Below are 57015 nucleotides of genomic sequence, written 5' to 3'. Positions count from 1 at the left end.
TGCAGGGGCATGTGGGAGCCGGTCGGGTGACTCTCTATTCGATTCACAGTTGGCCGCTCCCAAGACCTTTGAAATCAAAGTTGGCTCAAACTCTAGGAGGCTTTTGAAAACTCAAAGCTGCTTTCCGAGAGGTGCTTATTCAGAAGATTCCCCGAACGGAGAACCAGGAGGCCGATGAGTTAGCCAAACTCGCGAGCTCAATAACGCCGGTCGCCGTTCAGCAACCAATTGAAAAAACGCTGCTGGTGGCGCATGTCGACCGGATGCAAGGCCTCGCGTTTTCAAATGACTGGAGGACACCTATTATAGAATTCCTCCGTTCGGGCACCACACCATCAGATGAATATGCAGCCCGGCTCCTCAGAAGAAGAGCCGGTCGGTTTACACTAATCGGAGATCAACTTTACAAGAAAGCTTTCTCGCGCCCTTTGCTGAAATGTGTAAGCTCGGAGGACTCAGCTTACATCCTCCGGGAAGTACATCAAGGATCATGCGGAGGTCATCCGGGCGGACGCTCGTTGGCCAAGAAGATTCTCTTGGCCGGATACTTTTGGCCAACTTTACAAACAGATGCCGCTCGGACAGTATCTACATGCCTTTCATGCCAGAAGTATCACAACTTCTCCCACCGACCGGCAGAGGAGATGAAGGCATCAACCATCTCATGTCCGTTCGATCAATGGGGAATGGATATTGTGGGTCCATTTCCGATGGCGACCGGGCAGAGAAAATTTTTACTAGTGGCGGTAGACTATTTCTCCAAGTGGGTGGAGGCCGAGCCGCTGGCAAAGATCACTGAACAAATGGTTAAAAAATTCATCTGGCAACACATCATTTGTCGGTTCGGAATCCCTCGCCGACTAGTGTTCGACAAAGGGCGGCAGTTCACAGGGAAGATGTTAGAGGATTGGTGCAAAAGCTACGGCATTGAGCAACATTTCACGTCCGTGGCCTATCCTCAGAGCAACGGTCAAGCTGAAGTCGCCAACCAGGAAATTCTTCGTATTCTGCGCGCTCGGCTCGACCATTTAGGAGGGAGTTGGCCGGATGAAGTGCCGAGCGTCTTGTGGGCCATCCGAACGACGCCAAAAGAAGGGACAGGAGTCACACCGTTCCATTTGGTATATGGCGGTGAGGCTGTCATTCCGGTCGAAGTCGGCATTGAGTCAGCCCGAATCCAGAGCTATGGTGATGGCAATGCCGAACGAAGAAACATGGAGCTGGACTTGGTAGAAAAGGAGAGGGCAAAGGCGTCCGTTCGGCTGATGGCATACCGTCAGCGGATGAGGCAAAACTACAACCGGCGCGTCATTCCCAGATCGTTCCAGGTCGGCGATCTTGTCTGGAAGAAAGTGAAGCCGGTCGGCGATGTCGGCAAGCTTGAAGCTCCATGGGCAGGTCCCTTCAAAGTCATCGAAAAGCTCTGCTCGGGCGCGTATTATTTGGAAGACGAGGACGGTAGGCAGCTAGATAGACCGTGGAGCGCGAACCACCTCCAACCTTATCGGTCGGGGTGAAAGGTGTATCACTGTAAATCACCGTGTACTTCATTTTTCGACTAAATACTTGAAATGCAGAGATGAAAAGTCAAAAGAGCGAATATAAGGCATTATCATCGTGACCCGAAGGCCCCCGAGCCGATCGGCCGGGAGGTTTATGTCCGAACCGGGAGCTCGAACTCGAAGACCCCGAGCTGTTCAGCCGGGCTGCATACTAGTGTGGCAGGAAGGAAACCAAAACCCTGCGCTGATCAGGATGATAGAGGGAGATTATTGCCAGAGCGAAGGCCTGAGCCGTTCGGCTAGGTACATTTTAGCCGAGACTACCTCAGGGATGATTATATACAAGCCAAGCGCTCGACGACGAAGGCCGCGCCGTTCGGCCGGGTGTGCAGTCTCACTGGACGCGCCGACGAGCTCCGTCGTTAAAAATCAAGAGCCGCGCCGACCGGCTATAAAAACCGCGCCGTCGAGCTCCGACGATAAATATCGAGAGACGAGCCGGCGTTAAAACCGAGCGGACGAGCTCCGCGTTAAAATCGAGAGCCGACCGGCTATAAAACCGCCGCCGAGCTCCGACGATAAATATCGAGAGCGAGCGGCGTCTTTAAATAATCCGAGCGGCCGACGAGCTCCGTCGTTAAAAATCAAGAGCCGACCGGCTAAAACCGCGCCCGAGCTCGACGATAAATATCGAGACGAGCCGGCGTAAAATCCGAGCGGACCCGACGAGCTCCGTCGTTAAAAATCAAGAGCCGCGCCGACCGCTATAAAACCGCCGAGTTCGACGATAAATATCGAGACGAGCCGGCGTTAAATCCGAGCGGACGCGCCGACGAGCTCCGTCGTTAAAAATCAAGAGCCGCGCCGACCGGCTATAAAAACCGCGCCGTCGAGCTCCGACGATAAATATCGAGAGACGAGCCGGCGTCGTTAAAAATCCGAGCGGACGCGCCGACGAGCTCCGTCGTTAAAAATCAAGAGCCGCGCCGACCGGCTATAAAAACCGCGCCGTCGAGCTCCGACGATAAATATCGAGAGACGAGCCGGCGTCTTTAAATAATCCGAGCGGACGCGCCGACGAGCTCCGTCGTTAAAAATCCGAGCGGACGCGCCGACGAGCTAACCGCGCGCCGAGCTCCGACGATAAATATCGAGACGAGCGGCGTAAAAATCGAGGACGCGACGAGCTCCGTCGTTAAAATCAAGAGCCGCGACCGGCTATAAAACCGCGAGCTCCGACGATAAATATCGAGACGAGCGGCGTCTTTAAATAGTCCGAGCGGACGACGAGCTCCGTCGTTAAAATCGAGAGCCGCCGACCGGCTGCGCCGTCGAGCTCCGCGTCTATAAACGCCTGAGCTGGAGGTCTTGCGAAAATCCAGCGAAAACCCCTTTGGAGACGAGGATTTCTAGCTAAAATAGAAGCTAAAATAGAGAGGAACAGAAGACTATCTAATATGCAAGTCAAAAGTCATTACATAAGCCGGGCCGAACGGCGGGAATTCAAAAAAGCTTACAAAAACGCTCTTCACACATCAAAATCAAAAAGAGCGTCGGGAATGGCATCCATCACGCTCGCTAAGTCCTCGGGGGGGATGGTCAGCTCGGCAGACAGGTGACCTTTAGTCTTCAAGTAGCCCACCGCCGCCTTGATTGCCTCCTCGAACGTGAGGGATATCTTGTCGGTAAACTTCTCTCCGAAGCCTTCCGAGCGGAGGAACGCCTTCCTCACTTCCTCCGAGCGGGCCGACTCTCCCTCTTGATATTCCTTGAGCGCGGCATGGGCAGCGTCGCTAGCGGCTTGGAGATCCTTCAAGTCTCCATCGAATCTTTGGAGATCAGCCGAGCGGTTCTCTTTTTCGGTGGCCAGCAGAGCATCCAGGTCCTTAATGCGTTGCTCCAGCCCCCGGATCTCCACCTTCATGTGGTCCATATCATTGATGGCCTGTTGCTTCTGAGTGGTCGCCGTCTGGATCTCCTTGTCTCGTTGTTTAATCATTGTTTCAAGCCGAACGACCTTGCTCGCCAGATCAGCAGCTCGTTTCCGCTCAGCTTCTAGTGATTTTTTGGCCTTCTCCAGAGCGGCCGTCGACTGCCTGGCGTCCCCAGCTGTTTTTTGTTTCTTCAGTTCCTCCTCCAGCTCGGCCAATCTATCGCTAATGGCGATCTGCTCCACCCAGTTCTGCTAGCAAACACGAGCAGGTTAAAAACTTCAAATAGGAGAAAAGAAGGGAAGGGGCCATACCCCGGTAGCTGATTAAAGGTTGCTGTCGCCGAGCTGCCCGGGAGTCAATTTGGCTATGCGACTCCGAGCATCTATCCAAGCTTGTGCGAGAGGACCCGTCAGGGTGATCATCTGCTCGGGAAATACCGGCCGATCGGCGGCAGCCATGTACGCCTCCGAAGGAAGGCGCAGGACGGTTTTAAGTAGATTCTGGCCGCTCGGCCCGCTCGGAGATGGCCCACCAGCAGAAGAGGAGGGTAGCTCGCCTAAACGCTTGAGACGTCGTCGAGTCCTCGAAGGGCTGGACGGCGGAACTTCCGAGCTGGCCCTCGGAGAATCCTGAGGGGTAGGGGTACTCTCGACGGAAACTGTTCCGGACAGCACCGGCGCACCTACACCCTGCTCAGGTTGTGGCTCATCAAGTGTAGAGGCAGGTGCGGATTCCGGTCGCCGGCGTTTCCGAGTGCGCAGCGGCGCATCATCGGCCGAACGGGCCTCCACTTCAACTTCACTTCCATGTTCTATATTGCCCGTGGCCTCATCAGGAGGGGCAGGGGCGTCCGGGGCTTCTGGGACCGTTGGCGTCCCCTCACCTTCTTCGCCGGCCGGGTCAGCCGGAGCCAGGCCCCGTTCGGCGGCCTCCTTGCTCGTCACCGCCTCAATCTGAGCGGCTTTCAGTTTGAGCTTCTCGGTAGCTCTGGCTCTCCACATGACCTCAGCTGCAGAAGCAGAGAATAAATCAGTTAGAACAAAATAAAGGAGGAGATAGGGAAGCTTACTCATGCTACAAGGCAGATCGGCTGGTGCAGAAGACAAGCCGAATATATGCATTACTCCTGGGAGAAGCATCTTGTCAATGTGATAGCGCTGACCTACTAGCCGTTCGGCTGCATGGAGATAGTCTGCGTCACCTCTAAACTTGCCGAGTTCCGGTTGCGCAGGCATAGCTGTCTGCCACTTAGTGCGGAAAGTAGGCCGCTCGGGAAAACGAATATAGAAAAAATGCTCCTTCCAGTGTTTGTTGGAGCTCGGCATATTATCGAAAAGGACGAAGCCTATCCTAGATTGGAAAACAAAGGTACCCCACTCGGCTTGCTTGGGATAGTAGAAGTAGTGGAAGATTTTCGGGTTTAAGGGAATGCCGTTCAGTTTGAACAAAACTATCACTCCGCTCAGCAATCTAATAGAATTGGGAACTACTTGGCCGAGCGGAATGCGGAAATAGTTGCAAACTTCTAAGAAAAACTTGTGAGGAGGAAAACGTAGGCCGGCCAGGAATTGATCACGGAAGAAGACAACAGTGCCGGACGGAGGATCGTTAGGCCGATCGGAAGGCGTGGCTAACACTATTTCGTGGTCGGTCGGTAGGTCATATGCTCGAATAAGGCGCATGGCGTCTTCCTCGTCGAACCGACTTTCCATGTTCGAGTACCAAAGACCCGGAGCACCGCCGGTTGACTGCGAGGTACTGGTCATGATCGAAAGGCCAGAATGCGGGATAGAAGAGGATGGTTCAAGCAAAGGAAGAAAACCGACTGACGAGGATGATTAACAGAAAGAAGAACGCGTCTCGAGCGAGAAAAAGGATCTTACAAGCGAGGGAGATGATCGGAAATTGCCGTGTGATCGTCGGGAAGTCTGAGCACAAGGTCGCCGGCGAAAGGAGGAGCGACAGGAATCTGGAAATGAAGAAGATGAAAGGCGGCGGAAACGGAGTCAAGGGCTTTATATCGCCGCCCGGAAGCGATCTCCACCGTCCGATCCAGGTCGTCGATATCGAGGTTGTCATCTGATCGTCCGTTTCAAACGGCGGCTGTCCCATCGGAAGTGACGCAACCGCCATACTGACAAATGCACGATCGCCACGTGTCAGCCGGTTACTAGCCGCATTTAATGAACTCCCCTTACCGTGCGCAGAGCACGTGATGGGAGGTGTGGGAGAACAACGGACGTCGATTCCAAGAAAATACAAGGCATGGACAAAGTATCGCCGAACGGACAGATATCGCCGCATGGATGAGCAGCCGTATGTCGCACCGAGCGGCCTAATGCAATAATCATTGTTCGGCAGATCGGCAGTCCAGTCAGTCGGACTTTGCCTCCTTCGACTAGACTCGAGAGGAAGGCAAGTGATCCGGCGGTAAAAAGCCGGAACCCCACAAGGAGTCAACGCTGAGGGGAGGTCAAAGGGTCCAGTGGCTCACCCGAAAGGGGCGAGCCGACCGGACTCGGAAAAAAGGGAAATCTGATAGTAAAAAGACACCCTGGTAGAGACCAGGGTTCCGACGCTCAAATGAAGCAGTGCACAATGACCGAGCGGAAGGAAACACCCCCCGGACGGCGCAAAGAATCAGGGCCGTCCGGACGACTTTCACCGCGTCCGGACTTTCACCGCCCGCCCGGTGGGCCGGGCTCCCCAGACAGGTGGTGGGTAAAAGATGGGAACATTTTCTGACAACCGTCAAGTCGTATGGCTATGCCATACGACTAGCCTGACAACGGGGGTCCTGCCGTCCCATCAAAGAACATTCTCTCACTGTAGCAGTATGGGATCAGGTAAGCTCTCTGACAAGTGCATACCGTGGTATGGGTTGCTGACACGTACACATCTCGATGGGCGTGCATCAATTCTTTCTCCGTCCTATATAAAGAGGCTATTACTTCGCCAAAGGTACGCATGATATAGATTTGGCAGCCACTTTCTCCATAGCCTACCTGACTTGAGCGTCGGAGGACCGTCGCCGGGAACCCCTCCCGGCCCGGTTTGTTGCAGGTTCGCCGGAGCACTCGAAGATCCAGCAGAGAGCGCCACGTGCCCAGCGTCCGCTGACTCTTGGTTCGGACAGGATCAGTAACAAACTTCTTCGATAAAGATTGAAGGTGAAGAAGCTCCTCACTGCAGTTGAAAGCTCAAAAGGAAATACAAAAGTTAAGAAGAAGTGTGTTTTTTTATTTCGAGCTTAAGCGCTATATTTATAGTTCACTAGTTGAAATTGATCGTTCGCTGACGTGACATCATATGGGCACTTGAAAGTAATCCGGGCGCCTAGAGTTGCCAAAACTCAATCCGCGTCGGCAATAGCTCTGCCAACAACTCTATTGACTCAGCACGATTTTGCGCGCCTAGAATCCATCCGTGCGCTTGGTCTTCAACTTGCTCTTATCCGCGGGCAGTAGTCGCGGAGACGTGGCAACCCATTTAGAGTCAGGTGCCTAGAATGATCATCTCAGAAGTTGACCATTCTTCATTTGGGTTGCTTGGGTGATGCTTCATACATCTGAAATTGAGCTCACCCAAACTCAACTTTGTCTTTCTCTTCAAGCAGATTTCCTCTCGGCTTCTCGTCCCTCAGATGCACTCTACACGTCCTTCTCACTCCACTAGTATACTCTTTTGTAGCTCCTCGTCCTTCGGATGTACTGAGCCCATCAACTCTCTTCCGGTGTCATCATTTTCATTTGCTGTGTTTTTTGCTCGACTTCTTGTGTTCCGAAGTTCCTATATACTTAGACACAAGACATGAAAACACATATGACCTAACTTAACTCTGTTGATCAACATTAAAACTAGTCTGGGGCACTTACAATCTATTTCTTTTTTATATGCATCAACCCGAGTTAAAGTTAAATAAACAAACAAGAAATTGTATATGAAAAACAATTATACAATCATCACATATATTTTGCAATAAAGTACAAACAAAAAGTTTGCAATCTCTCCCTCTTAACTTAACCCCCATAATTTTGGTATTAATTTCTCCCACTTTGATGATATTGAAAATATGAAAAAAAAATAACAAAGAAAATTTTGAAAAAAAATTATAGGGGATGTACATATGTGATGTAAGTCTATGTACTTTTACTGTAATTAATTTGAAACAAAATAAGGCTTTAGAATTAAAATTCAGATTTTTTTTTAAAAATAATTTGAAATTTATTTTTAACTTTTGAAAAATTCTAAAAATTTTGGTCAATGTTAAACATAATCAACCTGACAACAAAAACAAAATTTCATGAGAAAACTAAATTTTTTATAGTAAAAAAAATCTTTTCATGAATAGTTAATTTTGAAATTAAATCTTTAAAAATAGATTTCAACGTTAAAATTACTTGTTAATTTTCATGAACATTTAAAATATAATGATTTTGTGTAGAAAATCAAGTTTTTTAAAATGTAATCTTCTAATTTTTTTTAAAAAAAATCATTTTTCGATAAAAAAATTCATAAAAATTATGTAATAGTCAATTTTTTTTTAAAAAAAAAAATCCTGCTAACAGCTAACTTGTTTGTTTATCACAGAAAAAATTAAACAAAAAAAGATCCAATAAAAAGTTTACGAAAAATAATTTTTCAATGATGTTAATAATTCAAGTAAATTAATTTCTAGTAATTAAATCTCTAGCAATTAAAAAATTAATAGGTCAAAATAGATTTTGGAATCCAAAATAAATTCTTACCCACTGAATTTATCAAGTATTTTACCTATATTACTTTTTTTATACTGTTATAATTTAATTCCTATGGTTTCTAATATAGCAATTAAGCCCTCTGTAACATTTAAGTTCATTTATGGAACTTATGAATTTGAACATATAGAATAGTTGTGAGGTTTTAATGTTTTTATTTATTCTTACTTTTGCATTTTCATCTTTGATTTTATCAAATTATAGTAAGAAGCATGCATATTCTTTCTTCGAATTTATATTTTTGGTCCTTATTTTACATAGTGTTATAGACAATATTTTTAACGCTTCATATAATTTATCAGAAGGTAAGAGTCGTATCTCATTTATCTTGTCGGATTTGTCATCTGAGACTTCCTCTTTATTGATGCTCTCTTCTGAAGAACTTTCATCGTCTTCTATTTGGTGGCTGGTTTCAGTGCTAATCCGACAATCTCCTCGATATCGAACTCTTCTGAAGATGAATCGATATCCATTGTAGAGTCAGATTCTACTTCTTTTGATTTTTCGTAGAGTTCTTGAACCTTACCTTGGAGAGCTTTGCAAAAATTGTACGTGTTGATCCTGTCGAGTTCCTTAGGTGGTAGTACGCTCAAAAGGTGGAACTTGGCCTTACCTTTTGCAATAAATTCGTCACTCTGCTTCTTGTTCCAAAGGTGTTCTTCCTTTTCTTCTCCGTTCTTATCCTTTGGTGCTTCAAAACTATATTTAATTGTTAATAAAATATCAAAATTGGTTTTGAAAAATACCTCTATTCATCGCTTTCAAAGCGCAGACTCTCCCTTAAACTTTGGTCGGTGAATACTTGGTTCGGTCATTCTTCTTGTTACTTTAGTCTGCAGTTAGTCCTTCTAAGATGGTTGAACTCTGATACTACTTGTTAGGATCAGTGGGACGGCTAGAGGGAGATGAATAACCTACAAATAAGAAATTCCAATTCTCTTGTTTTCTACTTAGCAATGACACACTAGAAGTTAGTTATAAATAACATTAAATAAAAAGGGACTTGATATTTACTTGTTTTTCAACCGAGGAGGTAACTAATCCAAGGTAATATTTGTGCACTAGTAAACTCCAGAGGCGGAGAAGTCCTTTATAGTTGTTGAAAGCTCAAAAAGAAATACAAAACTTAAAAACAAGTGTGATTTTTCATTTCAAGCTGAAAGGCTCTATTTATAGCTCATTAGTCGAAACTGGCCGTTTATTAACGTGGCATCATATATGGGTGCCTGGAGTTAACGAAACTCTATCCGCGTCGGCAATGACTCTGCCAATGCCTCCGTTGACTCAGCGCGATTCCAAACACTTGGAATCGATCCGAGTGCCTGGTCTTCAACCTGCTCTCATCTGTTGGCAACAGTCGCAATGACATGGCAGTCCATTTATGGTCCTGGAATGGATCCAGGTGCATGGAATCTAGGCGCCTGGATTGAATCCAAGCTTCGATTGGTCAACTTGACCATTCTTTATTTCAGTCACTTGGGTGATGCCTTGGATTTGGATATCTATAATTGAGTTTACCCAAACTCAATTCCGTCTTTCTTCTCGAGCAAATTTCCTCCCGATTTTTCATCCCTCGAATGCACCATGCACGTCATTCTCGTTCTTCCGGTGTACTCTTCCTCAATTTCTCGTCCTCGGATGCACCGAGCTCGTCATCTCTCTTCCCATGTCATCCTTCTCGTTCGTTGCATCTTTCATTCGAATTCTTGTGTTTCTAAGTTTCCGCACACTTAGATACAAGACATCAAAATACACAAGGTCTAACTCAACTTGATTGATCAACATCAAAATTAACCTTGAATACTTATAGTCGGGTGTGATCAAGTTTAAGGAGTTCAGCGGAGCAGAGCTGAAGGAGCAGAGTGTGGCCGATTTGAAGGGGCTAGAACTCTATTAAGTTTGCCTCGAGGCATTGGGGGCGTGTCTTGACCTACCACGTCAGCAACTCAGTGCTCCATTCGACTTGCTTCAGGTGTATTGACCGATCTTCTTCTCTTTAATTTACAACTCAACTTACTCTTGACCGATCCAGTGATGCCCCGTGTAGGATACCTATCTCTGCCACATCTCTACCCTTTCACATTGCCAGTTTGTTTGTGTTTTCTAGACTTTTCATCCATCTGTGCCATATCCCATTGTATATCGACTCTTGAGCATTGAGCTCTACATTTTTATTGCACTTGTGTTGAATACTCGTAATCGAGTCAGAGTAACATGGACAAAAAGGTGTGTTCTTACTTAGCAAATCTGAAATAGTCGAGAGAAACATGATTGCTAATGATACATCATCATTCACTTAGAATCGAACACACACAAACACAAATACTAGTTGACAATGTGAAGCCAAAATGGAGGTGGATTTGTTAACATAGCAATTTGAATTGTTCATATGGCTTCACAAATGCATTTCCAATGCCGTTCAAATTCATTCGGTCAGAGGTTTTTGATTTTATTCGACAACATTACATCATACCGATCACAGACTCTCCGATCTAATCACCCTTCTTTGATTTGAGGTTTCCCCTGGAAAGTTTGCTCAGCACACTCACATCCACTTTGCTGTATCGGTCCTGGACTTGTCCAAGGAGCTTATACAAGAACTCGTCGATTTCGTCTTCATATTTCTCATACACAACTGGCAGTGTGTGAGCACAAACAAATCCTGCACATAGCAGATTTGACGAAATTCGGTAACGAGTCTATAGTCGTATAATCCTCACTGAAATCGAAAAAAAATCTCACCAACGTAAATAACAGTTAGGAAATTGCACCAAGTTCCTACGATAGCAGCCGCCCACAAACTTGCTGCAACCTGAAATGGAATCCATATCGTTTGGTTCATTCTACAGTCTGAAGCGTAATGAACATCGATAAAGAACATACCACTAGGAACTGTCTCAAGTTTCTTTCACAAGCAACATCTTGAATGTAGTTCAGAAATTGATTGATTTGGGCACCAAGTGAAGTAGCAACATTAACAAATACATCTTGAGGAATAGCAACTCTAGGAACTTGAGTCGTCGATCTGCAAGAAGTGAAATTTCAGCTATCAATAAACTTGAACAAGCATGTTTTGATCAAAAGATTGCAGTGAGCTAGATTTAGTACCTGTTCAACACGACGGAGATATTAGACCAACCAAACTGAACGAGCATTATGACAAAGAGAGCGAATGCTAAGAACGTCAAGAAATGGTAGTTCAGCCATTCGAAGAGAACCCAAATGGCTGTGGCACAGGTCAAGACACTAGACGAGATCTTCTTGTTCCTCCATAGCAGCAAATCAGCAGCTACAAGTTCAAAAACTCATATTTAGTTCACATTTGTCTCGGTAAGGATATACATCCCCGAAAATTAGCAAAGGGGTTATGGATACAATGTGGCATACATTGCCCACCACCAAAGATCCTATGGATAGTTTTCTGGCGACCGAACAGCTTTTTCACTCTGGCAGAAGTCCTGTTCTGCTCTTCAGGATTCGAGGTTTGATGTTGGATTGTGTCGGTAACTGTTTCAACGATGTTGTGGATAAGGTTTTCAGCAACATTCTCCATGTTTTTAGACATTTTGTTTCCTGTTCCAACAATGCTGTTGACAAGGTTCTCAATTGAGTCTTTAAGCAACAAGATAAATCAATAGAGAGACGTTTCAAAACAAGTTTTAACTCGATATAATCTGAAAACGGGTGTCAATAGGGTTTAAAGCTTATCATTCCACCCACCGACCAACACGTGAAGGATTAGGGTTCCACAACGAAACCGACCGTGTTGCTAACATGCAGTTTTCATTCAAGAATACAGTTTTTAGCTCCTTTGAGATGTGATTTAAATGATAAAATAAAGGAACAAAATAGTTTATTCAAGGCTACAACCTACTAACTTTAAACTAATCCACATTAAAGCAGATCTATTCCACATTCCTATTTTAATCCTTTGGTCTGATCCAAGAACATGATCAGACAGACAAGCTCTTGTTCTTGGCATCACACAAGAAACCAACACTGTCAGAAACCATTTCTAGACATAAACACAAATCTTTCAACTCCCTGAAGCAGTTTCATACAAATTTTTACCCTCAAAACAACAACAAAAATATGAAGAAGAACTTCCAACCAAAGAAAACATAAGTGACCTGAAGTATTATCTGAATCCACCACAGGAGTAAAAAGCTCAAAAAAAAGGGGGGAAAAAAGAAGAGAAAAGCAAACTCACCAGCAGCAGGAGGAGCAGCAGCAGCAGGAGGAGAAGGTAAATTTGGAGAGATTGAGTGATAAAGGTGAGGTTGCAGGGCAGGTTGGAAGAGAAGGTATCAGCTGCTTACCAATAAACACAGGCAGATGAAACCACAAACCGGAGCAGTGGTCGGTGGAATTGTGATGCTTTGTTCTTGGTGCCCACTGATTCAATAAATCAGTATTGGGAAATATGTGGTTGCTAGTTGTCCTTATTCCTGATATTTTTCATTTTCTTTAATGCATTTAATGCTGTAAATATGGCAGGGTCTGAAACTGCATTCCGGTTAATTGTCTGTTGAGCTCAGCAGGTGTTTTTGCCGGCACGCAGTTGAAAGCCCTGGTCAAGCTCAGAATCTTTATGCTCATGGCAGAGATTTTAAGTATTTTTCCCCCTTTTCTTTGTGGTTTTTCTTGATTATGAAAAAACTAGCGTAAAAGTCTCGTGACACTTTTTTTTTTTTTTGCAAAAACATAAATGAAAAAAATATTCTATCAAATATTTTAGATTTCTAATATCCTTTATTTCCGCAATGTTATGAGGGTGATCTTAACACTGAACTTATAAATCCAATTTTATTATGGGAACTATAATATTATATCATTGTCACATAAGAATAAAAAATTCTATAATTTTTATAAACCACTTTCTATAATCATAAACCCAAAAATAACTTTATATTGGGTCCCATCGTTTCATTATCTATCTTTTCTATATAGTATCTTTATATTAATAATATACATATTAATTAATTTATTAATAATAAAATCAATGAAAAAAAACTTAAGTGACCCACATCGACTATACGTGGGACCCATGTCCATAAATCCTTGGGTTCCACAAATTATTTTTCATTTTTACATAATCTTTAAGTTCATGGGTTTATAAAACCTATACTATTTGCAATGCATTAGTAGTTAAGAAAGTATTAAGTAGTTACTATAATATTATTTCTATTTTAAATACTTGATATTTAATAGATTTTTTAATGGTTTTAAAATAATTCTTATAAAATTTATATAATTTGAAAAGAACATTTTGATATAATAATATTCAAAGTTAAAAATTTTAAATTTTAAATTTAGAGTTTAGTTATAATAATAATTATCAGTAACTATTACAATTTGTAACAACTATTTGATAATTATTCCAACTTAAAAAATCATTCATTTCATTTTAATTTTTCTTTTAAACAAATTAATCTACAAAAGGTCTAAATTAAAATGGACATGATTGAGGAATTAAATAAGTTCAATCATATATGACAAGAGAATATGTAAAAGTTAATTAATAAATGTCATCTTTATAAGCATGTATGTAAATATTAATATTTTAATATAAAAGATGGAGGTAGACTTAGTTTACTTGGGGAGAGAAAAGAGAGAGGAGAGCGGAGGAACAAAAGTGTTGTATTTCTCATTATAAATTGTGAAAGGATGAATATTTCATTAATTCAGTTAATTTAATATTAATTTTATATAAATTATTATTATTATTTTAAAATAAATTTGATTAATTCGATATTAATCGATATGATCTATTTTTAATTTAATTCGGTTAATTCGATTTTAATAAAGCTTTAATTTGTTTCAATTAGATAACATTAAATCAGTTTTGATTAATTTATATATTAAATTAACCAAATGCTCCTCTATTTATTTGTCTATAAATATTATTATTTATAATTGCTTTAAAATTTTTAATAATTATTTTCCTTTTTCAACCGTATTAAAAAAAAGATAAGATTGGGCATGTCCAATCGCGTATGATTTTTGTTAAATGGTTGCTCCTTATTTTTCTCTATATTTGATTAATTGCCGATTTTTTTTTTCTTTATACTAGCGATGGTGTTGTGTGAATTAGGACCATTATATCAAACGATGTAATGCAGGAAGGAAGAGATGTGAGAAAATAATAATTTAAAATTTAGAGTTTAGCTATAATAGTAATTATTAAAATTTGTAACAACTATTCCATAATTATTCCAACTTTAAAAAAATCATCTATTTCACTTTAATTTTTCTTTTAAACAAATTAATCTACAGAAGGCCTAAACTGCATGATTGAGGAATTAAATAAGTTCAATCATACATGAGAATATAATATGTAAAATCTAATTAATACAGGTCATCTTGATAAGCATGTATGTAAATATTAATATTTTAATATAAAAGATGGAAGTAGACTTAGTTTACTTGGGGAGAGAAAAGAGAGAGGAGAGTAACAAAACTAATGTATTTCCCATTATAAAAAGAAATGATAAATATATTTATTCGCTTGTTTTCCACATGATTTTATTTCTAAGGAATATTCAATTAATTTAATATTAATTTTATATAAATTATTATTATTTTTTAAATAAATTTGATTAATCTGGTATTAATTAATATGACCTATCATGTAATAGTACAATGTTAGAATGATACTCAAGAATTCCAGTAGTAAGCTACTGTAATAGATTCTTTCTTATATAAAATTAATTTAATATCATACTTGATTTTAGTCAAAAAATTAAGAAAAATATATTTTATAATATCGTCAGCTTAAGATATTTATAAAAGTTTCTCTTCGTAGTATTACCAATTCTAAGATATAAGATTACATAGAACTCTAAATTTATAATTGATTAATAAGAAATATTTTCAATAATAATCGAAGTTGAGTCTTAAATTTTAGATCATTGATTAATGTATCTGTAAAAATTTCTAATAAATTTTAAAATTATTTTTAATATAAATAGTAAAAATGATATTTAGATGGTAAAGGAGGATATTCGCGATGAAATAGTAAAATAATAAGATTTATTAAAAAAAAATTCTTTTGCTAAACTAACTTCAATATTTGACTAAAAATTATCTTTGTAATTTCATTTTTAAAAAAAGATATTGAATATTAAAAGTATTTTTAAATTATTGTAAAAGAATATATTTTTTAAAAATATTTATAAATAGAATCCATTTATTATAATTATTCCTAATTTAGTCGGCGTAACGTTGGAGGAAGGCAGGAAGCATCGCAGAAGGTGCCGATTACGACGACCTTTCGAACCTTTATCTCGCCATTTCTCTCTCCGCGTCTTCCTGGATCTCCTAGGCATCAACGTCCAAGGCCCCTGTCGCCTTCGACGAGCGAGTTCCTCGACCAACCTGATTGGCGTGTTTTTCGCCTAAAACGAGGTGGATGTTCATCTAAAAAGTTCAATCTTTTCTTGTTTATTATTCCGAGATTTCGTTTTGATTGCGATAGTTTCCGCATTCCCTCAATCTGGTTTTCTTGGTTGGTTTTCTGCTCAAAGATTGGATCTTTATGGCTCTTTAGCGCCGGTGTTACTGCGATGGAGCTCGTTGCTGACGACGCGATGGCGGAGGGGGAAGATGTGGAGGCGGAACCCTCCTTGGAGCCACTCGTGAGCGAGCCTCGGCACTTCCCCCATTTCCCCGGCGCGGTGCGGCAAAAAGCCTATCTTTTCGATGGATTGGGCAGCTACTTCAACAAGGAATGGGATTTGAAGGAAGGCCATGGGCGAGAGTTCTGTTGGTATCAGTTGGAACTCCCAAAGGGGAACCAGAAGTTGGCTGTCTCTGCACAGTATCTCATCGATGTTCTATGCCCCCCGTTGAAGCTCCAAGACATTTTAACTCTAATCAGCAACGGTCCCTTCTGCGGATACGTTGACGGTGCTCTCGTCTTCCGAGTGAATTCTCCCGGTCCAGCGGCGAGTAGTTTCACAATGAGGCTGGCTGTCAGGGTCACTGAGAACTCTGTCATAACGGTGAGCCTCGGACGGGTTCCAAGATTGGGCTTTTCGCCCACCGGGCAGTCGCTTCTGTCGGAGATCCCGAGTGTGGAAGGCCCAGGTTTAGCAAGAAAAGAGGATGGACGCAGCGGCATTGTCATTCGGGAGCATGTTCTTGAATTTTTGTTGACAATGAACCACTCAGAAGAGGCAGATAATCCGGTTCCTCACAGAGTTTCTAACCTTGTTGTGCACATTATCGACACGCATGTCGACCATGTCCAAGACATCGTGACGAAGCTTGAGATGGAATTGGATTCAGTGGAGCTAGAACTAGACAAGGGTAATTGCTTCTTCTTTTTAATTTTTAGAAGATCATCATCGATATACTTGTAGGACAATGTAATCATTGATGCGGAAGGTCAAAACGAGGGATCGAAAGCTTAGCTTTACAAAGTTTCCTCAATTTTTTTTGCTAATTGATGGGAACACAAATAGAATAAACTCTAAGCTTGAATTGCAGAGACACAAATAGAATAAATCTAGATATACCAAGACTTTGATCATGTCACCATATTGTATATGATAAAATTCAGAGCTACTACAGAGGAAATGGCCCGTTTCTTATATATATGCATGGAACTCTAACCATATTAGTCAAATACTGTTTCGATTGGTTGAGAAGAATCCTAGTAATTTTGAAACAAAATTTAAGAAGTTCAAAAAGCTAGGAAAGTAATGCAATTATCAACATAATAGTGTTATGAGATGGAATTGAGATCTAAGAGGATATAGAGATAATGAGGGGGTTGTTTTTCCCTTATCAAATGCTTTATTTTATCCACCAAAAGTGCTATATCATGTATGAATACAAACACAGCAAACTGATTGCATTCACCTGGTTAATTTCCCATGTAATGTCATTGTCGGACTATTTAGTAGTGGCTTTGCAACCTATAAGCGATGAGTTAATTGTTTCTGATTCTTGGGTTCAAATATTCAATTTAACCAATATTTTTTCATGGTGTTTGGATGCTTACACCACATAGTTTAACAATTTTGTATATCTTTGCTATATGCCAGATATATTTCCTAGAGACTTCTGAATAATCACTTTTAGTGCAGGTGGCTCTGCATTGAAGAAGCAAATGTTGGACGATCGAAGATTTCCCAAAATGCATTTGAACATACAGCGCCTACTACAAGTATGTTTGTTATTATCTTGATGTATCCTAAGTTGCTATTTGATATTGTCAATATTTTTCTCTACCTACTTAGCTAACCAATTGGATGACACAGATGTTTCATATTTACACGAAATTAATCTCTTGTACTGCTTTAGTTAAGTGTTCTTTCCGGATCGTGCTATAATCCAGGTCGTATCACATGGTGAACAAGTATTTCCGCGTGTGAAGGAAAAATGTTCAACCAAAAGCTGGTTTGCAAATGAAGATATTGTCGCGCTTGAAGAACTAATAGGACGTCTAAGGAGGTTAAAAGAGAATTTGGGATTTATAGTAAATCGGGTCACTGCAATTCAAGCTGGTCTCGATAGCTGGCAGTCTGAACAAATAAATCGGAAGCTATATTATCTTTCCTTCCTTTCTATGATCTTTCTTCCTTTATCTATAGTGACAGGAAGTAAGTCCTCTTTCTCCTACTGAAGATCTTTTAATTGTCGTATGGCAAGTATGAAGATCTTTTAATTGTCGTATGGCAATGCTAATGCGATGCCTTTGGTTCATTTTACAGTATTCGGAATGAACGTTGGTGGTGTGCCATGGACAGCCCAGAAATATCCCGGGCTGGAAGATGGATTTCGGAATGTCTTGATCCTCTGTGGCTCGATTGTGCTTCTGATTCTAATCGTCGTTTCTTTTCCTTTGCTTTACGCGAGGATAACTTCTTGGCAAAGGCGGCATGCCATGAGGAGGAGTTGGTCGATAAATAGGAAGTCGTTCTTGAGTCGGACATTTTCACGCAGCGGGCTACAAGACAGAGGTTATATGCCCATATGAAAGTTCATATGTCTAGGAGTTTCAAGGAAGAAGGTTACATCACCACGAGATTCAAGTTTCTGAATACGATCCATGCCGACTGCCCCTAGTCTTTCAAGTCCTTTTTTGTCAGTTTCACTGGATAGAACAACGATATCATCAGAAGGCTATTGGATCAGGGCACGGTACATCCACGACATTCCTAAACCATTTCAGTTCTACTTTCTAGCACATTCTTAGTACTGACAAATGAAAGCAGGAAATCTAATTCCAGAGATTTTCAGTATTGAATTTGTTATGTATCTAGAGTAGAGAAAAACATTTTTATTTGTCATCTTTTTGTGTGGGAGCAATGAGATCAATCCCATTCATTTGTTGTAATGAGAGTGTTCTTTGTTTTTTTGAATATGATGATGTAACCATTTTTTATAGAGGAATTTATCTATTTTATTTACTCGATTGAACTGACCGGTTCATTCACTTCTAGTCGATTGAATTTACTGGTTCAGCGAATTTACTGGTTCAGCTCACTCTTAGTCTGTCGAATTAATTGATTTAGTTTTATTCCAGAAATATTGGCTGAATAAGTTGATTTTTTTTTCAGTTACGGTGCGATGGTAGGAGGTAGGATGAACTTTTTAGACAATAAAAGTATATTTAGTTGCGATGGTAGGAGGTAGGATGAACTTCTTAGATAATAAAAGTATATTTAGTTGAGGGTTATATTTGATAATTTTGATTATCTATCTAATATTATCGTTTAGTTTAGATAATCGATGATAAATATATATCAATTTTGAAAAAGTAAGTTTTTTTTTTAATTTCAGAAATAACAAAATTTTTAACTAAAAATATTCCTAAAATTTTTTAATAACAAAAATTTTATTTAAATAATAAAAATTAAATAAAAATAAAAATAAAAATATGTGATATTTTACAACACATAAAGTAAAAAAAAATAGTTCAATTGATTTTGTAATAAAAGATAATATAGTAAAATATTAAATTAAATTATACATTAAATATTGATTTTGTAATAAAAAATAATACAGTAAAATATTAAATTAAATTATACATTAAATATTGAATCAAATAATATTAAATTATATTTTATTCTTCATAATTTTAATTATATTATTATATAATCATATAATCAAAATTATATACCATAACTTAAACCAAATACAAATTCAAATCTCAACCAGGTCATCTTATACATAACGAGTTTGAAAAAGATCACCTCCCGTTATATTATACGTAAGTTGGATACTGGATTACAAAAAATTGATCCCAATTTTTACAAGGCCGGCAAAAAATGGTTGGGCCGAAGCCCATTATTAACCCAAATTCACTAATTTATCTGATTAGGGTTATCCGTGAGCTATATAAAGAACCATTGAATGGTAAGACCCTTGACGGATCAGAAGCAGCCGATCGCCGCGAGAGGGGATACGTTAGGGGTTGGACGACGCTGACGTAGCGATGAGGGCAAAGGTGAGAGCTTTTGACATCAAGGCTTAATTCTCCTTCATCCCTTTGCAATAGATTCCTTTGCGTTTATGGTGTTAATTGGGTTAAGAAGGCCTTTCGTTTCCTAGTTTCTTTCATCTGTGTCTAGCGATTCCATGTAGGAGACGACTTGACGCAGATGAACTTTTTTTTTTCTTTTTCATATTTCTGTTACCTACAAACATGATTTTTCTAGGATTGATCCTTTTTAACACTCCATCGCCCCTTCCACTAGAATTCTTTGGATGGATCCTTTTTACACATGAATTATGTTCAAAAAGTTTTTTTTTCTCGTTTGTTTCATATGAAAATGTGATCTTTGGCTAGTGATAACGTCTAAGGCTTAAAGTTGACAAAATGGTGGAGTATTAACTCAGTTTTTATATTTCTGTTATCTATGAACAAGTTTATATATATATATATATATATATATATATATATATATATATATATATATTGGATTAATCATTTTCAAAGCTATTTGTGTATCATAGATTTTTCTGTTTGTTTCAAGTTTCTTCTTGTGTTTGTTTTCTTGTATAATCAATTGAAATGTATGTTAATTGTTGTTAGTTTCTAATTGTGCAATGATTTAAAAAAGGTCAACTTGAAAGCATAAATATTTATTCTGTGTTTTTGAGGGAGGGAACAATAGTGTTATATAATAGAGAAAAAGTGAATTGCATCATCTTAGATATTGCATTTACCTTATTCACTTAATCCTCCTAAACCCTAAACCCTAAGACACAGTACTGTGGTGCATGTTGTTTGCAGATGATATTGTTTTAGTAGATGAAATACGTGAAGAAATAAATATTAAATTATAATCTTTGCAAGTTTTAGGCTTAGTAGAATAAAATCAGAATATATGAAATTTAAGTTTAGCAATATTAGACGTAATGAGACAATTGTTAAGATAGGAGATAAGGAGTTGTTTGAAATTGAGAGTTTTAATATTTAGGATAATTTTTGCAAAATGATGGAGGGATTAAGTGAGATGTTTTACATAGAATACAAGTAGAATGATTGAAATGGAGGAGAGCGTCGGGTGTTTTATGTGATCGTAAAGTATCTCTAAAAGATTATGATTCAAGCACATAAGTAGAAGATGAAAGTTGATATTAAAGTGGATGTGTTGACATATGAGGATGGATAAAATAAGAAATGAGAGTATTAGTAAGAAATTTGGAGTTACATTTATTGAGGAAAAATTTTGAGAACACGTTTAAGATGGTACGAGCATATATTAGACGATCAATAAATGCTTTAATTAGACGATGTGAAACTATGACAAATATACATATCAAACAAGGAAGAACAAAAAGGACTTTGTTAGATACAATAAAGCAAGATAAAATTTATTTAAGTATAGATGATGATATAGTAGGAGATAGAGTTCAATAATGTAAAAGGATCCATATAGCTGATCCTACCTAGTAGGATAAGACTTGATTGTTGTATTTTATCCTCTTTTGCATACTAAGAAATCACTTGCACTCTCCTCAATCATGGTGCTTAATTTTGACAGTTCAAAATTGCAATGTTTTTTTCTTCATGTTTTTCTAAGATCTGTAAGTATGGATACTTAGTTGTCTGAATACTAAGCAATCACTTCGATGGTGCTTCATTTTGACAGTTTATTGAAGTAGCAGTACCCTTCTATTTCTGATATGTTATCAGTATTTGGTGTTCTCTAACTTCATAAGCATATACTTAAATATGCCAACACCAAGTTCTTTTTGCATGCTAAGAAATCACTTGCACTCTCCTGGAGGTGGTGCTTCCAAACAGTTTTTATTGGAGTGTACTAATGTTCTATTTCTGAAATGCACATCATAGTTTTTCATGATTCTTTAAGCTTTGTAGGGGTTGAGTACTTGATTCATCAAACCCCAAAGTTGCAATTCCTCAGGTCGTCCAATTGAAATGTATTGTTGTTTCAATCGTTCTGATTGGTCTCCAATCCCCAATTTAACTGAAGCTTAGATTTGAAATCTTGTTCCATTCTGAGATTTTAGTGTTTGACCGGAATAAGATATGTCTGTGGTGCTGATGATGTATCAAGGAGGTGTCGATCATCATTGATCATTAGGAGGAATCAAAGAGGGAAGAAGAGGATAAACAGTGAAGGAGCTTCAAGCACTATCTCATTGACAACTCTAGTTTGTGGAAACCTTAATGAAGTGTTACTTCTTTGAGATAACCCTCATCTTGTCTGGTTTTCAAAAGACCAATTTTCTTCTTGTTTTCTCTTTTATCAGTTTTACTCGTCTTCTTAATCAGCTAACCCCCTAAAATGCCACCTCGAGCGTCAATCAACTGACTGTTTCTTCCATACTTTTGGATTACTTGCACTTAAACTTGGCCTTCTTTGTGCAGTGGAAGAAGAAGCGGATGAGGAGGCTGAAGAGGAAACGCAGAAAGATGAGGCAGAGATCCAAGTAGATCCTCAACAACAAGAACAACCTATCTTGCTCTTCATTCTCATTGGTGTCATTGGGTCTTTGATCCATCTCCAACTGATGGAGAAAGCAAGAATAATTATGCCACTCGTTTCTTTTCCTGCTTCATGACAATGTTTTGGTTTCAGACTCTAAAATTATTTTATCATTCTGTAACTCCTGCAAATTATCAAGCAACCTTTCTTCTGAAGCTCTAGTTCATTTCTTCAACTACTTTTGCATCTGAGTTAAGTATAAGATTTTTTGTTTACCAGTTTGTTCTTAAAGACTGTCAAGTAAATTAATGATAGGAGATTAATTGAGAAAGATTTTGCTTGATATCGTCCAGTAGAAAGTGGAATAAAATAAACCTTGTGGAAAACAAAATTCGATAACTAGATTTTTCACAAAAGCTAAGCAATCACACAAATAGAGGAAATGTTACATATCTTTTAAATGCATTTGTATATAAAATTATATGGACAAAAATTAAAAGGTTGTCTTTTTTATTCGAATCGTTAGAATGTATCTTTCTTGCCAACAAAATAAAAAGTAAGGATAATTTCGAAAATATAATTGTACTCATGTGGGAGAGAGATATTTGGATGATTTTAATAAAAAGAGGATTACTTTTACTTTAACTCAAATTATATTTTAGTAAATTATGCTTGCATATAATTTAAGTGTCAATGGATAATACTATTATTTTTTAAAAAATAAAATAGAAAAAAATAAGAAATATATATATATATATATTTTTCAAAAAGGCTGATCGGTCGAGTCTTAAGTCGCGTGCCATTCGACGCAGCGGAAGAGATAATCCTCCGTGGAACCCTCCGCCACCGCCAATGGCCCACGCAATCGCCACCGCATCCTTCTCCGGCGCCGCCCCAGCCTCCTCGCTTCCCCACCGCCGGAATACAGCCGGCTTCTTCTTTAAGCAGAGGCCCCCAGTGGAGTGCAGTGGCCCCGACCTCCTCGCGGCCGCCAAGCTTACGGTGAGTGACTCTCTCACAAATGTCGTCTCTTTGGGGGGAGATTGCCTGCCGTCTTTGCCTTCTCTTTTAGGTTTTGCTTCCGATCGACTGAACCGTGTTGGATCCGGTGGATGGCGAAGGTGGATAAGTATGTGAGGAGCGGGATGGTGGTGGGATTGGGGTCGGGACGCGCCTCTGGATTGGCCATACAGTATCTTGGCCACCGACTACGAGACGGAAGCCTCAAGGACGTCGTCGGAGTCCCAACGTGAGCCTTCCTTCTTCTCCTTCCAACGCATTTGACGGCTCATTTCCTTCTTCTCCCATACTTTAAGCATTAGTAAGGAGCCCGGCAAAGGTGAACTTGGTAGTCAGACAAAACAAAAAAGGAGTTTGGTGTCAATGGGAAAAAAATATTGAACTAGGTAACATCGAATCTAGGACGACCGGTTCAACCCCATGAAAATTTTCTACCTGCCGAGAAGTGCTCATGACGGACGGCCCAAAAGCCTAACATCTCGATTGTGTGCTCCATTTGAAGGAAAAATCCTTACAAATGCACTACAAAATTCCTATAAATGCATTGTAGTTGGGAATCAAATCGTGAATACTTGAGTGACAACTTGACATCCTTCCGTTGCACCATAGCTCGGGGGCTAGCTTGGTGTCAATGAAGAAACTAAATTTTATGGTTAAAACCCTAATAGATAACTCTGCTAGTCTTTGAATTTAGTTATCTGTTATGGTTAAAACCAATTGGGGAAGTTAGCTACGGCAGGATGTGTTGGGAAGGGTTCAGCTAGGTTGGATTTAGCTCAACCAAACTGCTCCAAGTTTAGTCGGAGTGAGTTGAGTTGAGGTCCTTGCTCAGTCCTTTTCGATATGATCTTGATTCACCTTTTATACGCCTAATAGTGAGCGTTCGTCCAATGACACTACACTAGATGACCAGGGAGTCCATCTGGAGCCAGCTTATTGCTACAAGATCTATAACAGCTTTCCTTGTCAACCAGATTAATTGGATGTGTGTTTGTTTTCCAATGATCAAGCTTGGAACAATTGAATCTATCATATGCGTGTTACCTGAGATTAGTGAGTAATTTTACCTACGTCGCTAATTTACATGTTCAAGTGTTTCACCGAGTACATTCAAACCGATTGCTTATGCAAAGTTAAGATCCTCCGCTATAGGACCCAAGTCATCTAGATGCTATTACTGACTTAACTCGACTAATAATCTTCCGCTATCTTGTTTTTCTGTGCTATTATTTAACAGTTATACTTCAGCAATGGCATGTTTTATCCACTACACATTTGTTGTCTTCTTTTTGCAGATCTGTGTCTAGTGCAAGTAAAGCAGCAATGGCAGGAATTCCACTGGACAATTACCAAGAAAATCTTCAAGTGTGCATGCATTCTTATTGTCAAATATGTTGAATACTTATCTGTTTGTTTTAGTGAGTACTTTTCATGTTTTAGAATGATTTCTAGTACAAAATGCAAGGATTAAGATTTCATGCCAATGAATTAAAGCAGTTAAAGTTGATAATCTTCTGGTTTTAATTCAGATTGATTTTGTATTTGACGATGCCGATCTAATTGATAAGAGAACATTAACTGCTGTGATTGGTCGGAGAAAATTGGATGGTGGTGAGTCCATAATCCAAGAGAAGGTAAATCTTCCTAGCCGTTTGTATATCTGCAAGGAATCACTAAAATTGAATTCATGTTATGAAATTTGTTGTGGATTTGGTGTGCTTTTGTGCAGTCAATTATAAAGAGAGCTAGTGGACTTGCTTACATTGTGACTGACAATCAATATACTGGTGAACTTGGTGGATCTATTCCAGTCCTGATTACTAGTGTATGTTTTGTTGGTTTCGAAACTGCCATAGATCTTAGCAGTGTGAATGAGATAGCCAACAAGATTTTAGTTGTGGTTGTCAGGGTAATTGGCTGGAAACTGCTGAACAAATAGACGATCTGTTTCTTGGAGATGCCGAGGTATGGTTTTACATGCTATGATCAGTCTGGGAATGAATATTTCCACTGATTGAGGGATTATTTTGATATCGATCACCATGAATCCAGATGTGTGGAACTAGCCACTCTAATATAAGAACCACGATTGTCAAACAGAGTTATTCTATGAACAAAGCTGATAACTTCATCAAAAAGGATAAAGAGGTAGAAAGAAATAGGAGAATGAAAACTTCAATAGCTACATAGACAAAAGGAATGCACAAAAATGCATCTTGTTTCCTATATGTCAATGGTTTGATTGTTTTTTTTGAGTTTATCTACACTATAGCTGTGCAAGATCTCGTATTCTTGGTTTGTTGCAAAGGTGTGGAGAAGATCACCATCTGGAGGTGCAGGCCCTCTAGGGGGCGACTTCCCATTAGTTACTAAAGAAGGACACCATGTTCTTGATGTCATTTTCACGTCTCCTATACTCGATCTAGGTAAGATACCTCTTTTCACAATTTCCATCTAACCAATACCGTTTGTTTGTTGTCTTCAGGGACTAATGTTAATTTTCATAGAGCATAAAACACGAGAATGTAGTTACAATAGCTGTTTGTTAATGATTAATGGCGTTAGAGACTTGGAACTTGGCTGATGTTTGTTTCTTATTATTGCATTCTTAATGTATCTCTTGAAGAATGTGTAGGTCAAGTTGCAGAAAGCCTGGACCAAGTTGACGGCGTTGTGGACCATGGAATCATATGTGGCATTCCGTTAGTATTCTCTGACCATTGTCGAATATTTTCTCTTTTGAGTTTGACATAGACTTATAACTGCTATCATACGGAGATTCTCTGCTAAATTAAGTATTGTCTTTCTGCAAAAGCTAATTACTCTAATCTTGTGAAGAATATTTGGAATCTAATTTGCCTCTTGAAGCACCAACAAATAAGTGTACATTATCCTTCTTTTGATTACCATTGCAGATGCACTGTGATAATTGCTTCAAAGGAAGGATTAGAAGTTGTTGACAACATGTCAAAAAACCAAACCACTGACAGCTTATGATGATGTATGTTATCTAGAATCTGGATACCAAAAAGAATGTTTTTGTTCCTGGCACAGCAATATTTCAGTCAGCCGAAATCACTTCTAACATAATGCAGTTTCATAGGGTTGAGGCGTGCTAGAGTTCTAGCAAGCGCTAAGTGCTGTACCATATTAGAGGCATCATTCCCTTTGTTTATGGGTCCAACTATTTTTTTAGTATATAAATGATTTACTATTCTTAGGGCAATTATGATGGAATACTACAGCAAAATTCCTTGTAATTCTGTTGAAACTACAACAGTAATAATATTGTGCATTTACAATTGAAATGGTAATTTTCCCTTTAGAATTTTGTTATTCACAAAAGATTTATAAGTGAAAATACATAATTGGGTATACGTCCTTAAGTATCAGCAGTAAGGAAAAAAATTAGCAGCTCTTTGCAGAAATGTACCTTTGAAGCTTTTAGGGGTTCTAGAATGAATTTATTAAGTATCAGCAGTAAGGATGCCTTCAGGTCCAGTTTCTGTTAGCACATACTTATTTGATTCATCTCCTCTGCAGTCTATGCAGGAAAAGGTAATGAAGATAGCTGTTGCCACAAAGAACAAGCCAGAGAAGGCTATAAACTGTGAATATATTGATAGACCCACAACTTCCTGCCATTGACAAATAACAAGTCAACTATGAGGGGGAAATCAAACTATTGATATAACTCTACTAGTCTCGTATAATCATCAAGTTGTTAATGATATGCTTGGGTATTTCTATTCTTAGATATTCTTAAACTTAATTCATGGAGCAGCAATTTCAACATATGATATTAAGTATTTCTTGGATGACACAAAAAATAAATAAGGATGAAGAGGGAATGATAATTCTCATCAGATTCATTTTGTAACCAGACAAGAATCATTATCAAACCAAAATTCGCCAAGAATGAAACATTGCATGAAGAGGTTATACATACAACGGCAGCTTGAAGCAATGTCTCAATTAGAAGCCCAGCAAAGTTATTGACTGAGAAGAGTAGGATGAACTGTCCATTTGATAGTAGTCGTCCACACTGCACGCTCACAAGGCAAGAAAACGTTCGGTAGATAGTACAAATCACCACATAAGAGAGATATGCTCCCCAAATCTTTGTGTAAACTCCCATGAGCACACAAATGATCCCCATGAACGATGATCCCAGAACATATATGAACTGGCGCGACCGATAGGAAAATTTGTCGATATAAATGGCACAGTAAGATCCAAGACTTCCTCCTGCTTCAGATATTGCTAAAATGTGTCCATTGAATTTTGAATGGGAATCAATAGCATCGAAGAGAGTTGTGCCATAGTTTTGCACCAAGGAAACTCCCGCAAATGCAAGTGCCCACCTGTTAAAAGAAGAAACAGTATAATTAAAAAAAAAATGTCAAGAATTGGTGATCTGTTTCTTAATATTTCAACACGCACTTCTTGAGTTCCAAGTTGGATCAGTGAACTTAGCAAATGAAGTTGGTATTCAGAACAATCTAAGAGTGCAATCCGTACGATAGAGTAGAGTGGAGTGGCATGACATAAAAAAAAAGAGAATGCATTCATTTCATTCTTTTAATTGGGTGTAATAATGAAATGCTATAACTAATTGAATGATAGATTTTAAATTCAATTTGTTTAGTTTATTTGATTCTTCTGATGAAGGGCCGCCTTGGCGCAACGGTAAAGTTGTTCTTTTGTGATCAAAAGGTCACGGGTTCGAATCCTGGAAACAATCTCTTGCAAAAAGCAAGATAAGACTGTGTATAATGGATCAATGTGACTCTCTAGGTAGGTCTAATTTGTTTGTATAAATTTTACACACCCATTTGGTTGATCCACTTGAACATGCTCGGTTCAATCGATTTGACTTGCTCCATTAGTCCTCTTTGCGCCCTGTTCACTAACTTCATTTATCTTCATTTTAGTTTTAAAATAATAACTTAGTAATGTATTATACTATAACAGAGGTGGAATAAAAAATTTCACCTCTATTGAATGGATAGACTCGAATAAGTCATCCTCATCCACCTAAAGTTGTCCAGCCAAATATTAGAGATGAATCACAGAGGGAATACTGTTCCTATTCAATTTGATTCAACTTTAAATGCACTCTTAACTCTTTCCGGTGCAAACCAAAAGTGTAGAGTTCTGGCTGCCAATAAATATCATAGTAAGTAGGCAACACACTTATTTGCATGAGTTTTCTCAATCTGTTTGGACTGGAAACTGTCAAGGTAATCACATCAGAAAAGCCTGATTTCTGTATAAAGCTGCTTCAGACTTAGAAATAAGAATTATTTCATGCTGCAGTTAAGAGAACTAACCACACAGAGAGAATCTTTAAACTCTTACCACCCCACGTTTCCTTCAGTGTAGCAGTCCATCCCTATTGACAAATTAAAAAGGCACATCCATGTCAGGGAAAGAATGTTCGGATAGAAAGAGTCAACTAAGTCTCTACTTGAGCAATGAGATTTATTTATTCCTTCATAGAAAATCTCAAGTATAACTCATAGCAAGTATGCAAATTAAATCAAAGAATATCTGGAAGTGGATTAGGTAATGTTCAAATAACTGAAAGTCTGTAGCTTTGGAATAAAACAATCTGATAGAATGTTTTATACTTGTGCTATTGCATTCAATATTCAAGTTTTCTCCAGAATTCAGAAAATTGTAAACATGATTTAAGGATTAGTTAGAAGTAGAGAAAGTATAACTTCATTGGTGCTGCCAAAACAAAATTAGTATCCAATAAATTTTATCAGGACTACATTGAAATTGATAACCATTTTGCAACTTTCACTATTGAGGAAGAAGTCACCGTCCAACCAACTCCAGAACAAAGTCATAGGAATTGATCTGCTATAGTGTGCATTTTCAATGCCAATAACTTTGTCTACACTGAGAAAAAAATCTTGCTGAAAGAGAGAGAAAGGTTGTTGCTTGTTAGAATGAGTCAATTCTTACTTAAATTTGAAGTGACTATCTAATCCACTCTATTGATCCAAACTATTGGTGTGTGCAACAGTTCCATGGACAGGCCATCCTCCGTAGCAATTTCGGAAGTTCAATGGGTGTCTGTTGTGCATGGCGGTTCTGCATGACAGTGCACCAACAATCTAAAGTAAAAAGTGTGCCACATGGGTACCTGTTGTGCATGACGGTGCACCGCCAATGTGCATGGTTCATGATCTATCATGCACTTTCCACATCGTGTCTCTATCAAAATTTATCGAAGATGTTATATTTAATATCTCAAACTCCTTCCAAAAGCTAGATGTGAGATTAAAGTTTTTACAAATTTCCCGTCAATTCCAAAAGCTTTATTCTTTTTAATGTTGTACAAATCAATGTTGCTTTATCGAATCCTCACCTTGCTGGGATTCCCCAATCTATTCAGATAAGACAACGAACACGAAGAACTATCTGCAGGCAGAAGGAAAGTAGAGGCACAGCAAACAATCAGCTGCAAATACGATGGCACATTATTCAGGCAAGCACTAAATCATAATGTCACGAAAATGAAAAAAAAACTGAAAATATTAAAGTGATTATTTCGACTTAGAAGGTTTGAATGGTTACAACAACTGTGTAATTGTGTCCACATACCGCAACAAGTGAAATGATGAAGTATATCTCGTATGAAGAATCCGTAAGAGCAAGCAACTGACCTATAATAAGCAAATAGCCAAAAACAAAATATTTTACAAAATTTAATAAAACTGACAGGCATATGTTCATAAACTAACAATCTTTTAGATTATTGATCTTTAGGAAGGTATGTTCTCCTGAGCATAACGGTAGAACAAACTGTAGAAAGCCTGGTAGATTATAGATAAGAGGAATACCTCAGGTGATTTCTAATTTATTCAAGCTTGATTAAACCCTCATATACCATTCACATCGGTGAAAAGTTTATGCAAACCTAAATTAAATTCAGTGTACTTATGGAATGGGGTTAACCCAAGTATAGGAGCTTAAATAGATAAATGTGTCTTTTACGGTCAGATATGGTAAATTATAAATATCTAAGAATAATTCTGAAATAATTTAATTAAATTGTATGATCTTACAATCTGATGCCCCGATCTTATGATCCAAATTTATGAACATCATTCAGTTCTGAGGTAGGAACTCAATCCCGACTCTCTTGGATGACATACCAAGTGTACTGAATATAAGAAAAGAATGTCATGGATATAAGGTTTCAAGTCTTAAAACAAAGATGCATAAAAACCAACACAAAATTTACATTTTCCACATAAGTACAGAAAAAAATAATGTAACCAAAACTAAGAAGAGAACAAAAATTAAAAGTTAAAACCAACCAATTATGAACCATGATAAATTATGAATATGAAAATAAAAAGGAAATAATGGTTTTTGCTCGCTGTGGTTGTTATTGCTATGACAAGAATTAAGAAATAGCCAAATTTTTCAGGAGGCATGGTATAGCCAATACTTGCATACCCAATTCAGAAGCTAGCACAAAGGATAAAAGTGAAACTGTTTGAGTTAGGCTGGTCTGCAAATGAAACAAAATAAATCAGTGAGTTTTAATGCTCGCCTGAAGGGAGCATGATTTGCATAGAGAAGTATTTTGCTACAGGAAGTAAATACAAACATATTCCATGAAACATGTAGATGGGTGTCTAAGATCATGCACAAAAAGGACAAACATAAATAACATTAGATGAGTTGAAAATTACGGCAGAATTAAGCTCCATGAATGTGTAAGCATAGATGATAGAGTTACCATTACTAGTTTGGGGAAGCAATTGTTGAGAATGTTTTTGAAAGGATTGAGAACAAAATGCATATTTGCTAATAGATTATGATTCAGCATGGAAATTCATGATTTACAATAACTACAAAGAGAAGATATAGGTTCATTTCTCACCACAGAAAAAATTCTCACGCTTAGCTTGTCAATTTTCTGGTATTTTTGGGTCATATTGGCTAACATAAAATTAGTATACGTTGCTGGTTAACCATACAAGAAAAAACATGATATAGTAATCTAGCCCGATGCACATGAGCATAGACCAAAATTTATGATCAATATGGTTTATAAAGAAAACTAACTCTTCTACAAAATGTGCATCATCTGCTAAACATTGTGATAGGTTCTGATTTTGGTTAATTAGGAAACATGCTGACAGGAATATCAGGGTGCATGCAATTGTTACTCCCAAACACCAAAGTTTGCACAAAATTCAATATTTGCAAAATAATAAATAGGATGAAAAACCCTTAGCTATATTTAAAGAACTCAAGATATAAGTAAAAAGCGTATATTTAGGCATCTAATTTCATGTAGGAACAAAAGCTCTAACAATTCCCAGCATCTAATTTTATGTAGGAACACCAACTCGAACAATTCCCATAGGCTCTTGGAAATTACAGGAAAAATTCTGACATAAAAGGAAAGGCACACCTAGAATATGAAACTATGAATACTCAAGCATACAATTATTATGACCACTATATTATTTTGCAATGCTTTAAAAATCCTTTTTAACTACCTTAGACAAAAGGAAGATATTGTTTAATGCTACAAAAACTTCACATGCATCCAGTGTCAAGTGATACCAGCCCATGATCCTTTTCCCACAGAACACCCATTTGGATTACAGCACAGTAGTCAAGTTGCGATAGCTTCTAAATGGAGCAAAATCAAATTCATAACGGAAAACTTCTTTGAAGGAAAATAAAGAGCTTAAAGATGATAATACACTGGCAATGGAAGAGAGTTTACAATATATAGTTAACCAGAATTACTACAAAAGATCAAAGTGAGTGAGCATATGATGATACTTGAGCAGTTGTTAAGTGGATTAAAGACTAAAGAAACCCAATATTAAGCTAGCAAAGAATAGAGCATTCAATACTTCTGGGAGTAATTCTTTTGCCTACTTTATAAACTAGAAAAAGGTTGACACTGGGAAATTCACATATTTAACTAATGTACCATGATCTGATAATCTTCTTCCAAGACAAGAAGAAAAATATACGACGAGAAGACCAGCCGTGATGATGTCGCAAATCCATACATAACCTACCAGCAAGAAGATTAATGTTTGAAGCATATGTTCGAAAGTTGAAACCACCGTTTTTTTTTTCTTGGATTTATTTACACAAAAGAAGCTTAATCTATCATAGTAAATAATGCTCCAAGACAAGAACAATTATAGCATTTCCATTTCTTGTTCAGGAGAGATAGATATTAATGTTTTGTCTATTATAGCACTCAATGCACAGTTACTGCTGGGATAGACATGACCGCGATAGAAAGTCCAAAAGGTGCCTTGCTATAAATGTCGCACTTGCCTTCCAACACATTGCTAAAGCAGAAATACAGTATAGGATAAATCAAATTGAATCTAGTTCCTTATCAATCATTTCCATCCTTTTTCCCCTTGTTTATACAAGACCTAATCTGTAAGTGCAATAAAATTCTTATTTGCAAAATGGTTAGTAATAAGCAATATTCTAATATCAGCAGAGTTGGAGTAATTATTAGATTATAAGGCATAAGTTTGAAAGAGACCTCATTTGACACAAGTTCCTAGAAATACAAACATTATGACTTTTCTCTTCTTGATTTTATTTATTTGCTTGTTTGTTTACTTTTGATAATGTATATGCAAATAAGTCCTTTCTAGATTTTATGTCTATGCTCAGTCTACGATTCTGGGACACTGTAGCAAATGCAATGAGATTTGTGAAAAGCTAGCAAGAGCGACGTAATGACAACATCCTCTCATAGATATTGGCATAGGGTTGTAACCATTCAACAAGGATGAGGAAAAAAAACAAAATAAAACCAAAATATTTCGTCTGAATTGTTCACGGAGTGGTGATTATGATTAACCAATCACGTTGATCATAATTCATTGCAGCAAAATGGAAATTTCAACTTCCCTGCAAAGTATATCTTGATTTGTGATTTCTCCCTAAGCATGCAAATGTGTCAGTTAATACTGGAAGTTTGCTTTCCCTTGTCAGTTTTTCCCAATCACAATTTCCATCAACTTTCTCAAGAAAATGCCACTTGGCTCTTTTGTATACAGTTTGCTGATCTAGGCAGTCCATTCAAAAGCTAACGATCATGTAAAATTGATCACCGATTGTAAACTTCATTGGGAAACTCACAAGAGACTAAATTTAAGGGTAAACTAAAAACCGAGGCAAACTTTACAAACAAACTGAAATTCCCCATTATTATTTCAACTAGGATGACCGCCATGAGGATGGTAAACATTAAAAGAAAAACAAACAGATGCTAGAAGAAGAATCAACAAATAACAACAAATTCAATCTTGGATCAAATTTACATCAACCAATCTAAGGGGAAAATAAACATGGATATACCAGCATACTATTGGTTTTCAAATTTTACCAGCGTAAATAATGTTCAGAAGAAATAATGTTCAACTTGAATGGAAACTTAGTGTCATTAACTAGGGACTTGCCTGCATAGTTTGCATAGCCACGAGTGACTGTCCACACCATGCTAACAAGTATGTCAGAGATAGTCCAAAAGCACCTAAAATACTAGCATCTCTGATCAGCAGAAATTTAAATTGATAAGAAAGAGAACATGTTAGTGGACATTAAGAAAGTACCAAAAAGAATTATAGTTATAATAGTCATCCATCACGTTCATAAGGATGCCTTTGCAATTGATTTTTGACAACTTGAAACCACAACTAGGTTGATCTCTTAAACAATATTTATGTGGATCAGCTTTAGGTTACATGTTGATCACAGTAGAACTAGCAGATAGCACAGAATATAAAAATAAATTCATCTAAATTCATGCAACAAGAAGCCAAAAAAGAAAAGGAATGGAACCCAAAAGGACTCAGAAATGGGAGGGGAGAAAAATCACCATGGTATTAGACAAACATCCTAGAAGTACACATGGGAATATGAGATTCTCATCAAGGTTGTATGTATTTAGAGAATTCTCTTTCTCCAAGCTAAACAAAAAAATAAAAGTAAATCCTAGAGTAAATCAAATGCCACTACCAAGAAATTGTTTTTAAATAAAACTTCCTAGTTTCTAACAATATAACTTTTACCTAGTATAAGAAACATGAGAATTACATGGCTGGCGTTTCTACTCCTTTTTCACATAATAGCTAGCATATATTGAAATTCAATGAAAGATGAAAATTTAGAACTTTACCTATAATTATCATCACCTTGTGTGAGAGGTAATAGCTTGCTGGTGCCATGATAAGTGTAAATATAAGTTGAGCATAGACACTTACAGGAAATATGAAATTTGTGACCTGGAAATGTATTAGGAAAATCGTAAGGCAGTGGTTGAATTTTAACATTCAGCAATTTGAAAGGTCAATAAATAAAAAACTCAGCATACAAAAAACAAATCTAGGACAATAAAACAACATTCATAGTCAATACACATATAAAGATAACAACCTATCAAACCAACAAGTAAACAATAATAGAGATGGTGAAAATGTCAAACAATGAGAAAGCTGACCTAGGTTTTCAATCTTGTATCAAAACTAATCCTGGTCTCAATCAACATGTACCATATAACTGCTGGCTCATATTGACATAGGATATGGGTCAATAAATGTGTTCTCCATCTTGATCTATGATTAATCATGAATCTATGTTCTATAGTTTATACATTTCTAAACATAATCCTTTGACTCTTCACTTAATCACACCCAACTCGTTTAAAGATAAACTTTTCCCTTTATAATTTGCTTAAATCAAAACCTGACCGTCCCCAATAGTTGTTTGCTTTGGCACAGGGCACATGTTGGGTAAGATGGCATGGTACATAACATGACAAGAAGCATAGAATTGGCGAATGCCAACCAATAGATGGTCATTCCTAATAAAAATTTGCTTTGACATAGAGAGCATGGTCACTAAGGAGAAATTATATATACACAACATGTGCAAAAGAACTATGAAAGGACCATAATGCTTATCCTCAATGTTGAGGTAACTAACTTGATGCAAGCATCCATAATGCTTTCATGCATTAATGAACTGCAGATCAAAAGAACCCAATTTGGTAATTAATCAAATAAAGGCCCAATGAGAACTAGTTTTACATTTGTAAGAGTGATTAGTTGACTTGAACAAATGTCTGAGTCAATCAGACATCAGGTTTAGGAAATGAATACAATGGAAAATTTATTATGTAAAATTGCACTCGATCAACTTCACATGAGAATGACGAATGTTGACTAGGCTCGGTAAAGGATCAAAAGTACATTGGTTCAAGCATAACATCCAATGAGGGGAGGGTAGAAGGATAACTTGAGCAAGAAAACAAGGAAAGATCTGAGCCCTTTTTCCTCACTGAAATATAGCAAGCAAAACCCCCAATTTGAAGTAAATTCTGCACTCTATATCAACTATAAGGGTAGTTTTATTACAGACATTTACAGGCCAATGAAACCTAACTTGTGAAGTGCATGCGGATCTTAAAGGTTGAAAGGCGATATATTTATTCACCTACACTCAAACAATAAAGCAACAAGTGAACGATCGGAGGCTGGATAAACTATAATTCAACTAAGAAATTTAACATTGCAGCCTGATAAGATTTGTGCTTACAGTTACTTCCATATCTTGCACTTAATAAAAGTTGGATACCTTAGCTATTACGTCTTGGAAGACTTCTTAGGAAGAGTTGAAATGCTCTAGTATGTACATCATGTAAGTGATTTGCCCTCGATTATTCAAAGCTATCACAGAAAGTGATTCAAGAGTCACTTCGACCTTGCTCGTCCCAGCTCATAACAGCAACAATTTGCTAGCAACTACTCGATTGATACTATTACCAACAATTCATCATTCAAACCCCAAGCATTTAACCCTAAAGCAAACAACAACCAAACTTGCGTGCAAAAAACAACCGGACGGCCCGCAATTATAATTCGGCAGCGCAGGCAGTACCTGGAAGTTGGTGAAGTCCTTGACGGTAGTGAGGTAGGGAACGAGGTAGGGCTCAATGGGGAGGAACTGCGACGAGAAGGAGTACACGAGCAGCACGGTAAGCAGGGGCCTAGAGATCGAATCGCTACGGGGAAAGACGGAGTTCAACCACCCTCGCCAATCCATCCTCGCTAGGAAGGACGACCGAAGTCAGCTGTACTCCTACGGCTATGGACGGAATCTACGGTCGGCGGCCGCAGCTCGCTCTTTCTTCTCTCTCAAAGCTTCGATTCGAGGTCAATGATTTGGTCTCTCCCGAGAACAAATGGGAATCGTCTTTTTGTTAATTAGTTTTAGCCCCAAATTTTAATTTTTATTTTCATTAACCTAAAAAAATATTTATTTGACTTTTACAAATATTTTAAAATTTTCCTTTATTAAATTTAATCACAGTATTTTTAATATTTTACTAATGTAATTTGATTAGATGTTTATATTTCATCATAAAAGTAATCAAATTTGAATGATAAACTTCATAAATAGAATATAAAGCGTCTCGAGATTATGGTGCAGCCACAGACCATTTAAATTATTACTTAAGTACTCATTTGATCCTCAGTTATGATGAATCTATAAGATTTTTTTTTTAAAATGGAATGAGACAATTAAATGATGTTGTGCTTCTGGGTCGCCTACCGTGAGCATTTCGTGACTTTATGACCAGTGAAAAAATAATATAGGGTTGGATCGATCACCTAGAGCTAGTTAATAGGATGACCTAGGGTTATGGTGCAGCGACAGAGTATCCAGATTGTTATCCAAGTACCCACAGTTTGATCCCTAATTATAACGAATTTGTAGGAATTTTTTCTGTAAATGGGACGGGGAGCCAAAGGATGCTGGATTTCTTAGCCGCCCGCTGTGAGCGTTTTCCGATTTATCCTGATGATTGATAGAAAAATTTCATAAAATCTGATCGATTATTCTAGAGCTAATCAATAAGATTAACTAAATTTATCTTAAATAAAATATAGAGTTATAAAATTAAGAATAATATCAACTGTTTGCTAAATTCTACCTACTAACAAAAGATCTTAATGAATTATGTACATAGAAAACAATGATCACCATGATTTCCCTTGTCGTTGGCATCAATCTCATATCAAGTTTAGTTATCTAAACTTGTGTATTTAACTAAAACACTTTCCTCCAAATATCTTCTCCAACCACTTTTAGTAGCTAGCACAACAATTAACTTGAAAGCTAAGCAAAGTAACCACTCCCTTAATGATTGTTATAGATACAATATTTCACAACCTAACGTCAATCATCCCCATAATAAACAGCATCTCTCTAACTTAATCTACTTTAATCCAAATTTAGAAGTTAAACTTGCATTCAAATTTTATTCATCCTTTGACATCGAGAACTAATAATTCTTCGGGCATTCTTCTAAGTTAGGTGTTTTAGGCCCCATGCTTCGTTCGATTAATTAGACGAACGAAAAGTGATGTAACACCTAACTATTAGCTATTAGTGTGCATATTAAGCCACCCTTGTTTCCTCCTCAAGTTACAATCCCAAATGAACACCATTCTAAGAAAGTGCAAGAGCCTCTCCATCTCAAAGCTAAAGAGGACCTCCTCTTATAGCAGCCTCCGATCGAAATCCATGAGGGAAGAAGATCGAGATCTCGAGCCTTGGGAGGACAACGATGAAGCGGCAACGACAATCACAATCTTCGTAGGCCGGTCGCGAAGAAGGTACTCGGTGGAGAAGAGGCACTTGGATCACCCATTGCTGAGCACGTTGATCGATCGATCGAGTGTTGATGAGGTGCAAGTGCGGTGCGAGGTGGTGCTGTTCGACCACTTGCTGTGGATGTTGGAGAATGTGGCTGCTGATGTGGAGGCGGATACGTTGGAAGAGTTAGCTGAGCTCTACACTTATTGATTTTTTTGTTCTTCATGAAATTTGTTTTATATATAAATGTTTATGATTGAGTTTTTTTTTTGTTCACGATTAATTATGTTTTGGTGGAGTTCTTGGCTACAATTGTTCACTTAATTATCCTGTTTAAGCCTCTTTTATTTTAATTACTTGGATTTGGTTGTTAATTTGTTTTCCATTTTTGTTATAAAATAAAAAAAAAATTAAAGCTTAATCTCAGAAACCCATTCCTGTTGTAAAAGAACAGCCGTGTTGCTAAATTGAGGGGCTAAATTGAAAAATTACCGGACTGGGCAAACCGGAATCGATTCGATAAACGATGGATGGTCCGGACCTCGCGGACCGGAAATGGCGGCTTGCCCTGCTCTGTTTCCTCACCACCATCCTCATCCTCTGCGCTATCCTCGTACGCCCTCCACAACACCTCGCCTTTCTCCTCCTCCTCCCTACTACTCTCGTGTCTCTTCCGCCTCCGCCCTCTCCACTGCCACCACCGCCCGAGACGTATGGCGCAACCCCGACCTCCATCCCCGCCGCCGTCGCAGCGGCCGCCCCGACTACATCGACCGAACAGTGGACATGGCTTCCCTCCTCCTCCAACTCAGCCAGACCACCTCGCCGGAGGAGCTCCACGCCGTCATGTCCCCTTACCTCGGGGACCGATCCGGAGAACACCGCCTCTCTCCCCGCTTCATGGTCTCCCTCCTCTCCCGCGAGCCCGACCACCGCCGCTCCCTCGCCCTCCTTGACTGGATGCTCGAAGCCGCTGACTACCCGCCCTCCGTCTTCGCCTTCAACGTCGTCCTCCGCAACGTCGCCCGCGCCGAGCAGTTTCCGCTCGCTCTCGGCCTCCTCCACGAGATGCGCCGCCTCCGCCGCCCCTCGCCTGATCCCGTGACCTATTCCACTATCCTCGCGGCCCTAGCTCGCGCCGGCAAGCTCGACGCCGCCCTCTCGCTCCTCCCTCTCATGGACGCCGACTCCATTGTCCCAGACCTGCCCCTTTTCACCACGCTGATGACGTTAGCCCTACGCCTCGGCGATCATGCGAAGGCCCTCGCGCTCTTCACCCGCCTCCGCGCCGCCGGGCTCAACCCCGATATCAGGGCCTTCAACGCCGCCCTCCACGGCCTCACTCTCGCTGGCCTTCTCCGCGAGGCTCGCGTCCTCCTCCTCGTCGACATGTCCGCCGCCGGCGTTGCGCCCGACGCCATCTCTTTCTCCACCGTTCTCGCTGCCCTCGTCCGCCGCCGCCGCTTCCTCCAGGCGCTCTCCCTCTTCTCCGAGATGCGGACCCGCCACGTGGCCCCTGACCTCACCGCCTGCAACATCATGCTCGACGCGTACGGGCAGCTCGACATGGCAAAGGAGGCGGATCGCCTCTTCTGGAGCATGCGGCGGATTGGGGTCGAACCCGGCATCGTCACCTACAACACCATGCTTCGCGTCTACGGCGACGCAGAGCTCTTCGGCGAGGCAATCCACCTCTTCCGCCTCATGCAGCGTAAGGACATCGAGCAGAACGTGGTGACCTACAACACCATGATCAAGATCTACGGCAAAACTCTAGAGCACGAGAAAGCTGGCAACTTGGTCCAAGAAATGCAAAAGAAGGGAATCGAGCCCAATGCCATCACATACTCCACCATCATCTCCATCTGGGGCAAGGCCGGCAAGCTCGATCGGGCTGCAAAACTCTTCCAGAAGCTGAGGAGCTCAGGAGTCGAAATCGATCCCGTATTGTATCAAACAATAATCGTGGTATACGAAAGGGCTGGCCTCGTCGGGCACGCAAGGCGTTTGCTCCATGACCTCAAACACCCGGAGAACATCTCCAAGGAGACGGCCGTCAAGATACTCGCCAACGCCGGCCGTGTGGAGGAGGCTGCTTGGCTATTCAGGCAAGCAACCGACGCCGGGGAGGTCAAGGATATCTCTGTTTTCCAGTGCATGATCGACTTATTCTCCAGGAACAGGAAGCACACCAACGTGATAGAGGTCTTCGAGAAGATGAGATCAGTGGGTTACTTTCCCGACTCTGAGATGATTGCAACAGTTCTAAATGCTTACGGGAAGTTGCAGGAGTTCGACAGGGCTGACGCCGTTTACCAGGAGATGAAGGAAGAAGGTTGTGTTTTCTCAGACAGGGTGCACTTCCAGATGATGAGCCTCCTGGGCGCCCGGAGAGATTTTGCAGGTTTGGAAGCGTTGCTCGAAAGGCTGAAGGATGACCCGAATATCGACAAGAAAGAGTTGCATCTGGTGGCAGCGAGTGCGTACGAGAGAGCTAACAAGCTTTCTGAGGCATCTCGAATCATCACAGAGATAAGAAATTTGGATCTTTAGCATTAATTAAATAGAAACATGATTCGCTTTGGCGCTTGAAGATTATGAGAGTGTTGGATAGGTTTGACATAATCTTCATTCGCTGAGGGTTTGGAGGAAAATCATGAGGGCAAACACCAGGGAACATCATTCATGCACAGTTTATTACAAACCTACACCCTTACAAATGCCCCAGCGTGAAGGATGTTTCATTTAGCAAGTTTGAAGAAATAAAAACGCACAGAAGTGTTTTAGCAGTTAAAGTTTTCAATTGATTTCTATTGGCATATCTAATTGAACCAACTGAAATAGTCAACACGTGAGTGACTAAACCAACCATGGTGATGATCGACCTCTTCCTCTCCCTTGTCTTAGTTTGAAGAATCAGTGCTTTAGCATGAGATCTGGCCTCCAAACCACCCATGCCCAAGCCGCTACAGGCCTTCTCGGCTTGAAAAACTCATAAGCATTAGCAGTCCGACTTTTTTCCCTAGCAAAACACTCCAGCAATATCATATTAGTTGCCCCTTGCTCGTATAGCCTCTGAACTATCTGGTCTCGAGTACCCATCAACCGCTTTGATCAAAGGGGAGTCTGTTGCCTTGACATTCCTTTGTCAAAGGTTAACTCTCTTAATGTAATATTCCCATAATGAATCCATTTTGAATATTCTATAGTGTCTTACTTGGTAGAGAATTATTCCATGTATAGATGTTCCGAAGTCCATAGCATCCCTCTTGTTTGGAAAGATAAATCGTGACCTATGATATTGGGGATGCTTGGAGGACCAAGCAAACATCCACCATATAGCATGAATCTTCTCAATCACTCCCCTGAGTATGGGAAGCATGGAGAATCAATAGCATGCAACTCTTTGGAGTACTGATCTAACCAACCCCAAGCTACCGCATATGAAAATATTTGTTTGATCATGCATTTATCTTTCTTAATATTGCATCATGTAGGGACCCATAGTTCACAATCCGTAATTTCTCCATCGCAAAAGGAATATCCAAATATCGAAAGAGAAAAGTGCCCTCTTGGAATTCAATAATTTAAAGTAATTCGATCATTTATTTTGGCTATATACACATTGGACTTTAAAGAATTTGCCTTAGCCCAACTTCATCTCCAAATTGTTTCAAACAGTCAGCTATTACCGAAATGGAGGTTTCATTCGCTCGAACAAAAAATAATAATAATAATAATAATAATAATAATAATAATAAGTCATCAGCATATACTATACTAGATATGTGATCCGAATTTTCTTATACTTGGGATGAAAATGAAAGGTGGGCAACAATGAGGCTACTTGAATCATATTTTATAATACCTCAAGACTCCATAATTCAATTGTCACGTTTTGTGTTTTAATCCATACAAGCTGCTACGTACTGTTTACTGCTTTGTTTCGTTGGGTTGCTTCAGATGCAATTGCTTCGATCAAACTGACGGCACGTCGAGTCAAAGAGTGGCAAAGAAGCTCAGCGAGGCTAATGAATTGGGGCCTCCGGAACCCACCGTGATGCTTCCCATCTCACACCAACCGCCTGTTGGGATCGAGTTGTATGTGGAGGACATTGTGGGCTACATCAATGGTGGAGAAGGCAACATCATAGGCATCTACGGAATGGGCGGTGTCCGTAAGATCACCATGTTGAAGAGCATCCAGCAGCACTATCTTCCGAAGCATACCATATTTGATCGTGTCATTTGGGTTATGGCCTCCAAAGACTGGCAATTGAAAAGGCTCCAGATGGATATTGCTAAGAGTTTAGAACTGATGGCACTGAAGGAGAGTGACAAAGAACGAACTTGTGGTGATAAGTTATTTAGCTACTTGAAGAACAAGAACTGCTTGCTGCTTCTGGATGACATTTGGGAACATGTGGATCTTCAACTGTTGGGGATGGCACACTCGGCTACTGAACGAGGCCAGCAGCAGCCGCGCAAAGTCATGGTGTTCATGACTCGCAGCGAGACAGTGTGTGCACAAATGAAGGCAGAAAAGAAGATCAAAGTCAGATGTCTGGATTCAGAACAAGCATGGCAACTCTTTGAGCAGAACAGCGATGGGGATGTTCTCAGCTCAGATGCTAGAATTAAGTTCCTTGCTGAAGAACTTGCTAAAGAATGTGCAGGTCTTCCGCTCGCTCTTGTCACCGTCGCCCGGGCCATGTCAGGGAAAAGGTCTTGGGAAGCTTGGAACGATGCTCTCCATCAAATAAGGGATAAACACGAATGGACAACCATTGCGCTTCTAGAAGATTCACTCGTCATGTATAAAGCCTTCAAGCTGAACTACGACAGTTTAGAGAATGACTCTTGTGTTGTGCTTTGTGGCTTGAAGATTATGAGATCCACAAATTCTATGAGTTGATATTGTGTTGGATAGGTTGCGGCATAATCCATAAATTCAATGTGATCAATGAAGCTTTCGCCAAAGGATGCTTCTATTTGGAAGCTCTCGTGACTGCATTCTTGCTAGAGAAATGTAGTGACCCGGACTTTCCTTTTGGGGACACAAATGTAAAGATGCACGATGTCATCCGAGACATGATACTGTTGATGGTCTCTGGGTTGGAGGGGAACAAAAGAAAATGGATTGTAAAACAAGGAATCGGGTTGAGTGATTTGCCTACACAACAACAATGGCAAGAAGCAGAGCGAGCATCATTCATGATGAATGATGATACGATGGAGGTTAAAGTCAAGATGGTCAATACCCAAATGTCAAAGAGCCGAGCGGAGGACAAGGACAATGGCCGGTAGGCCAAGTTAAAGGCCTTGATCGGCCGGAGATGGGTCCGAGCCGACTCCCATTCGGCTCAGGATAATGTGCAAAACAGACAACACTCAAGACGGAGCAGTAGGACGTCGAGGGAGACATAGCAGCCTGTCCGAACGGGGGAGAAGGCAGGTGCTATAATGTAGGATGGAAAAGAATTTAGATATCTCCACAATTGCATGATATTGTCTACTTTGGGCCTAAGCCCTCATGGTTTTGCTCTTGGGCTCTCCCCAAAAGGCCTCATACCAATGAAGATATCTTTCTCTTATAAACCCATGATCTTTTCCATGTGTTTTCAATGTGGGACTATATTTGTAACCTTGCAACCCGAACATATAAAGCCATCGAGCCTCTGAGGTCGACAGAGCGGAGGAGTACCGACCGAGTGGCTACACCGCTCGACCAAGTAGCGAGACCTGGCCACAGACGGCACAGAGTCTCGGCCAAGCGGCTACTCTTGTCGGGCTAGCAACGATATCACTGTAGCATCTCTCGACATCCTTTTAGGAGATAGTACCGCTGACACGAGGCATGGTCGACAGGCAGGTCGTACGACCGAAGCTTCTACTGACATGTCAGAGATATGCACGCCCTGTTAAGGTATGGTGCCATGGGTACTTTCCTGACAAGGCTCTTTTATGGGACACATGAGAGAGCGTGCTCATGCCTCAAGAAGCACGTACGCTGTCCACCAGAGCTCTATATAAAGGGGGGGGGGGTCCATCACCGATGGAGGTACACATTAGTCTTGAATTCTACTGTTGCTACTATTGCTCTATGTTTTCTCCACATTTCGGTGACTAACTTGAACGTTGGAGGGCCAACGCCGGTGACTTATTCCCTAGCCCAGCACTAACGCTGTTTGTTTTACAGAGCGGAGTGAAGTCCACGCCCGGTCAGCGAAGCCGCCACCTCCCAGTTTTTCAGCTTCATGCTTTTGGACATGATCATTTTGGTGTCATCTGTGGGAACACAACTTGCATCCGAACGGGAAGATGGAAGACGCTGGGCGATTTACAACGGTAACGCTGACGCAAGAGGAGCTCGACATTCTGATACAAGCGCGAGCGGTGAAGATAGTGGAGCAACAGAAACAACAGGTGTTGGCCGAGCGTAATAGGCTATGGCCGAACACCAGGCGCAGGAGCCAGTAGCATCAGCCGTCGGTCGACTAGCTGAACAGGGTGACCGAGCGGATCGAGTATCCGCTCGGGGTAACAGCAATAAGCCGGCTGGCAAGTATGGGGAAGCGCCTAATGCGCTTATCCCCTTCCATCGAGCACTGTTTAGGACCCCATCAGAGGAATGAGCCCGAGCGGATAAAAATCGGAGGTCTTCTTTAAGCGACGTGCCTGTTCGGGACGTAAGGAAAGTGAAGGCACCTAGGGAGGATGATTTTCTCGAGTGGATCAATTAGCAATTTTCGGAGGGGATTCTGAACGACCCTCTGTCAAAATACTACACTCCGCTAGTGATCGGAGAGTACAACGGAACTACCGACTCAGACGATCGTTTGGCCAAATTTGACAATGCAGTCACACTTCATCAGTACACCGATGGAGTTAAATGTCGGGTCTTAGCTTTCTCACCACTCTTTCCGGATCAGTACAACGTTGGTTCAAGAGATTGTCGGATAGATCAATCCATAGCTTCAAGGACTTCCGATCGACATTCCTTCACCACTTCGCCAACAGTCGCCGCCACCAGAAGACGAGCGTGAACCTGTTCTCGCTCAAGCAAGGCCTAGAGAGACATTGAGGGCCTACATCCAGTGCTTCAATCAAGCAGCGATGGACATCCTGGTAGTCTCCTCGGATGTATTGGTGAACGCTTTCACCCAAGGGCTCACCGAAGGAGAGTTTTTCCGATCGCTAATTCGGAAGCCGGCAAGGGATTTCGGCTACCCACAAAAGAAGGCCAACGAATGCATCAACGTGGAGGAAGCTCAAGCAGTAAGGAAGAAGGAGTTGCTCGCCGAGCCCACAGGAGTATCTAAACGGGGCATACGAGCAGCTATCAACCTCCTAAGGGGCCTTGATCGGGAGGAACCCAGCCACACCATGAACCTCGGACGCATGCCATGCAGCATGTGGCAGCCGATTGCCTAAAGGTTGCAAAGGGCAAATATGGACGCCGATGTTTTATCCCTCCCAGACTTGAGGGAAGATAGATTGAAGAAATTTTGATATTTACTTAGAGATCAAATGAGAAAGTAACAACAGTCTGCTTTCTTCCTCAACCTTTATTGTTAAATTTAGAAGAAAAGTGACTTTCTTACCTCACTTTCTTACCCTCTCTAGTAAACGATAAATTGAGGGAAAATAGGTTAAGATGATATGAGAATCAATAGATAGAACTTAGAAGAGCCAAATCTATTAGAGTTGAAGTTTTAAGGGCTAAAGAGAGATCTAAGAAAACATTCGTTAATCTAATTTTTAAAAGATAATTAATTATATTTTTATTAGGTGACATTGCCTTATGGAGATCTCAATGGAGGGTTAAACTTCTTATAGTTGACAAGTATAGCTTCATGATGAAGATAATCTACCCTTATCATTTTCCAGTATCTATTCTCAGTGCATAACCTTTTGGAAAGCAAAGATAGGTCTTGGGACAAATAGGTAGGTGTCACTTGGACACATAGAGGATTGCCCGAGCTTGTGTCTCTTGATGAACCAAAAACCTTTGGTTTCCAAGAATGATTCCTTCATTTTACAGCTTGTGTTGCTTTGGTTGGCTTACAAGGATTTTGTTTGATTGAATCATGGGTTTTAGCTTCCTTTGCGAAGTTGTCATCCGGTAAAAGAAACATTGCACGAGACAGAGAGCATCGACAAAATTAGGTTAGCATTGTCTTGTGCATTTTTTTCTGCTCTATGAACTTTTGTGGATTGTCAATGCGATTGAAGTCTTTGCCTTTTTCCTTCAGATCTTGTCAAATTGGTCTTTGTTTAGATTTCAAATTTGTTGTTTCAAACTACTGGTATTGGTTTTTTCGTTTTAGTAAGCAAAACAATGAACTGTGGTCGGTCCTCATAACAGAAATTTGTCATGATATTTAGGAAATTTCCAGTTGCTGTTAGTATGATGAATCAAAACTTCTAAGCTAGCAATGCTGAGTAGAAATGAAGAATGCTCTTTTCTATTGAATCTAATGTGCACAACTATCTATTTAATGTTTACATACCTAAATGTGATTTTTCATCTATCCCTTTAGTTTCTGAATGTACAACCAATTGCAAGCAATTTTTCATTGATTTATAGCCGATTTTCTTAGCTGATGCTTGCGCTTGACTTAATTTCTTTAAAAAAGTCTCTCATTAAAGATGGCACCACATGGCAACTATGAAGCAATATTACCTTGTTGCTTGTATCTGTACTCATTTTAGCTTGGAATTAGTTCTTGGACTATAGCTTCATCGCCCCTATAATTTTTATCTTGATGACAGTGTAGTTTCACTCCCTTAGAGGAATCATTTGTGTGGAAAGAATTTAACAAATATCATGATTGTATTGGATGTGATAGCTACAAGTACAATTAAAGATACTTGTATTTCAATAGGAGAAAATATAATGACTTGATGCTCAAGATTGTATTCTATTTAGCAATAGTTTATAGAATAGAGGAGCCTGAATCCATGCTATCATTTTAAAATGAAAGATGATTTTACACATGAACTTACACCGAGGACTAAGAACTTTTAAAAGCGATCATTTCATTTTAGCATCACAAGCAAAACAAGTATTCTATTCTAGGGACAATGATGAATCAAATTGGTATGTTGCTAAAAGCGCCGCTTCGGGATATTCATAACATGAATTTGATTGAAGAGAATGCCTATACATCATCAACACCTTTTGATGTGTCTAAACTTGAGATTAACATTACTGAGAATAAACCATATGTAGGGAATGAGTGTGAGAAAATTGATGTGACTGATCCATGACTTAAATTTTATGGTGTAGATTTTATAGCTGTTTGTTTTTAGCGATGATCATGTCATATTGTAAATGAGCAGGTCATTAATTATATATCATTCAAAAGATAAGAAAAATGGGCAAAAAATATAGCAAAACAGTTTTAGATGAAATTCATGTGATATTGTATTCTATTTTAAATCTTGGTTTATTTTAATAAATACATTTATACATTTCGATCTCTTTATGCTATGTTGCAGGAAAATATAGTTTCTAACAATCGACTTAATTCATCACAAGATTTGTATAGTAAAGAGGGAATTGATGACGATAAAATTGATAAGAAAAATGGACGTAGTTCAAAAAAATTGAATTTGGTAAATGGTCAACAAAAGCCTAAAGAATTGGAGCGTAATGCATTCAGACAACCACTTGGAGATAATTGAGTGAATTACGCTTCTTTCCTAGGTTGCATGATAAAAGAATTTATGTCATACACATTAGATGGATGGAATGATGTAAACGAAGAAGTAAAGAATAAGATGTGAATTGTCTTCAAGTAATGTCTTCAGTCACAAAATTTTTCTTGTCCAATGTTATAACAAAATGTAAACATATTTTCGTGCTTCTTAATGTATAGATGGTGGCAAAAGATGAATATGCTAGCCTCCAGCACCCCCGCCAACTCGTCCCAGGGCCAACACGGAGGAGGTAAATCACGGCCGCTACTAGCCGGGCTACTAGCCGGGCTACTAGCCTTTGGAATAGTGACTAGCACATAAGGAAGACATTTTATCTCGACTTTGCCGAGATTTGAACCCCGACCTCATGGTGGAAACACCTCATGCGCTAGCCATTAGACCGTCCCAAGGGGACCTTCTTAATGTATAGATGAATTATAACGTTGAGGAGTGAGAAAGAAATCAATCTTTCAAAAGTTGGTTAAGTTGTGACGCGATAGAAAGTCCATACTACAAATACTTATACGAGAATCTAATGTTGGTCAATGTTGTCGATGCTTTATGACTTTTAACCATGGATGCTCTTAACCGTAACGCGCGACGCACGTTGTCTATGTTTTATGACTTTTAACATCTTACAGTTGTGCAGTGTGCAATGCGTGATACAGATAGCATATTTACGCACTGTGGAAAGTCATATTTTTTTGTAGTGTTAGCCTTCGTTGCATTCCCCATATAGATATATCTTTTACCATCAAGCGGAAGTCGACTCCTAAGACAACCCTGCATAGTGACACTTATGTGAGTAGTAGCACCGATATCTATCCATTAAGTAGCAGTGGGTGAATTGACTTCCGAACTAATAAAGTTGAGAAGTTTACCCTTTTACCAGTTGACGTATTTGAGGTAGTCTTTTTTCATATAATTGTTTTCTTATAAAAGAAATAAATAGATTCCTTATCCTGCTTCTTGTGCTCCTTATGACTATTACCTTCAAAATCTACCATTTGTTTTCTTTTTTTTCCTTTATTATTGATTCTTTTTTGTTTCCTGCTCACACTTTGAAAACCAGATGCTAAGTGAATACTCTCAGATGTTTCAATCTTTAATCTCCCATCCTCTTACACATATTGAGCAATGCACTCATTCAATGCCCATTTTTCTTTTTGAGTGTTATATGATATCTTAAAAGGAGTGAACCGTGTAGGTAAAGACATCAAGATGAAATGCACTAATATATTCTTAGACATATCGAGTTTTAATACTTTCAGACTTGTCGCTATATTGGACATCCACATTATGTACTCCCTTACGTTTCCTTTACCACTGTACTGCATGGTTACCAACTTTGTAAGTGTGACAGTCTCAACCATTTCATTTGAGGTGAATCAGTCTGCCAGTTGGTTAAGGAAATTCCTAGCATCTCTTCCCTCTATTATTGAACCTTTTATTGGTGCCGGTATGGAAAGCATCATGATACTCAAACACATGCGATTTGATTTCTCCTACAGCTGAAATTCAGCCCTTTTCCCTATAGCACTAGCATTGGTCAGAGGTGTAGGGTAATTGTTCCTTAATGCATAGTCTAAGTCCATGCAACCTAAGACTACGATAATATATTCTCGCTATTCAGTAAAATTCAAATTAGTTAATGTTTAGATGTTATTAATATTGTCAGTTACAAATTGTACTAAAATTAAAAGAGTGTAGATTATATAAGTTCACGATTTAATTAAAACTAAGAACATGAATAAAATTATACAAATAAAATAAAATTTTAAATGCATATAAATGAGCTCTTTATGAGATACCAAGTACAACATTGCATTTTACTCTATGGACTAAAATATAATTTGTTAGTTGTAATCTGATATAACTCAAACTTTAATTAACCACATAATGTGTTTTCCTTTGAGCCGACTCATTGTGCGAATAATATGACACTTTATATGAGTTATATGTTGATCCATAGCTCACAATAACTTTAATCAACCACATAATATGTCTTCCATTATTGTGCCGATATCTTTTGCCCTTGATCTAAACAAAATAATTTTGGTTCCATAACGGTAAGCTATCTTGAGCATATATATAATATAAAAGTAATCTTCTTTTAGGTCAATTACTTTTGGCATAGATATATAGTCTACCAACACAAAATGCACTAAATCTATCTAAAGTGTCTTCCTTTGGGCCGACACAATAGTTTAATTTAGTAGCATGTTGTGTAGATAGACCCAAAAAAATACTAGAAACTTTAACCAAATAGATAATCACTTAATCAACCTTAATAACTCTAAATTAAGTTTATTAATCGATTGATACTATATGATAATTGATTGATATGATCTAATTAATTATCCTAATCGATCTAAAAGTCTACTATATATATAAACTATAGGATCATCAATAGATTACATTAATGGATAAAAATAAAACAAAAAAACAAAAGAAATCTTCTTTCATTTTAAGTGAGACCCATTTGCAAGAGGTTTTTTTTTAATTTATTTTTTGTTTTTTATTTTTTCCCTGTATGTGAAGTGAATCGATTCAAAATGAATCGAATCCATCAATGATCAATTCTAAAACTCTAATCAAGCCCCCAGGGTGTAACATAGACGGTGGGTGCATGACATCTCTGGTATAATGGTCAGGGGTCGATTTTTAAGAAATGATGACCTGGGGTTTACCCCACTATGCGCCTATGACCTGTGTACCTGTATGAACCTCCATCCATATCCGCGGGGTCGGCACTAAGGGGCCGGCTAAGGTAGCGGATCTACCTTTTTTGAAAACTCTAATCAATTAGAAATAATTTTAATCGATTGAAAACGGATTCGGGCTATTAATCGATTGGTATCAATCCTAGTTGATCGATTCCAACAGAGTCTGTCGTGATTTCAACCAGTTAACTGATTAGAAAAAAAATTCTTAATCGATTAACAGTAAGATTTTATCACTACTCAAGATTTTTAATCGATAAGGAAAGCTTTAATCGATTGACCGATCAATTCTGATCCTGTCCGAACGGTGAGTCAACGGACGCTGGGGATGTGGCGCTCCCTGCTGGATCCTCGGGTGCTCCAAACTCCGGCGAACCTGCACAGAAGTCGGGCCGGGGAGGGGTCCCCGGCGACGACCCTCCGACGCTCAAGTCAGGCAAGAGGAAGATGATGAAATAGCTCCGAAGATCCCCCATTTCATACCTCCGGTGAAGTCTGAGAACCCTTATATAGGGCTGTGAGGAGGCTGATGCACACATACCGAGGCACACGCGTGTCCTCAGCCCATACCCCAGTATGGGCTTGTCAGAGGAGCTTGCCTGACTCCATACCGCTACAGTCCGAGCACCTCTATGATGGGACAGCATAATCTTCTGTCTTGTCATTCTAGCTCCTGTTTCCACACCGAGCGGCCTGCCGCTCGGCAATCCCATCTCGTCCGACCGGACTAAGGTACATGTCCGCTCGGGGTGTTCCTGGTCGTGTGCTCTGGACTGTTCGCAGTGTTCTATTTTATTCCTTCGGCCGAGCGGGCCCTCCGCTCGGCACTACTATACTGTTCATCATGAGCGTCGGAACCCCGACTCCCCGCCGGGGTGTATTGCTTCCGCTCGGAAGATTCAGTCGGTCGCCACCATTTCTAGCCGCTCGGCCAAGCTTCTGGTTGGCCTTTTTCCTTTCCACCTCCACGTGGCGTTGACTTTGCTAATAGGGGTCCCCCATTCTTACTGCCGGATCAAATTCCAATCATTATGTGTTCAATTTTAAAGCGTTTAATCAATTGATGAAAATCACCAATTAATTAGGCAGCAATAATCGAACCTGTAATCAATTAAAATCAATCACATATTCGATCTTTGTTGAGCCAATCGATTGCCAAACTGACACAATCGATTAGGGCTAACTAATCAATTAAGTCAATCGATTCCTGACAGTTAGTTCTATTTGCAATTTTAGACTCGGTAATCGATTGGTTGACCAAGCCAATCGATTACACCATCGTGATTTAACCTAAAATTAAGTTAAACAGCGGTGGTTTCCGACAAAGAAAGTGGGGATTCACTTGCTGGTCTTTGTGTTCTTCACAAAAATACAAAAAAAAAACTCGAAAATTTAAGTCTTTCCTAGGTTTTCTCTTACGACAATCAAATTGCTAGAACAAAAGATTGACGAAAAAAACTAACTTTAAATCATGAAATTCGAAGAAATAGAGCTGTGTCTCCGATACCAATTGATAGATGTTGTACGAATCATGACATAACAAGAATAAAAGCTTTAAGGCAGTGACATAGAACCTAATTGTAGCGGAAGTACTATTCTTGTAGTGTCGTCTCTTCTCAATTTCGTGCTCTTGAGAAAGTGGAAGAAAGAGGAGAAGAAGAAGGTTGGTCTTCTAAGGGACTTAACGGATAATGATGCCGAAAAGCTCTAGGTCAATGGGGAACCAAAAGCTATGTCAAGATTATCCCTAAACCCTTGGAGACCTCCCCTTATATAGGCAACTAATCTGTTATCAACCAGTAGATGTTAACGGATCGGGCTAAAGAGTTGTACACATTCAACCCATATCCAATAATCTAAAATCTAATAAACTTAAGTTAGATCACTTTAATAGATTCGATTTTTTACTTATATGTACAATTTATAATTAAGTCTACCAATTAAATATAACAATCAACACGTGGATGAATAATTTATTATTTTAACAAAATAATTTATATTATCCCTTAGACTCCAATTAGTGGAGGAATGGGAATAATGACATAAGTTAGAAAAAAAAATTACTTTTTATTTGTGCTTTTGATCATGTGAATCTCATTGAGTGTGTAGTCACTTTCATCAAATGCATGATTTTCACTTTCATTGCTTTTATGCTTTCAATTAATTGATTGATTAATAAATTAAATTAGGTCACATAATGCCAGTGGGGTTGCCATATATAAAGCAAAGACAATTGTTCTTTCCTTTTGCTAGTTATAAAGTGAGGGTATAATAAGAGTTGAATCATTAAGCACTTGAGACTTATTTGGATTAAGAATATTTTTTGAGTTGATTAATTAAATAATATTTAAATTTATATAAAAATAATATTTATATTTGTATTTAACATTAATGATTGTGATTTAGGCAAGTTTGATTACATTTTTTTTGTTAACCTATATCTATGTTAAAGAGTAACTTGTTTAGTTATATTTTTGATCAAGTGAGTCTCAATTGAGTGTGTAGTCACTCATGTTCACCAAATGCATGCTTGTCCACTCTCACAGCTTTTATGTCTTTAATTAATTAATTAAATTATAAGGTCATATAATGGAAGTGGTTGCCATATATAAAGCAATAATACAAAGCAAAGACAATTGTTTTTTTTCCTTTTGCTAGTTGTAAAGTGGTTCATCACATCATCTAAAGGCATAAAATTAACTTAAGTGTGTGGATCCTTTTTGCTATTTGTTATTTTTTTTTTGAAATACAACAAATAAGATTTCAAGAGCATCTTTTTATTCTTTGTTTCGATGCAGATGAATAATTTATTATATTTTAAAGAATTAATTTATATTATCCCTTAGCCTGATCATTAATTAGTGGAGGGATTACAAGAATCACATCTAGTTAATTTTTTGTTTATTGTGTTTTCTTATCATGAGTCTCATTGATTCCGTAATCCACCGATGTTCATCAAATGCATGCTTGTTCACTCTCATAGCTTCTATTTTTTATTAATTAATTGATTAATTAATTAAATTAGAACCCATTAAGGAAGTGGTTGGCATATGTAAAGCAATAAACAAAGCAAAGGCAATTGTTCTTCCGTCCAATTTTAAAATATTGCTTTGAAGCTTGAAACAACCGCCACTAATGATCCTTGATGCGGTTATAAGGGGAGACCATTCTATACGGGTCAATTGTTAAGATGAAGGTTAACTGTCTAGGTGAAAGTTAAAGTCAAAATATTCAATGCAAGGGTATTAAAGAGCTCACCTATAGTAGCCGAGCAGAGGACGACTTCATTGGCAGATTGGTGTAGATAGTGTCCGATCGGCCAGAGGCATGTTCAAGCCAACCCGAACAATGTCTAGCTTAGAACAATATGGTAAGATCGTTAGATGCTGATCAGTACGGAGCAGCAGAACGCTAGGGAGACTGGAGCGCCCGTCCGATCAGGAGGGGACAAGCTACTATATATACTCAGTTACCACAAGGAAGAACAGCCAAGGCCGATCGACCGGAGGGGACAAGCTACTATACCCGCTCGACCGAACAACAGAATCATTGTCACACCTCTCAATATCCTTTTGGGAGATTGTAACGCTGACATTAGACATGACCAACAAGCGGATAGTATGACGGAAGCTTCTACTGTTCTATCCAGGATATGCATGCCCTGTTAAGGTATAGTATCAGAGACAATTTCTTGACAGGTCCTTTAATAGGACAAATTGAAGAATGTGCCTATACCTCGAGGAGCGTGCACGTCACCTATTGGGGTGCTATATAAAGCGGGGTCCATGCACCGATGGAGGTACGCGCACACACGCATTATTTAGTATTCACGCTACTTTCATTGTTGCTCCACTTTCTTCTACAGTTCTGGTGATTGACTTGAGTGTCGAAAGGCCAACGCCGAGGATCCCTTCCTAGTTCGGCACTGACGTTTTTGTTTTGCAGAGTGGAGCGTGGTCCACATCCAGTCAGTGCAGCAGCCACATCCCTAGCTAGCCACCTTCCCGTTTTTGGACAAGATCATATTGGCGCCGTATGTGGGAACATAGCCTGTATCCGAAGCGTGAAGATAGAGGACGCTGGACAACTCACCACGATGACTTTGACAAAGGAGGAGCTGGATATGTTGATAGAAGCCCGAGCAGCGAAAATGGTGGAGAAACAACAACAACAACAACAACAATAACAACAAGCGTTGGTCGAGCGCCAAGCACATAAGCCCACGACATCAGCAGTAGGTCATCAGGCCGAATATGGAGACCAAGAGGATCACATATTAGTCCGGGGCCAAAACAAGAGGCCAACTGACACATATGGGGAGGCGCCCAATGCATCGATCCCCTTTCATCACACATTGTTCCAGACTCCCTTAGAGGAACGAAGCCAAGTGGATAAGGTAAGAGGATCATATTCGGATGAAGCACCGGTGCAAGACGCGGAGTGCGACAAGGCACTAGAAGAGCTCAAAGAGTACCTTACCTCCTTGCCTGTGTTGGCCAAGCCCGTCGCTAGCGAGCTGCTATGAATTTACCTGTCATCCATGGATTATACGGTTGGCTTGGCGTTCGTGCACCATAACGGCTTTGAGCAACAACCTGTGTATTTTCTAAGTCATATATTAAAAGATGCATAGTCCCGCTACACCAACATTGAAAAATTGGCATACACACTAGTGCTCGTCGCTCGGAGACTTCATCCGTATTTCCTATCACATTGGATCGTAGTGATAACCAACAGCTCATTGGGAAGAGTCCTCAACCTAGAGGCGGACTCCTTAACCTAGAGGCATCCAAGCGGTTGATCAAATGGACCATCAAGCTGAGCGAGTTTGACATACAATACCAGCCGTGAACGGCGATCAAGGCTTAGGACTTAGCTGACTTTGTCACAGAAGTCAAAAATGCCGAGTCGGATGCGACTTCGAAAATATATGTAGACGGTTCATCCACTTGATAAGGTAGCGGGATCGACAATCCTCTTGATCTCGCTTCGAGAGGACAGGATGCAGTTGTTCGTGCAGCTGGACTATCGGGCTACAAATAACGAAGTTGAGTATGAGGCCTTGATAGTCGGCTTACAGGCAGTTTGGCATGTAGGAGTCACAAGAGTGCCCATCCACTCGGATTCTCAGCTAGCCACGCAGCAGCTATTAGGCACATTCGAGATAAGCAACGCGTGACTCAGGTTGTATGCCAAAGCCTTCGAGAAGTTGAAGGCTGGTTTTCAAGAAGTGGTCATCCATAAGATTCCTCGATTGGACAACCAGGTCGTGGACGAGCTGGCTAAGTTAGCCAGTTCGTTATCGCCGGTCATGATATATCAGCCGATCAAACAAGTCTCATTAGTGGCGCACATCGACAGGATGGATGGAATGACCTTCCCAAGCGATTGAAGGACAGCACTGATAGAGTTCCTCCGATCGAGCGTCACACCAGCCGATCAGGAGGAAGCCCGCTTGTTGAGAAAGAGGATCGGGTGGTTCACCCTAATTGGAGATCAGCTATATAAAAGAGCTTTCTCAAGGCCTCTGCTCAAGTGTGTTACATCAAGAGACATTAAATACATCCTGCTAGAGGTGCATCAAGGCTCCTGTGGAAGTCACCCAGGCGGCATGTCACTAGCCCGGAAGATCCTATTGGCAGGATACTTTTGGCCCACGTTGCAAGATGATGTCGCTCGGACAATGACTACTTGCTTGTTGTGCCAAAGGTATCATAACATTTTGCATTGACCCACCGAAGAGATGAAAGCATCCACGGTGTCATGTCTATTCGATCAATGGGGCATAAACATCGTTGGACAATTTCCAATAGCTACTGGTCAACAAAGATTCCTACTTATCGCGGTGGATTATTTTTCAAAGTGGGTGGAAGCCAAGCCGCTAGCCAAGATAACAGAGCATATGGTCATCAAGTTCATACACAATATTCTGTGTCGGTTCGACATCCCTTGCCATCTCATCTCAGACAATGAAAGACAATTCACTTGACGGAAGCTCAAGGAGTGGCGCGGAATCTATGGCATTACGCAAACTTTCACTTCAGTGGCCTACCCCCAAAGCAACGGCCAAGCGAAAGTCACCAACCAGGAAATCCTCAGAGGTTTACGAACTTGGCTCGACCATGCAGGAGCCAATTGGGTCGATGAACTCCCTAGCGTACTTTGGGCCCATTGCACCACACTGAGAGGCGTGATTGACATCACATCGTTCTATCTGATGTATGGAGGTGAAGTGATGGTTCCAGTGGTGGTCGGAACAGAATCCAATCGGGTGCAGTCTACACGATGGGAATGTTGAACGGAGACGCATGGAGCTCGACCTGGTGGATGAGGCGCAGGATAAATCCATCGTCCGGTTGATGGCGTACAGGCAGCACATGAAACAGAACTACAACCAGAAGGTAATCCGAAGGTCATTTCAGGTCGGCGACTTGGTGTGGAAACGGGCGAAGCTAGTCGGCGACGTTACCAAGCTAGAAGCCCCATAGGGAGGACCTTACAAAGTAATTCAGAAGCTCCGAGCTTATTACCTGTAGGATGAGAATGGGAGAAGGCTCGAACGACCTTGGAGCACTAACCACCTCCAGCCTTATAGGGCCAAGTGAGAGGTGTGTGGTTAAATCTAGATGAAATTATGTCAACGTATGTCCTGAAATACGGGTGAGCATTGAATAAAATTCACAAGTGTCCCAGACTTTTGAGTCGACCAGCCGAGTTAAAAGTCGAGTGATGACTATAAACCCTTGTCTTCACCAACAGTTGAGCGGCGACTATAAATC

The 57015-nt window shown here is 39.8% G+C and overlaps 7 protein-coding genes and 1 long non-coding RNA gene across 19 annotated transcripts; 6 read left to right on the top strand and 2 right to left on the bottom strand.

Moving 5' to 3' along the window:
- Positions 1-10461: 10461 nt before the first annotated feature.
- Positions 10462-12614, bottom strand: LOC122047970 (reticulon-like protein B8). 2 transcript variants are annotated; one of them, XM_042609523.1, is made up of 6 exons: positions 12404-12614; positions 11581-11780; positions 11302-11482; positions 11077-11218; positions 10936-11005; positions 10462-10855 (listed from the first exon to the last, which is right to left on the bottom strand). In XM_042609523.1, the coding sequence occupies exons 2-6, from the start codon at positions 11756-11758 to the stop codon at positions 10686-10688; spliced, it is 741 nt and encodes a 246-aa protein (XP_042465457.1). In that variant the 5' UTR covers positions 11759-11780; positions 12404-12614; the 3' UTR covers positions 10462-10685. The 2 variants fall into 2 exon arrangements, with proteins under 2 accessions (XP_042465457.1, XP_042465458.1); XM_042609524.1 differs by having other exon boundaries at positions 11581-11766.
- Positions 12615-15417: 2803 nt separating this feature from the next.
- On the top strand, positions 15418-18621 carry LOC122047969 (zinc transport protein ZntB-like). Of its 3 annotated transcripts, none has more exons than XM_042609522.1 (5): positions 15435-15600; positions 15743-16503; positions 17286-17365; positions 17537-17801; positions 17913-18621. In XM_042609522.1, the coding sequence occupies exons 2-5, from the start codon at positions 15759-15761 to the stop codon at positions 18176-18178; spliced, it is 1356 nt and encodes a 451-aa protein (XP_042465456.1). In that variant the 5' UTR covers positions 15435-15600; positions 15743-15758; the 3' UTR covers positions 18179-18621. The 3 variants fall into 3 exon arrangements, with proteins under 3 accessions (XP_042465455.1, XP_042465456.1, XP_042465454.1); XM_042609520.1 differs by having other exon boundaries at positions 15720-16503; XM_042609521.1 differs by having other exon boundaries at positions 15418-16503.
- A 923-nt stretch (positions 18622-19544) lies between these two features.
- LOC122047968 lies at positions 19545-22338 on the top strand. Its single transcript, XR_006130696.1, has 2 exons — positions 19545-19651; positions 22046-22338. It is a non-coding gene; the product is annotated as an uncharacterized LOC122047968 (long non-coding RNA).
- Positions 22339-22879: 541 nt separating this feature from the next.
- Positions 22880-29179, top strand: LOC122047966 (probable ribose-5-phosphate isomerase 4, chloroplastic). Of its 6 annotated transcripts, none has more exons than XM_042609517.1 (10): positions 22880-23105; positions 23225-23352; positions 24419-24488; positions 24653-24757; positions 24853-24948; positions 25032-25088; positions 25396-25549; positions 25759-25825; positions 26039-26124; positions 29161-29179. In XM_042609517.1, the coding sequence occupies exons 1-9, from the start codon at positions 22956-22958 to the stop codon at positions 26118-26120; spliced, it is 909 nt and encodes a 302-aa protein (XP_042465451.1). In that variant the 5' UTR covers positions 22880-22955; the 3' UTR covers positions 26121-26124; positions 29161-29179. The 6 variants fall into 6 exon arrangements, 5 of the variants coding, with proteins under 5 accessions (XP_042465451.1, XP_042465449.1, XP_042465450.1 ...); XM_042609515.1 differs by lacking the exon at positions 29161-29179 and adding an exon at positions 26227-26431; XM_042609516.1 differs by lacking the exon at positions 29161-29179 and adding an exon at positions 26219-26431.
- LOC122047963 (thiamine transporter 2-like) lies at positions 26358-36417 on the bottom strand. 4 transcript variants are annotated; one of them, XM_042609512.1, is made up of 11 exons: positions 36087-36228; positions 35784-35964; positions 34327-34432; positions 33608-33681; positions 32104-32190; positions 30603-30657; positions 29742-29803; positions 29506-29598; positions 28457-28518; positions 27073-27487; positions 26358-26761 (listed from the first exon to the last, which is right to left on the bottom strand). In XM_042609512.1, the coding sequence occupies exons 3-11, from the start codon at positions 34373-34375 to the stop codon at positions 26591-26593; spliced, it is 1068 nt and encodes a 355-aa protein (XP_042465446.1). In that variant the 5' UTR covers positions 34376-34432; positions 35784-35964; positions 36087-36228; the 3' UTR covers positions 26358-26590. The 4 variants fall into 4 exon arrangements, with proteins under 4 accessions (XP_042465446.1, XP_042465447.1, XP_042465444.1 ...); XM_042609513.1 differs by having other exon boundaries at positions 35784-35875; XM_042609510.1 differs by lacking the exon at positions 35784-35964 and having other exon boundaries at positions 36087-36417.
- A 1232-nt stretch (positions 36418-37649) lies between these two features.
- On the top strand, positions 37650-38018 carry LOC122048895 (auxin-responsive protein SAUR77-like). Its single transcript, XM_042610410.1, has one exon. It carries the CDS (start codon positions 37650-37652, stop codon positions 38016-38018), a length of 369 nt encoding a protein of 122 aa, XP_042466344.1.
- A 257-nt stretch (positions 38019-38275) lies between these two features.
- Positions 38276-40597, top strand: LOC122047962 (pentatricopeptide repeat-containing protein At5g39980, chloroplastic-like). The gene has a single exon (XM_042609509.1). It carries the CDS (start codon positions 38364-38366, stop codon positions 40359-40361), a length of 1998 nt encoding a protein of 665 aa, XP_042465443.1. The 5' UTR covers positions 38276-38363; the 3' UTR covers positions 40362-40597.
- Positions 40598-41151: 554 nt separating this feature from the next.
- Positions 41152-43115, top strand: LOC122048894 (probable disease resistance protein At4g14610). The gene is made up of 3 exons (XM_042610409.1): positions 41152-41219; positions 41772-42652; positions 42739-43115. The coding sequence occupies exons 1-3, from the start codon at positions 41152-41154 to the stop codon at positions 43113-43115; spliced, it is 1326 nt and encodes a 441-aa protein (XP_042466343.1).
- Positions 43116-57015: the final 13900 nt, after the last annotated feature.

The sequence above is a fragment of the Zingiber officinale genome, chromosome 2B, assembly GCF_018446385.1.
Source record: "Zingiber officinale cultivar Zhangliang chromosome 2B, Zo_v1.1, whole genome shotgun sequence".
In the NCBI taxonomy this organism is placed as follows: domain Eukaryota; kingdom Viridiplantae; phylum Streptophyta; class Magnoliopsida; order Zingiberales; family Zingiberaceae; genus Zingiber; species Zingiber officinale.
This window is presented reverse-complemented; position numbering and strand designations above follow the sequence as displayed.

What these genes read in the sequence shown, in the direction of transcription:
- LOC122047970 (XM_042609523.1), bottom strand. Translation starts at nt 11,758, where the DNA reads ATGTCTAAAAACATGGAGAATGTTGCTGAAAACCTTATCCACAACATC. An exon ending in GATCTTTGGTGGTGGGCAAT is followed by an intron (nt 11,483 to 11,580) that starts GTATGCCACATT and finishes TTGAACTTGTAG; the next exon opens with CTGCTGATTTGCTGCTATGG. An exon ending in ACTTGAGACAGTTCCTAGTG is followed by an intron (nt 11,006 to 11,076) that starts GTATGTTCTTTA and finishes ATTCCATTTCAG; the next exon opens with GTTGCAGCAAGTTTGTGGGC.
- LOC122047969 (XM_042609521.1), top strand. Translation starts at nt 15,759, where the DNA reads ATGGAGCTCGTTGCTGACGACGCGATGGCGGAGGGGGAAGATGTGGAG. An exon ending in GGAGCTAGAACTAGACAAGG is followed by an intron (nt 16,504 to 17,285) that starts GTAATTGCTTCT and finishes CTTTTAGTGCAG; the next exon opens with GTGGCTCTGCATTGAAGAAG. An exon ending in ACATACAGCGCCTACTACAA is followed by an intron (nt 17,366 to 17,536) that starts GTATGTTTGTTA and finishes GCTATAATCCAG; the next exon opens with GTCGTATCACATGGTGAACA.
- LOC122047966 (XM_042609517.1), top strand. Translation starts at nt 22,956, where the DNA reads ATGGCCCACGCAATCGCCACCGCATCCTTCTCCGGCGCCGCCCCAGCC. An exon ending in ATTACCAAGAAAATCTTCAA is followed by an intron (nt 24,489 to 24,652) that starts GTGTGCATGCAT and finishes GTTTTAATTCAG; the next exon opens with ATTGATTTTGTATTTGACGA. An exon ending in TTCCAGTCCTGATTACTAGT is followed by an intron (nt 24,949 to 25,031) that starts GTATGTTTTGTT and finishes TGTGGTTGTCAG; the next exon opens with GGTAATTGGCTGGAAACTGC.
- LOC122047963 (XM_042609510.1), bottom strand. Translation starts at nt 36,251, where the DNA reads ATGGATTGGCGAGGGTGGTTGAACTCCGTCTTTCCCCGTAGCGATTCG. An exon ending in TCATCATTTCACTTGTTGCG is followed by an intron (nt 29,599 to 29,741) that starts GTATGTGGACAC and finishes TCGTATTTGCAG; the next exon opens with CTGATTGTTTGCTGTGCCTC. An exon ending in CATTGCTTCAAGCTGCCGTT is followed by an intron (nt 26,762 to 27,072) that starts GTATGTATAACC and finishes TGTCAATGGCAG; the next exon opens with GAAGTTGTGGGTCTATCAAT.
- LOC122048895 (XM_042610410.1), top strand. Translation starts at nt 37,650, where the DNA reads ATGAACACCATTCTAAGAAAGTGCAAGAGCCTCTCCATCTCAAAGCTA.
- LOC122047962 (XM_042609509.1), top strand. Translation starts at nt 38,364, where the DNA reads ATGGCGGCTTGCCCTGCTCTGTTTCCTCACCACCATCCTCATCCTCTG.
- LOC122048894 (XM_042610409.1), top strand. Translation starts at nt 41,152, where the DNA reads ATGAATCTTCTCAATCACTCCCCTGAGTATGGGAAGCATGGAGAATCA. An exon ending in ATAGCATGCAACTCTTTGGA is followed by an intron (nt 41,220 to 41,771) that starts GTACTGATCTAA and finishes GGGTTGCTTCAG; the next exon opens with ATGCAATTGCTTCGATCAAA. An exon ending in CTTCAAGCTGAACTACGACA is followed by an intron (nt 42,653 to 42,738) that starts GTTTAGAGAATG and finishes TGTGTTGGATAG; the next exon opens with GTTGCGGCATAATCCATAAA.